At 43.7% G+C, this 60,948-nt stretch overlaps 1 protein-coding gene across 9 annotated transcripts; it reads left to right on the top strand.

The window, feature by feature from the left end:
• Positions 1-2,641: 2,641 nt before the first annotated feature.
• On the top strand, positions 2,642-52,851 carry adgrg6 (adhesion G protein-coupled receptor G6). 9 transcript variants are annotated; one of them, XM_029255763.1, is made up of 30 exons: positions 2,642-2,837; positions 6,987-7,082; positions 16,521-16,865; positions 21,083-21,682; positions 23,396-23,443; positions 26,034-26,096; positions 27,873-27,941; positions 28,546-28,605; positions 28,893-28,943; positions 29,476-29,556; positions 35,404-35,492; positions 35,739-35,788; positions 35,913-35,966; positions 36,048-36,190; positions 37,064-37,178; positions 37,328-37,416; positions 38,123-38,324; positions 38,498-38,663; positions 39,778-39,918; positions 40,379-40,498; positions 40,701-40,746; positions 41,185-41,291; positions 41,385-41,512; positions 42,596-42,864; positions 44,410-44,512; positions 44,625-44,908; positions 45,992-46,093; positions 47,381-47,536; positions 48,906-49,045; positions 51,815-51,986. In XM_029255763.1, the coding sequence occupies exons 2-30, from the start codon at positions 6,995-6,997 to the stop codon at positions 51,908-51,910; spliced, it is 4,005 nt and encodes a 1,334-aa protein (XP_029111596.1). In that variant the 5' UTR covers positions 2,642-2,837; positions 6,987-6,994; the 3' UTR covers positions 51,911-51,986. The 9 variants fall into 9 exon arrangements, with proteins under 9 accessions (XP_029111596.1, XP_029111599.1, XP_029111605.1 ...); XM_029255766.1 differs by having other exon boundaries at positions 28,896-28,943; XM_029255772.1 differs by lacking the exon at positions 48,906-49,045 and adding an exon at positions 48,635-48,673 and having other exon boundaries at positions 51,815-51,886.
• Positions 52,852-60,948: the final 8,097 nt, after the last annotated feature.

Raw genomic sequence — 60,948 nt, forward strand, 5'->3', positions numbered from 1 at the left:
ATTGTGTGTGTGTGTCTGTGTGTTTATGAATTACTGCATGAAAATTGGTGTTATGGAGGTTAACAAAATGCTGTGATAACCAGAAAGTTCTTTAAGTCCCACCTTCTGCTGCATCTTTAGTACCCTTGAACATGGTGCTTGTGCCAAATTACACACACACACACACGCACTCTTGCTGAAGCTCCTTGTCCCGAGCAGGGGTCGCGGTGGGCTGGAGCCTAACCCGGCAACAGAGGGCTTAAGGCTGGAGGGGGAGGGGACACACCCAGGACGGGGTGCCAGTTCATCACAAGGCACCCCAAGTGGGACTCAAACCCCAGGCCCACCAGAGAGAGGACCTGGCCAAGCCCCCTGCACCACTGCACCCCCCTTGTGCTGAATTACTATAGTAAAATTTCCCATTTTACAAATGGATCCCATGTTTCAAGTTGCTCTCGATACAAGTAGAGGGCAAACAGAGTAATAATAAAGCAGTGTGAGCAACATAACAGCATGAATTCTGACTGAAAGAGGTCATGGTTTTACATAAGCCAGACTTTGTCTATATTTTGGGCTCTGACAACTGCCTTTATTATTCCAAACCCAATTAATACACCTGTTGACATGGGAAGATCATTGTCATCCCCCTGGTTTGGAAACTTGTCGCTTTCTATTTATAACTCCAAAGGCATCCGTCACTCACAAAACAGCTGTTCTCAACTCAGACACAGGTTCGAGGCTGAATGGGCATAGCTGCACGTCGTGCCCACGATGCTACTTAATATCATGGGATGAACAGATGAACCATGGAAGGTGAGGTCCTACTGTATGTGTGTTTATTTCCAGGTGTGTGTCGAAAGCTGCTGCTGCAGTGAGGAGTTTAGATTTCAACACTCAGTTTGAAGAGCTTGTGCTGCAATGAACAACGGGGTGGGGCCTCGTGCTCATACCCCTACCTCTGAAGGTTGCTGGTTCGATTCTCATCTGCTCCTGAATTACTGCGCTGAAAGTGAATGGTTACAGGAAGCCTAATGTCGTAAATCAGTTTGGAGGAAAGCGTCAGTTAAACGTGTAAATAAACTGTGGCTTTTTCAGTATTACATTTACATTTATTCATTTAGCAGATGCTTTTGTCCAAAGCGACGTGCATCTCGGCAAAAGTAGAATTTATGCATTACATTGAGAGAAGGAGACATAGCCGCAGACATGAAAGTCTCAAGCAAACCTAGTCTGTTACCTACCGCTTGCTGAACCGAGGTTCATCGTTTGAGTAGGTGCATAAAACATAGGATAGACAAATCCTGATACCCTCCCACCAATATTTTTTTTTTTAAATATTGTAAGATACACAAATAAGCAAGTACAATGCCAGAGTGGTGGCTGAATAAAGGTTGTATCTGGGGATGCTTATGGAATTATGATGTGTGAACAATTACACCGGAAATGAGCTGGAGAGATCTTGGCCGAAGTGGAGCTGGAAAAGGCGAGTTTTCAGACCCTTCTTGAAAGGAGACACAGTTTCTGCAGTTCTGAGTGAGAGGGGAAGGTCGTTCCACCACAACGGAGCCAGAACCGCGAACCTCCACGCAGGACCACCAAGCAAACAGAAGGAGATGAGCGAAGGGGCCTGGCTGGGGTGTAGCGATTGATCAAGACCTGTAAATAGCTGGGAGCAGTTCTGTTGATGCATTTGTACACACAGTAACCAGGGTTTTGAAAGTGATTCGGGCAGCTATAGGAAGCCAGTGCAGAGAGACGAGTAGAGGAGATACTGAATTACTGTATATGAATATATACAATAATATACAATATAATGCAATGGTTTGAAAATAAAGATAAAAGCAGCCATTGCTACACCTGTGTGAGCTGTCAGTGACTGTAATGATGAGTGATGTAAATCACTATGGTATGAAGTTGCAAAACCAACAACAGGCCACTTCAATGGGACGCGGGCTTTAAAAGTGGTAAAAATGCAAATGCGCGTGTCGATTATTCCAGGCGGAATTAATCTCCAGGGAACATCTGTAGCGGTGACGTTAAGAGCAAATGAGGCAGAGTGAGAGTACCTTGGTCTTACCGCCCCCCCCCAACCTGTCTTTCAACTTCTTGGTAAAACGTGATGCTTAACAACGATTAACGTCATAATAAAGGCTTATTTAACTGTTATCATCATCATCATTGTCATTATTATTATTATTGCTATTATTATTATCGCTGGCATCATCGGCATTATTATTATTGTTGCTGCTGTTGTTGTTGTTATAAGGTTTTTTTGGTTTCAACTTTTAAAAACTTAATTCTTGCGCGCACAATTCCAGTTTCGGACCGAGATTTCCTTGTTGTGTCGCGCGACCCCCGCGGGCGATGATAAAAATATACTAGTCAGTCAGTGTGACATTATTGACTGCTGACAGATTTAGGTCATTTTGCATCCATCATCTGCCCCCCTCTTCCCATGTCCGATGGCTGATGCATTTTAGGGTGGGGCCCCAGCATGGAAACACCCCCCCCCCCCCAACCCCCAACCCCCCGCCCCCCCCTCCGGCTCGTGTGGGACACCAGAGCGCCGTCCGAGGGTCCGAGCATCCCGTCCGGCCGGGGCAGGAGCAGGTTGACGCGCGGAGGCGAAGCGACTTTGCGGAGCTACGGAGCTGCGTCCTCCTCCTCCTCCTGTCTTCATCCTCCTCGGAGCGTCCAGCGCCCCCGCCCCGCAAAACTATAACTACTAACTAACTTCTTCCAAGTTCGGGAAACTCCCCGCTGCGCCGAACATAAGACTAAGAGACGCGGCTCAGTGAGTGAAAAATAATGGTCCTGCTTCTCCCGAGCGGTCGAGCTCCTCCGCATTAGAAGAGAAAGTAAGTCCACGGATTGAAGCGCTTTTGCTCCGCTCCTGTGCCTGTCCTCCTCCTCCTCCTTCTGCCCGGCACTTGTTCTTCTCTTTTCTGCTCTTCATCTTCTCGTGTCGCGCGTCCCGACCCGTCGTCGCTCTTTCAGCTCGCAAAGTGTTTTCAGTCCTTTTGGGAAACCTTCCCTCAACCAGCCTGGAGCGCTTCTACAGCCTCCTCTTCCTTACTTTCAAAAACTATTTAAAAAAAAAAAAAAGTATATGATGCTGGTGTGGAACTGTTCTGAGTTTGTGTCTCTGTGTTGCTGACCTTTAATCTCTTTTTTTTCATTTTCTTATTGTCCTTTTAATTCTGTGTTATGATCATGTCTCTCTGTAAGCATATCCGATCGGTCGTGTGAATCTATTTCAAATCACTGCTCCACAACAATTTGCCGACTGAAAAGGTGAATTTTCTCATGTGATCTTGTCACGCTGGATTTAGAGGGAAAAAAGCAAGAAAAGTTGCGTTTCCTGTTCAGTTTATGGCGCTGACTCATTTTTTTTATTCATCTGTACTCTTTACTGGAGCATTTATTTGTGTGCTTTATTTGTAAACTTTATTTGTATGTTTAAGATACTAGTCTGAATGTGCACAAACAGCTTATAATAAGCCTTATTTTATCCAATAGTTCAGAAGTTGTCTGGACCAGAAGGTTATAGGTTCAAATATTGTAAATAACAGCACAATTCTGCTGTTGAACACCCACTGAAAGACTTGAATAATTTTCCATAAATTATCTAAGAAGAACAAACACTCGTGAAACATGATCCTCTTCATATATTTCATTTTGGTGGGAACTAATACATGAAAACTAAGTAAAAGCTGAGTGAATACATGGTAATACATGAAAACAGTGTTATATCATACAGAGGCTTCCCTTGTATCCTAACTGATATAAGTGAAGTTTGTTTCGGTGTAAGTGCATGTTTTAGACACGTCAAAAAAAAAACAATTTAAAACTGGACATGAATTCAGAAAATCTGTGTTTTACCTGCATTGAATAGTTGAACAGCTGGCACAGCAGTATACCTGTTTATTTTAATAATCCCTAAAATGTATTTGATTGCCTAACATGTTACATGGAGAAACACTTTCTGTCGCTTGGGAAGACCCCTGTACACACTTAAATTTTGGTGCCCTAAAGCGGAATCCATATTCGACATTGCGAGTTTATTGTTAAGCAGGCAAAATATGCATGTGCTTTGATCGTATAGCAGCCGAGTCTTTATTATAGTCTTCATAAACAGACGTGAGGTATTATTTGGTTTTTTTTGTGATCTTTAGAAGTTTGGGTATCTCAGTCTCATTTTCCGCATTTCACATTCGTGTTAGGTTGTAAAAATTCTTCCTGCCCCAACTTTAAATACTCATAAAACCGATAACAACCTGATATGAGCAAAAAAAAAAAGCCTAATTGCTTATATGGCCCCAAAGCCATAGAGAAATGTCATGCTTATCAGTGAATATCTCATCATTGTCACCCTGGTGACAGTGGGCTTGTCCCCTATCTTAACTACTGTGTGACTTTTGGACTTTTGTAGTTTTGGACGTGCCAGGTTTCATGGTGACGGCATCATTTCTTCCTCTGACCTACTTACCGGTTTGTAGTCTCACATCCCAGGCAAGAGGGGACTTAATCCGTTTGTCATTGGATGAATTGGCCTCTTTATGCGACTCCGCTCTATCTCCAGCAGCAAAGCGGACCCCCTCTCAGGAGTTGTTATGCATTAGTATTTACATATTGAGGGGAGACAAGATCGTCTCAGTACTGCTCAGTTGTTGTGTAATGCCAGCGACTGCATACATTTGCCGTGGAGCTCGGTCTGAGGCACAATCTGGCTCTGTGAATGCGAAATGCCACTGGAACTGTCCTTTGTGATCCAGATGTACTCTTGCATATACTTATGAACCCCAATTCCTGTAGTTTTTTCTTTATCCCCACCAAACGTAACGGCTGACGTAACGATAAATGAAGTATGGAGTCGTTCCGCAGTTCATAAGCTGAAGTTTAAGGGGCAGCAGGTGGTGTAGTTCGAGTCCCGCCTCATACTGTGACACCCTTGAGCAAGGTACTTACCCCTCAGCTCTGCTGTAAAAATGATCCACTTGTGTAAGTTAAAGCGGCCTAATATTGTAATTTGCTTTAGCTGGCTCAATGTTCGTCTGTTACATTTTGAATTGGCCGTGTCCGTGAAAATGGAGATGTGACGGATGTCAACATGCAGTCGCTGAAGAAGTTCGAAAAATGGTTGAAAGTTTCGCTTGAGGGTGGATGAACGTGGCAGAAGCATGCTGCTGGAGCAGAAAGCATCGGATGAGCATGATTTTTCCGTGAATTAATATCGGACAAGCAGTAACCTGGCCTTCTGTGACTGGTCACTCAGGAGAAGGATCCACACGTTGTTCTTCTTCGTTTCCTTAATTCTCTTGATGAATGGTAAAGACAAAAACAGGGCCAGCGGCTAAATGAAATATGACACCGAGGCCGTAAGCTTTGTGCGGTTGGCCTCGTAACCCCGCGTCACCGGCAGCCGCCTGTAATCCTCCCGCGAGCGAGGAAGTCGATTTTGAATTGAGATACTCATCAACTTGTCTGTTTTAGTTCCTCTACAGGACCAGTGGTTCATAAACAAGAAATGGCCGGAAGTACTTGCAGCACAAAGAGGTCTCGGTACTCATAATGACACTTCAACGGAGATCGAACGGAAGACCGGAAAAAGTTTGCAGCTGTTGTGACTTTTCCTTTGAACGCAGTTTTATGGTCACGTCCCTGTCCAGGGATCAATACGCAGGTTGTGTTTTTTATTGCTGGCAGCAAAGTCAAAACCTGAGCCAAGCGATATGACATTTCAAAACATTCTGGACATTACAACAACCTCTAACATTAACACTAATCGCTTTGCCCCAATGAGTCAGTGATGTATTTACTCCCATGGATGCATCCAAGGGGGCATCTTCTAGTTAAACTGGAAACCTCCATCATTTGGATGTTATGTTATGTTGTTCTACCATCGGTGAGCACCAAGATTGTTCCAGCTAGGCAAAGAAGTGGCTGCTGAAGCCAACACTGGTCAAAGAGGATGAAAGCCAGGCGGAGTCATCCAAGAGTGGAAATGTGGCATGGTGCTCCGGTGGTGAACGGGAATTCTTGGCCAACGACTATTCTGGTCCATTACACCGTGGGCGTCTAACACAAGCGTGGGATTAGTTGGTTGTAACAAACCTCAGTTGGCGTATTGAGTGCCATGATTCTTTGAAAAGGATGGAAAAAGAGGCAAGTGTGTGTGTCTTTCATATTCCAAAGTCTTCTTGTCAAGCATGATAGGCGTTTTAACCACACCTGTGCAGGTACTTGGACCCACCGCGCCTTTTCTTCCAGCTCAAGCACAATCCAGCATCGACTGTACACTTGTTTAGAGGGATCAACAGGAGGGTAACTACAAGGAGTATGACAAATATGTGTATATGTTTCCGAATTGTCGAGGGAATATTTTCCCGCCCATTTTCTATCTATGTGTTCCATGTCTTTTTTGAAACACCTCAATGCCTTTGCAGCGTGTTCCGTAAAAGATATCCAGGTAAACTCAACCATGTGTTCAATCCTGGCCAGAGGCCTCCTCTCTGTGTACCAATTACAGAGTCTTCAGATGTTGGTGATTCTGGCAGATACTCGTTTTTGCCCTGCCCAGTTTTCCATATTATTTGACGTACACATAAAACATCTCACTTCATTATGTAAAAGCACTTTTTCAACATCCAGCCCTTGCAGTTCTATTCTCTGGAAATCATTATAACCGACTTGTGAGAATAATTCCTTATTATATAACTAGGCTATGTCCAGGGCACATTCATTTTTTTTATTACTGTGGTTTCTCTAAGTTCAGAAAAAAAAAAAATTTCCAGGCCACAAATTCAAAAATTTAAACCTCCAATGTGTTCCCAAATTACAGACAGATCAGAATGAATAAAGATTTTGTTATGTGTTTCTGTATTACAAGTAATGCACTGTTAGTGTTCACAAACAAGAGAATAATTCATGCTGTTAAAGTATTTCTTCCTAAGTACAGGTTCAGTATTGACCTTTTTTTTTTTTTTTTTTTTTTGTTGTGTTCACAGTTTGCAGAATGTTTCATATCAGCAGCAGGTGGTGCAGATGGAAGTTCCGGAATATTCTGTCACTGGTCCTGCTGCTGGTATGCATACACAAATCAGGTAAGTTTACCTCTTATTCTTTTTCCTCCTGTAACTTTCAAAGTGAATGCTAGAGAGTTTCGAGCTTTTCCACCCATTTTGTGTCGGCGGACATGAATATTAATGGTTGTTCGGTGCAAGTGCCCTCATCCTCTTGACGCCTCCTCTACATCCTATACATTTCCACCGGCTGTATCTGTTGATTCTTCTGTTTATGCATGTTCTTGCTCTGCTTTCCCATGGCTAAGCAGCATTACACACTAACATCTCTCCAGTGTGCTTCGGGAGTTTGTTTTTGAGGAAGGTGTCGACCCCCATCGGTCTCGGATCTTATTATGACCCAGGAACCTATAGCTAAGGCGGTCCTGATGGAAACTGGCGCTCGGGCCACTCCTTCGTCTCATTAGCGCTCTACCAAACACAATGTTTCCGTAAAGGGTGGGAACATAGAGGTTCCTCTGTTGCCCATGATTGGGCTGCGGAGCGGATGCCCTGTGCAGCACGTTCTTCGACCGGTCTGGAAAAGCCCTTGGACGGAGAAATGATGAATGACATTAGAAATATTTATATTCCTTACCACGGACGTCAAAGTCTAAAATAAACAGTCTTGATTTTACAGGTGATGACAGGCTGTTCTAATTCATAACCAGGTCATTTCAGGGAGTTGATTAAAAAACACCTTTGTTGTGCACTGTTCCGGCTCAGAAATGCTCCTGGCCCATCATTGAGTTCGACAGGAGGATCATTTGGGTATAAATTATGCTCCAGCAAAGATCCTTGACTTGGTCTCTATGGAAACCATAATACATTTTCCAAAATTTGTGAATGACTATTAAATGACGATTATTGAAATGATTTATGCAAATTATACAAAGAAACAAAACAATGCAAATTTTTTTCAGATGCCAGTATTATTTCTCTCTCACCCATGATGCTGCTTTTATGTTCTTCCAACTTTTTTTTTGGTCCCATCTTACCAGGGTTGAGCTGCAGCTTTCAGTCTCCTATTGGTAGAGTTATTCCGGGAGTGTTTTGTATCGCTGACTTTTTCACTTTAAAAGTGTAACAGAACATTTATTATGGCTTCAGAATGCAGCCGCCTTTTCAAAAGGGTGTTTTCGCCTTGTGCGCGCAGTGTGTGTGTGTGGGTGTGTGTGTGTGTGTGTGTGTTAATACTGGCGAGCGGAGCCGCGCCAAACCGTTCGAACACATGCCAGGAGTTCATACGCAGCTCGGACTGCGGCAGAGACGGCGATGGGAAATAATTGCGTTTCTGTCGCTTCAGTTTGAGAGAACCTTCGTTTCTGGGAAATACTTCTCCACCTTGTCGAGGATCAGAACCACAGTTTCGGTCGACCGACCGGATGGGTAAATGATCGCCTGCGCCCTACTGCGAAAACGTCAAAGTGCCACACGTGTAAAGTGGCTGATTAGGTGTTTACCATGTTTGAATAGTTCTGCAGTTAATGAGTAAATATGAGACCGCACACGATACGTTGGAGACCATGGGGGATTCCGAACTGGCCTGCTGCTCTGCTGAGGGCTCACTGCTCACATAACATGCATTTTTTTGGCCTCCGCAGGAAGCGGATCCACTTCCAGTTGTCACTAATTGTCAGTTTTATTGTTGTTTTTCTTCGAAACCACAATGGAATCTGAAGACCAGGGGTTTTTTGCAAGGCCCATTTATCATTTTCAAGATATTGCACTTTAAAATGAGCTTATTACACAACAAACTGTAAATAGTGAGGGATCGGTTGGCCTCTACCTACCGATGGAAGACTGGTGTAAAAAGTCGTATATAGGCGTGCGTTACGGCTCTCCCAAAAGGCCCATCGTGAAGCAACATAAAGTAGCATCAATGGAACAAGCGTTTTGCGTTTTTTTTTTTTAACCGCTCGACAGTTCCAGGGGATTTAAAAATGAGGCAACAGGATCAGGAGTTAAACCTCTTGGCCCTTGAGTGACACAGGCAATTAAACCTCCCGTGAAAGACGAGCGAGGCTGGTGACACTTGGAAACTGAACTTCTGAGGGGCTGCCAAGGTGGTGGCGGTGGTGGTGGTGGTGAGGGGGGGGAGCAGGTGTACCAGCAAGGAGATCAGAGCCCCCATTGATGTCAGCGTCCCGACAGTGATATTTAGAGGGACGGATGGGATTAACAGGGTACTGCTTTGCGTCCCACATTCCTTTCTCCATCCACAGCCCACCGCTGCCTGCTTCTCAAAGAAGCCTTTCTCATCCCACCTTTAACATTCTCAGTCATCGCGCTACTATAACATGTGCTGCAGTGACATCACGGTGCTTTTTTTTTGGTAACAGGTCCTTCCATTATTTTTAAAATCTGCTCATTGATGGCTGGTGATTCTCCAGGGCTCGTGGAAGAGGCCATGAAGACTGATTACACTCTTGTGGATTCGCTTGTGTTCGCCTCTGTAATAAGGACACATGAGCTCACTTAGCAAATAAATTGTTATCGTAATTACGATAAATTGGACGCCCGAGGAGGTGGTGTCCCTGCAGGCCGGACACGGTGGCGCAGTAAACAGGACGCCGGGCGGAGCGAGAGTAGGACGGGAAGGCCTGCGGGAAACATTATACAGCTTGTTTGTTCTCCAATACGCCACTTGGCCGGTCCTCAGCATCGAGACCATCTCCATAGTAGCTAGGCATCATGGGAGAACTGCTCGCTCCCAGGGCCGGGTTTTGGTGTTCGTAGCTCTGGGTACTTTACTTCTGAGATGTCCAAAAAGAGGGGTAAACGGCACCTGACCTCAGCTACTCTACTGCTAAACCATGTGGTTGATGGAGATGGTTTTTGAAAAGTAAGGTCATGCAACTTTAAGTTGTAATTGCATTAAATCCGCTCTTTTTTTTTTCTCATGTTTTCCCTTTTCTTTCCGTATTTTTTTCTGCTTTTTTAAATTTTTTGCCCTCCTTTGAAGGCACCAAAAATGTGGCAGGCCCTAGGCTTTTGCACAGCTCCGTCCAACTGCTGCCTTCAGTCCTTCGTTCTCGCCCTCAAACTTACTCAAAGCAGGCCATCAGCGTCAATCGTATCCTTGTGTGTGTAAATCCCGGTCATCAACAAAATGTGTTTTTTTTTTTTTTTGGGTGCCACCCAGCAGTGTGACCAGTGTGTCTCTGAGCAGTGTGTCTCTCACCTGTGGCATGGTTGCACAGCGAGTAACCCTGCTGTCTCACAGTGCCTGGGTGGTGCGAGAGGACGTGGATTCGATTCCTGCTCAACCTGTATGGAGTTTGCATGTTCTGCCTGGGGTTCCTCTGGGTGCTCTGGTTTCCTCCCACAGTCCAAAGACATGCTTTTCAGGTTCCCCCACAGTGCATGAGTGACAGAGAGAGTGTGTGTGTGTTCCACTGATGTATGGATGAGTGACCCATTGTAAGAAGTCTATCTAGCAGTGTAAGTCACCACGGTGAATAAGGTGTGTGGGCTCATAGCACTACATAGAGTTCATTGGAAGTTGCTTTGGAGAAAAGCATCTGCTAAATAAATAAATGCAAATGACCGCCTTGAATTTTGCTGCACACAATGAGAGCTGTCATCACACGCCCATAAATAACACCTCTAACTATGTTCTTTACTGCTCTTCATGCTCATCTTGAAAAAAGGTGCTGGAAACACTGTGTAAGACAATATCGTTTCTTCTGTTTAGCATTTTTTTTGTGGTCCATGTTGAGGTTACAAATTATCTTCTTATTCTTTATGGACATCCATGTGTGGCGATGATGATCTTTGAGGTTAATCTTTGTTCTCGTTTATTGCTATGGCACTGGTACAGCTGATTTATCTTAAGCTTGTGAAATATGAGGAAGTGGCCATTTGCTGGAGGTGTTCTCAGCTGTGGGCCGCAGGTGGTGTAGTGGTTAGAGCTGTTACCATGCAGTTGAAATAACTGTGTTCAGATCCCACACTCCTACTATAGTACACTGGATCGAGGTTCTCACCCTGAACTGATACAGAGAAATTACCTGTTAAATCTCACATTATAAGAGAACCTGGATGGGATGCCTGGTACTGTACTGGTGACAGTTGCTCTTTCGGGTTCTGAAGGATACAGGTTCAAATCTCACCTCCTGCTGTGATGCCCTTGAGCAAGGTACTTACCCTAAAATTGGTCCGGTACAAATTACCCAGTTGTAGGTACCCTAACATTGTAAGTTGCTTTGGAGAAAAGTGTCAGTTACATGAATAAATGAGAAGTGTTACTCTGCTCCAGAAGGTTGTATAAGCTGACAGCAACTTTCTTCAACAAAAAAAAAGCTTTGGTTTTAGTGCTTCAGGGGCTGACATGTAAGACACTAAATTTCGGATGTTTAATCTTACACTCGCTTTTGTTTTCCGCACCTTCAAGGCTACACCAGCTGTGTGGCAGAAGATTCTGTCACTGACAGATGTTGTTGCTCCTATGGATGTTTCACTTTATTTCCCTTTGATGCAGGGCATAGTGAAATTATACTATCTGCTTGGGAAACGTGTCAACAAAACGTTAGTTGAATAGTTCACTGAATGGGTAAATAGCTGTAGGTAACAACGTGGTACGTTGCTTTGAAGAAAAGTCAGCTAGATGACTATATGTATGTTCATTTTAGAGAAACACGCGTGACATAGACTCGGGTGCTTCGCGTCTCATACCCCAGGTACAGGGTTCATGTATTTTCTGTGAATCTGAGGGTCACCCACGTCATGAAATGTATTGAAGTGAGAAAGAAATATTTACGTCATTAAATGAAACTCTTAAGAAGGTGGTGCCGCTGCCGCACAGTGCCCGAGCTGTGGGTTTGGGCGTGGGTTCGAATCCCGATCAGGCTGAGTGGAGTTTTCCATGTTCTCTCCGCGTTCGTTTGGGTTTCCTCCGGGCGCTCGGTAGACATTTCACATGAATTGGTGACTCTAAATTGTCCTCAGTCTGTGCATGAGCGTGTGTAGTTGCCCCGGGATGCACTGCGCACTGGGCTGTACCCTGTCTCGGGCTTCAGGGATAGCCCCCAACCAGTGGAGAAACAGTTACTGCTAATGGATGAATGGATGGACTTGCTAAAGCCTCCCTTTTCTGCCCCATTAGTGATAGTTGCACCACCCGGCACAACAGTGCAGTGGAACAGACGGAATAACAGAGCATGAAGACATATACAGCTGCAAAAATAAAACGGCTTAAATAACAGATGCCCCGATTCCCGTGGCACCGTCTCTGGTTAAAGCACAGCTGTCCGCTTGAGTGAAACGGGCTGAAATAACAATTAATGCATCGAGGAGATTTTAACTCGGCGCTTCTTACGCATCATTTTCTAAAGTGACCAAAGCTGTCATCTGCAGGGCCCTCGTTGTGTAGTCGAGATGAATCCTGATTGCGTGCGCTTTTACACTTGTCCCATTGGAGTAATGAGGGCCAGGTTGTTGAAAGTGGAGCTGCGTTTCCTCTTGGCTTGAACACTCAAGCACCGAAACTGCTTGTATCCTTGCTATGCCAAGTAATCAGTGTTTTCCGCTCATTGTGAACCCCATTAAGAGGACTGCCAGCAGACAGACGTGTGAAACGGAGCCAGCTTTTTATGTGTCCGCTTGATAGTCGTCATGGTGGCATTTGCACGGGAGTCACTTCCTCCCCGATGTTTGCTCAGCACTTACCCTTCCTCGGGAGAACAGGCTCTCGCCCTATGGCACGTGGAGGAAACTAAACACAAAGTTCGAACCGGACCCAAAGCCACCGCGTTTGAGTCGTTACACAGAGAATGCCATGTTCTCTCAGTTCTGTCTGCCATCCTACCCTTAACTAACCAGAACCACTGCCTTTGGCTAAATAGGTTGCAGGTTCAAATCCCATTTCCTGCTGTAGTACCCGGGAGCAAGGTACTTATCCTAAATTGCTCCAGTAAAAATTATGAGGAAAAGTGGAGAAGCTCAGTTCTCAGCCAAAACGTGTCCGTCCCGAAAAATAAAGTCTTTCGGTAAGCGTGTAGTGTGCTCTCCCATCATTGCTTAAAATATCACATGCAACAGGGAGCTTCGAGCATCCAAGCCCTTCATTCTTTATTTTCTTACGAGTTGAGTGCGTCTTTTTGTATTTTCCAGTAAAAAATTGCCCTGCTGTATAAATGGATAAATCATTGCAGGTAGCTTAAGACTGTAAATTGAAATGAAGAAAACGTTAGCTAAATAAATACATGTAACGTAAATCTCCCGTGTTCATTTTTTATTTCTTTTTTTATTTCTTTGCTGTATTATATTTTACAGTTTTAACTCATTAACGGGGGTGCGGTGGCGGAGCAGGCTCGGCCGGGTCATGCTCTCTGGCAGGTCTGGGGTTCGAGTCCCAGTTGGGGTACCTTGTGACGGACTGGCATCCCGTCCTAGGTGTGTCCCCTCCCCCTCCAGCCTTGCGCCCTATGTTGCCAGGTTAGGCTCCGGCTTGCCGCGACCCCGCTTGGAACGAGTAGCTTCAGCCTGTGTGTGTGTGTGTGTGTGTGTGTGTGTGTGTGTGTGTGTGTGTGTGTGTGTGTAATTCCTTAATAGCAGTTTTCCTAGATACACATGAGCCAAAACCATAGGCAAAGGGTTGACAGGTAATGCAGTGATTTGAGTCAACTGCCTTCAAGCTGAAGGGTCCAGGTCTGAATCCTGCTTCTACTCAGTACCACTGATCCCTGATCAGCCCTCATCACTGGATCCTGAATTGATACAGTAAAAAAAAAAGCCAGTTGTGTAAATGGATAAATCACTGTAAGTAGCTTAGTGTACAAACCTAACGTTGCAATTTGCTTTGGAGAAGCGTGACAGCTAAATTAATAAATAATAATGGAGCAGACCCAGGAATGTTCCACGGCGGCTACATACTGACGGGGTGATTTTGCTCTTGACCGCATTTGAGCTGTGTGTGGAAAACCAGGCCTAAAAGATAAACATGTCTGCAGAAACATGATCCAAATATGACTGAGAAAAGATGAGAGAGAATGCTAAAAAAGACACGTCTGTCTGAAAACGGGATTTTGGGAAGCACTGGAAAGCGTCTTTCATCCGTTTGTGGGGTCTAGGCTCAGATTTGTGAAGTTTTTTTTTTTTTTTTTTTATCAATTCAAATTTTAATTCATCACACAGATTTTTTGTGTCATAATATCACAGGAACAATCAGCAAGTGTATTTATTTATGCATCAACATAATTTACTTGTTGCATTTGTCTCTGGTCCTAAAATTATGATCATCTGGCGATAAATTGCAATAGAGCCCCAGAACTCAGAATCCCCTCCTGCCTGATTCTAATTATTGTCGACAGACCTGCTGAGTTAACACTGAAATGGAGACACTGGGTGAATCCGACACTTCTCGTCTGCTGGTAACTTGTGGTTTGGCTCACGTTTCACAAACACCCAGTTGTGTTACAGCACGTAATCTTAGACGCGGGTCCTCGGGAGTGGGTTCTTATACTGTATTTCTTGTTGTATTTATTTTCTGAGCTCATGACTTTGGCCTCAGAAATTAATTTTGCCTTCAGCCAACGATATGGGTGACGTGGGATGTACAGAGGGAGGCTCCGGGCCGACACACCCCGTGGTATTTATTAGACCGCCGCTTTAGTTTCTGGTTTCGGGTAAAGTTTGCGTGCTCGGTAAGAGTAAACGGCTCAGATGTTTCCAAGCTGATCTGTTATCGTGGGTCACGGAACAAAGACGCCCTGGCAAAAACACGAATGTCCCCTGGTAAAAACATATATATTTATAAATATATGTCTAAATATGTATAATCAGAAATGTTATTAAATGGCAATAAACAGCTTCTGACAAAGGACTAAGAAATGGGTCTGCTACCAGCTGTGCCGTACAAGAATAATCCTGAAATCCGATCGCTGCACCATCCTCCATTGTCGGAGGACAAAACACCTCTAATGGGTAACACTGGCTGGGAATCGGATGATAAACAAAAAGCCATCATCTTTTGTCATCTGCAATTCGAGACCTTTGTCTAATTGTGCTGTCAAGTTGGGTTGACGTGCCTACGCTAAAGGGCAGGATTTACTAGTGGTCCAGTTACTGTCTATTGAGAGCGGGTCACTCTGTTTTAAATGACATTGCTAAAGTTTTGTTGTTCGGGGAAAGCAGTGACAGAGTCAAAGCACAAGTCACAAGTTACAAGCAAAGCTGGTGAACAGCGAGGACCTCTCCTCAATATCATTTTCACCTTGTCCCATTGTCCTTTGGATTTCAGCAGAGAATGTTCCAGAAACTTAATAAGCACACTGTATAGTGTAGAACTTTAAATTCCAGGAGCTCAAGTTTAGAAGTAGTGAGTCAGCATATGAGAACAAAGTATAAAAGATGTGTTTGCTTGAAAACGATTAAAGGAATTTGCCTTGATTTTATTTAAATTCGTATGGAAGCTGTACCGCGTCTTTTGTTGGGAGTTCCTTTTAAATTTGTTTTTATTTCGTTCCAAACCGTGTCCGTGTGCTTTACTTTGAGGTCCATAGAGAAAGCTACACATAAGCAAAATGCAATACACTTTTTTATTTTTTTATACCTTATTTTACATATGGCGTTTGCCGTAGTCCCCCAGGTAGCTGCAGTCCCAGATGAACAGGAGTCAGTTTTCCAAACTGAGACCCCTTTCCATCCCATTAAAGCTGTACTCAACGAGGGCTCTTTAGGTCATCTTTAAATCTTAGGGTCAGATTCTTAAAGTATCTGCTTAAATTATCTCCGCCATGAAAATCTGGTTCACATTTTCACTCTCGCTCTTTGTTTACTTAAAACACGTAGGGCGCAAAGTATGCGAACCCCTTGCGTCCTATAGTTGTACCACGAAATGGTGATTTAATGAGAGTCAGTGTTTCTCATGTGACACGACAGGTATGTACTGGCCAATTCCATATGTCGCTTTAGAGGCAATCGTGTGTGTAGCAGGAACGCGAAAGTAGCGCAGGTGCAAAAGAAGCGGAGCCCAATTTGCACTGGTTACACCAAGTAGGTAAGTAGAATCAGGCGTGTGAATCAAATCATTTATTCTCTTTGTAAGTTTAAGGTCTCAGATTTAAATTTTAGAAGTTTATTTTAATATTTGACTCAAGAACAATGAGCATCCCTGCAGGGTTCACATGCTTTCAAGCAACACTTCGGGTCTAGATTTGCTTTGATAGTGTGAGAATGTTCAAAAAGTGAAGGTGTAAGAGGGAAACGGAGGCTCTTGAACAATCTGTCCCTTGTTCTGCTGAACCTTTGTCTTTCCTAACTGTAACTGGAGCCGTTCCTTGCTCTTCACTAAAACTGGCGTTCGCACTCGTTCTGCACTCCGTCCGTCTCGCCCTCCTTTCCCACCAGGCCTCATGCTGCAATACTTACCTCTTCTGCTTTGCCCCCTCTCTACTCGCCGGTTGCTGTCCTGCATCCCTGTCCCCATCCCAGTCCTTGGGCTCCTCAAGGTGATGTGTTCCTACTCTGGTCTCGCAGCACCGGACTGTCAGACCGACTGCATCCAGGTGCTCACAGCTCCCGAGGGCTCCTTTTGGTCTCCCTGCTACCCAAGAGATTACCCAAAAAACCAGGCCTGCCGCTGGACGCTACAGGCGCCCGCCGGCTTTATCGTGCAGATAGCCTTCCTCGACTTCGAGCTCGAAGAGGCGCTGGGGTGCATCTACGACCGGGTCGTGGTCAGCACAGGAACCAGCGATGTCACGTTCTGCGGTATAACTGCCAACGGACTGACGCTAAACTCCAGCGGAAACATCATGGAGGTGTCGTTTAGCTCGGACTTTAGCGTTCAAAAGAGGGGATTCAATATCAGTTACAGGCAAGGTATGTTGGAAACAGGCAAGCTTCATTTTGTTGTTCATGTTATTCTTTTCTTTTTGTACTTTTGCTTTTCCTTGGTGTTGCGATTTATTCTTTACTTCAGTACGTTAACAACGAAACATGTTCGCTTCAGTTTTCATATAAGTTCTTCACAGCATCATTTTTTATCTGTTTACATTTTAGTTTTGTCTAGTTTAGTTTCCCTGTTTGATGCATTTTCCATTTCTTTTTTTTTTTTTTCTTCATTCATGTCTGTATAATTTTTGCCTGGACCATCAAAAAAAATCTGGGAAAAACAGAAATGCATCTATCGCATCGTAGCATTGGAAGTCATTATTATAGCACTACTGAAGCCATTATTAAACAAATTAGTATTCAAATAGATTGCTGATGATCGCGCCTCTAATGAAAAGAGATAAAACGTAAGAAAGGAATAAATTACCTACTTTACCTTGACAACAGCGGAGGTCAGGGAGCTACAACGGTTGTTGAAAAGAGTCATTAATTTGTGGGGTTTTTTCCTTTTTGTTCTTCTTACGTTTATTTTTCCAAGGACCACCACCATGGACTTTTTAGAGCCCATTTGGAGTAATGAGGACATCATCTCCATCATTGCTTTCATTAACTAATATGACATAAAAATTGCTCCACATTTCAGCTGGGGACTCCCAGCTGATTCCTCTTGGCCATCCATTCTTTCCATCTGCTTTCACTGTCTGTGGAAAAATGACATCATTAATAATGGCACTGGAAAAGACAACAAATAATTTCATGTTACATGTAACTGAATATGTTTCAAAAAGCAGATTTACTCCAAGTACATTTCACATGGAAAGAGGCAAAACATTGATTCCATTACAGTTAATTATAAAGTTAGGTTGTTATGAAGAAAGGAAAGGTACCTCTGTTTTAATTAGTGGGTTTGAATAAGACCTAAACATTTCTTTCCAAAAATAGCACGGCATCCGTAAGCGCGCACAAGTCTGGCTGGTTTCCCTGGGAAAAGTGCACTTTATTTTCAGAATGGCTTTTCAAGATCTCACACCAGTCAAAATCACGTCGTGTACTGGACACTGATTCTGTCCTTTGAGTACTATAACTAGGTACTTCAGTCTCCTGAGATGAACTTTACAGAAAAAAAACCTAAATGTGCAGAATGTTAGTTGACTTTAGAGTTGGACTTGAGCCAAGAAATCTGATTTCTGGAGGTTTTATTCCCACCAAAGACTGTGACTGCCATTACAGATAGATATGATAGTTCTCTCAGCAGAGGAAAAGACTTCCAGGGGAAGAACACAGTGAATTACAGTGGACGGTTCACACACACATCTTCAGAACCGCTTGTCCCATACGGGGTCACGGGGAACCGGAGCCTACCCGGTAACACAGGGCGTAAGGCCGGAGGGGGAGGGGACACACCCAGGACGGGACGCCAGTCCGTCGCAAGGCACCCCAAGCGGGACTCGAACCCCAGACCCACCGAACAGGAGGACTGCGGTCCAACCCACTGCGCCACTGCGCCACCGCACCCCCGTGGACGGTTCATCAAAGGGTAAATAAGAAAGTAACTGAAAAATCATTTATGCAAACATTTATTCTGACTAAACAACTTTACTTTCTCGCAACACCTCGTTCTCGCACATCAAAAAAATGAGCGCTGGAGTCAACGCTCTAGTGGTCTGCTCTCCTGCCAGCCCTTTCAGGTGTTCTCTTACCAACATGGTGAGCTACTCTAGGTCTTCTCTTGCTGGCGACCATAAAGGCCCAAGCTCATACTGATGTCATATTTCATATTTAATTTTCCACACACTTCACAAAAGTGACCTAAGACCAACATCACTGGCGTACGATAGCTAGCAGCACTGACCAAGAGGTTCCTTAGTGGTGTCAAACCAATGCCGCGGCAGTTTGGTACTTGTTTCCACTGCGAATCGGCTCTCACTGACGATGCGTTCAGGCCAATAGCAATAAACTCACCAACTAAACCTAAGTATTGAAACTGACTGTATCTTCAAATATAAATCTTTTTTTTTTTAAGATCACTTTATTTTTTTGTGTGTTAGAAAGCTTTAAGTCAATCCATTGGAGCACTGGATGCCAGCGTTGGTGCCAATTTTCATAGATTCATAGAGGTGGTTGCGTTCCTGAAATATGTCCCATACTCAACACACTGACTACTATATATGTGAAGTTTCAAGAGTATTTCATGGGGATTTTCTACAAAAACAGAGCAAATGATGACAGTCCTCTTAATTAGTTTAGTTCTATCTCCTTGTGAACCGATTAGGCCCTGCGTGTTCTTAATGGCTGTTCATGTAGGTTTTATGAGAGACTATAAATGTTACAGAAAAACTGAGACATTTTGGTCTCTCCGTCTTGTGATGGTGCAGCCCGAATGAGAAGTAATCCATAAAATTACTATACAGTTTACTTTATTTCATTATATTCTACAGCTTTGTGTGATTTGATTTACTGTTCTTTTTCTTTGTTTTTGCAAGTGATACTTTACAAATAGCTCAACAGAGAGGGGTTATAATGTGCCATTAATAATCTTTACTTCCTAAGCACATTTACAAGCAGCATGGGTTAAAACTGTTATTTGCACTAAAATAAATTAGTCACAGTGGTCCAGAGCCTGTCCCTATAGCATAGGGCACATACACACTCATTTCATTTCTTACACACACAAAGGGCAAATCATAGTTATCACATCATCTGAAACACATTTACATCTCAGCAAAAGTACAATTTATGCATTACATGTCTTTGAACAGTTAGAGGACACCAGAGCACCTACAGGAAACCCGCACCGAGGCAGCAAGAACATGCAGACTCCACACAGACTAATCTGGATTCAAACCCCCCTTCAGAATCACACCACTGGAACTGAGGACACTGTGCTGCATGTGAACAACAGAATGAAACAAGAAAATAGACAGAATGGTAGTATAGATAATACGACAGGCAAAAAGGACATGAAAAGGAGCATGCAAATGTGTTATGTGCAACTGAGTATGAATATGTGGGACTTAAACCCGGATTTAAAGGTATTTGGGACAGTTCTGATATTCTGGACTTTGTTTTCAGTTACCTTTTCTATCCATGTTTAGATCTTAAGGCAGGGATTTTGCGTGTTAGTATGTTTTTACAAATCTTTGTGGCTCAGGAATGCATTACTTTTCCCCCATTTAAATGAATGGTGATGGAGAGTTCTTTTTGCGAGAATTCACAAGGAAGCTTCTGTTAATACATAATATTGAGTAGTTCTGTGCTAGAACTGTGATGATAGAGATTTTTTAGAGATGTAATTCAGATTTATTTGTCATGGATAGAGCTAGCATATTTTTCAAATCACTCCCCAAAGCTTCATCTGAATCACTTACAGATTGCGATTGCAAATACTGAGCCCTGCCTTAAATTTGTTAACATCCTGCTCTAGGTCTGGCTGGGGTTCTGCATTGTGTTTTCTTATTTACAACAAGTCATACATATCTAGCTGAGGCACTCAGAACACAAAGGTACGTGCTTGAGTCATCCACCTCACCAGAGGTAAGGCTGTCTATTGGCCTGGTCTCCGCAAGGTGCTCAGTGGGAGAGCAAGAGAGACAGAGACCACTACTTTATTCCAGTCCAAATTGTTAACATTTACATTATATTTATTCATTTCGCAGGTGATTTTCTCCAAAGTGACGTCAAACTTGAAGTAAAAAAAAAGTGCATTTCACCAACACACAGATATAAACACGTGATTCTCAAAGTACAGTCACTTAGTCCAATACCACCGGTTCTGCCAGCACATATTTCACAAGTAGCTTCATTTACAACCAAATTAGAATAAAATAGAAAAATATAAAATATAAAAATGAAAGAAATGACTATGAACTCCCTGTCCGAATTAAGTTCGTAAGTAGGGGACCCATTACATTAAGATTGATGTGTTAAGTATTAGATAAGTTCCACGAGAAAAATTCGGAATGACAAATCAGGCAAAATATATCAAATAAATAAATAAATAAAAACTGCAACAAAACAATATTAAAGTGTGAAGGCAAGTGAGTGGAAGGACATCCATGTATGTAATGTTGAATTGTATAGCTAAGACGAAAAGGTAATATGTTGGTATACCATGGGCAATCCATAGCAAACCATAGTAATCCATCAGTACTGAAAGAGTGTTGCAATTACATAAGACTAACATGTTTCTTCCCTCACCCCTGTAGTTGCAGTCGCTCTGAGGAATCAGAAGGTAGCTTTGCCACAGAATGCTGCGAAAGTCATTCAAGTTTCCAACCAGGTTAGCATACCGACTCTTCAGCAGTTCACAGTCTGCTTTGAGGTAGCGAGGACCACCCAGAAGAAGGGCGAAACCATCTTCCTGTACACGGACCCAAGCGGTAACACGGTCAGCTTCGGACTGTCCAGCAGCGGTAACGTGATGGCGCTGACCATGGACGGTCAAGAGTGTGCCCTTAGTGCCATACTGAGCCCGGCTAGCTTCACCGCAACCATGAAGCTCTTCTGCCTCTCCTGGTCGAGTCTGTCCGGGAGACTCAACCTGTACGTTGACAACAATATCCGAGTGGCGTCGTGCGCTGCCACCACAGGGAAAACCATCACTGGCGGCGGAACGTTCCGGCTGGGAGACAACTCTCTGAGTTTCGACGGAACCGTTTACAACTTCCGCATGTGGAATTACGCCATGTCCAAAACAGAGTTCAGCACCCTCACCTGTGACGCCATCGGCAACGTCATCGACTGGGACAATGCATTCTGGAATATTCCTTCAGGCCTTGCTCAGACAGACAGCACGCTGAGTTGCAGTAAGTACACCAGTGCGCATAATGTTTTTACTGCTCTTTTCTGGGGTCTTAGTGGTTGACTAATGATTCCATTCTGTTACCGCAATACACTCTACGCATGCATGTTGTAGGGAACATTTTACAAGCGACATCCTGTTCATGTGCAAGGAACATGCATGAAAAGAGGTGGTTTGGCAGAACATTAAAAATTAATGGGACAATAAGAGTCAGTGCTGTAAACGGTAGGAGTCCCTGTTACATGGAAACTGAGGTAAAACCCTCCTGCTGTGAAGTGGACAGCTGTTAGCATAGTGGTTAGAGCTGCTGCCTTTGGACCCACAGGGCGCACGCTTTATTCCCATCTCTGGCTGTACTACCCTTGAGCAAGGTACTTACACTACATTGCTTCATTAAAAAAAATGCATAGTTGTACCTTAACATTGTCCTGGACAAGTTGCTTTGCAGAGAAGCTAAATGGTCTGCTGGTTTTGGTAAGGAAGCTATGGTGGCCTGGCATCAAATGCCTGAGAGGTGACATGCAGGAATGACCACAGATCCGCTCCTTTGTTGCATTTGCTGCGTACTAGAGAGGACGGGCACCCGGGACGGGTCTTGCTGTGCTTTAAAAGGAGGTCTGGAGCGGATTTGTGAGTGCATGGCCGAGGAGGCACCGCCACGCGGGCTGGTCCCGAAACAGGATCCGCAAAGGGCCTCTCTGTGCCCATGCATCTTAGGGACAAAGGCGGCTTTGCTACACGAGGTCAGAGGCCAGCAGGGAAGAACCGAGTCGGGCTTATTTGTAGACGTGGAGGGATCTCGTGGAGCTTCTGAACTTCAGTTTTGTGTTACCTTCTCAGCTGTAGGGGGCGTGGTGGCACAGCGGGTTTGGCCTCTGCCTGCTCTCTGGTGGGTCTGGGGTTCGAGTCCGCTTGGGGTGCCCTACAACGGACTGCCCTCCAGTCCTGGGTGCGTCCCCTCCCCTTCCAGCTTTACACCCTCTGTTGCTGGGCCAGGCTCTGGCTCGCCGCGACCCCGCATGGGACGAGCGGCTTTAGACAATGTGTGTGTTCTCAGCTGTAGCTTCGGGTGGCCAATCCAGACAATCAGCGATAAACCACTCACTGTTTGCCATGACAACAAAACATGCACTTGATTCAACAGTGGACTGGTGTCTGTAGTACCAGAGTAAATCCAGATTTATTAGCAATGCCAACCTGAAACTGTACATGCATAAACAAAAATTTAATGTGCTTTTGGCTCCTACAGGAGATATAAAAAAGCGTTTTCAAATTTCTATGACTGTTTACTCTGCTTTCCGTGATGTATCGCCGTCCGTGTGTGGTGCAGCTGCTGTATTCAGGACACTTGCCACATACATAACTGTAGTCCTCCTGAGGCTTGAGATTAAAACATTTTGATAAAGGAAAAAATCCAGTTTTAATCACTGCAGCATTTTGGAGGAAAATGTGAAAGTATTTCCTTCTGGAGTATTTTTTTAATGGAAAAATGTGTTGAAGGGCCAGTGGTGTTCCCTTTTAATGCTGCTTGCCTTCAGTCTTTGTGTTGCTCCCTTGTTCGTGTTAATCCCTGCTGAATGTTACAGTATGAGCTGTGTTTAAGACTGCTTTTGGTATAAGAATTCATTTCCCTCAAACCCCCGAGTTTTCAAATACTTTAATTTGGCTGATGCAACACTGACATTAAACCTACTAATGTTTAATCTTCTTTTTACAGTATGTTACCCAAATTGCACCCATTTAACAGCAGCTACGCCTTCTAGTGGTGAGTGTGCCTCTAACCAACCCCCCAACCCTCCGCCCCGCTTGCTTTCTGAAGCCGCATGTTGTTTGACGGCAGCGGAGAGTCTGCTTGCCGGCTGAAATAGATCTGTCACTCTCCTGCTCCATAAAGTGATGTCTCAGTGCAGTATTAGATAACATCCCCAAGAATTTGTGTCACTGTTCATCTAGTAATTCCTCATTCTTTAGATTATATATTAAATTAGGTTGGTTAATAGCTGAACGTCCGGTCCAATTCCTGTCCTCTACCTTTAGACCACAGCGCATCCATACCTGTTCTTCAACAACAGCTCTCAAGATTGAACATCTGGTGCTGGTTGTGGGTCCGCCGGTTAAAGCAGTACGTGCCGGGACCCTCGCCGATGCGGTCATCCTCAGCCATATCACGTCCCATTAGCTCTAATGAAATTTCCAAGAAGGACCTTTGAGGAAGGAAGGCAACAACATCCAGATGGTCTCTGTTTCAGTGTCTAGTTCCGTCATTTACACATAGAGCCGTAGCGTCCAAATGATGGGGCCCCATGTTCCCTAATTATGAGAGTAAGAGAAGTATGGCCTTTGTGCTGCAATACTGTTCAGGTAACCTGCAAACAGTAAAGGCGATGTTACTCTCACTTATTGACAGTGTATAGAGAAATGTAAAAGTATATAAACTTCACTTTGACTGATCTGTGCTTGGACACTTTTAATTGCTTATAACACCACTTATTGATTTCCAGCTCCTGAAACACAACCCCGGAGTACTCTAAGCAACTAGATCATGCTATTTTTGTTTAAACCTCAGTTTTCTGCACAAACCGCCATATGCCACGATGACTGGGTGCACTTGACCCCTGTGTGGGCTTATAGAGAGACACACAGTTGCCAGGGATACTGTTATTATTTGAGTTTCTTAGCATGCAGTTTAATCAGTTAAAGTGATATTCATAGTTTATCACTTTAAAGCATTTACACATCTTGATATTTTTACTTAAGTGAGTGTCTTCTTCTGGGTTTAAACAGCTGTACCCATCCACATCTGGGCAATGAGTCTTGTGAATCACACCTTCAGGCCCTTAAGTCCTATACTACCTGCTGCTGGGGACAGGTGTATTACATTTCTCATTATTACTGCCATTCATCTTGGCCCAGAACTTAGCCTCACTTGGGATACTACTAAAAATACCTGGAATCCAAGAAACAATACCTGAAATCCCAGGGAAAACATCTGAAATTCAGATCAAAACCTTAATTCCAAGAAAGTGACTGCAGCCTCAAAAAAAAAAAAAATTAAGAATTTTATGACAAATCATCTGAAATTCCAGACAAAATTTCCAGCACCTCAGACAAAACACTAGAAATCGTAGACTAAACATCTGAAACTCCAGACAAAACATCTGCAGTCCTAGGCAAAACACAAGAGACATCAGGAAAAAAAGCTGACATCCTTGATGTGAAATCCAAAGTTATTTCACTATAACACAGGGTTTTGGCCAGAGAAGACGAAAAAGATCGTGGTTCTTCGCCATCAAACGTTGGTTATATGTTAAGATGTTCGGTACAGTTCTAGAAACACTAGAACACATCCACTGTTTGTTTTATCAAATTGGAAAACTGTATTAGTCCTCTCTTTTAGAGCCTAGAATTTAGTTTTCATCTGAGCCAAATACTTTGTGGATCACAAAATACTGTACGAATAGATGTGATATCAACTCAATGGAAGAAGTTACTAATAGAGTCTGTCATGTTGGCTTCGCGTTTTACAGGAGCTCAGAGAGAGCCCTCTGTAGGTTTTCATTACTCCTGTAATTAAGATGTGGGGCGAAAACAAAGGCGAATTCATGTGTTTGTTGGAACTGCGGCGCAGGCACGAGGAGGCATTTCTGGGCACCGTCTCAAAACGGTGGGAACGAGATCAAAACCTTCCCTCCTCTCAGCAGAGCGACTGCTATTTTCAATTATAAAATTCCAAATGCGTTTGGAAGATTCTCCTGATCGTCTGGTGAAAGCTGCTGCGTCGCCTCCCAGCCAGGAACTCTGCCATCTGCATCTGATCCCTATCGCAGCAAGTGTGCCTTACACTCACACAAGGTTTCTTTATTCTTTTTAACAAGCAGCTGGGCCAAAACCCAAAGGGATTGTGGGAAAGACCAAGGCGCCGAGAGAGACGTCCTTGGCACGTCTGGGAAAGAGTTATAATACATTTACATTTATATTTCTCAGTATGATTGACATGCCACAGTCATCAAGGCTAAAGAATACAACAGTGTGTAGCTAAAAATGCTCCCGTTTTCTTACACTGCTTTGAAAAGCAGCGATAGTGATGTGACGAGATGTTACACTGCGCCCGTGTGTGTGTTGAATGGACATAGCTGTGTAGGCGTATTAGGAGTGTGTGCTGTTTTATGTGGTAGTTTTGCTGAAGGTCCGTAATGTGTGCTTGGTTTGTGCAGCCTGGCTTTCTTTAAGAGAGTTATTATTTTTATTGCCGACACATGTCTCGGTTGGTATTAGCTTCAATACATTGCTGTGTGATTATAATTTAAAATGTAATTCTGACAGTAATTTAACACCCACTTTTTTCCACCTTCAAGGTACCTCCATACCTTATACTCCTTCCACTGCCATCTGTACCTCACCTGGACCGGGCTGCCCAGGTAGGACTGAGATCCTCTAACACAGCAACCTGTGCATATCCCCACATCTGTTAGACGTCTGTCAACATGTGTGAAACATCTGTCTTGTTGTGCGTTGAGTTAAAAATAGAGGCCGTTGTCCTGTTTTCACTTATGACCATGTGCAAAGTGTGTGTACAGTCAAATTCAGTGCTTAAATGTTAGTTACAGGGTTGAAGTCTCCAACATTTGCAATATAGGTCTTTATCTTCCAGGCCCATGTTTCGCATTGCTGAGCTGTAGATGTGAGTGTGTCTGAGACACTGAGGTTTGCTGGAGTGCTCCGTGTGGAGGAAACTGTCAGTGGGCACCGAACCAAAAGTCTCCTTCTGCTCAGCACCGTCACATGGTTCCATCAGTTCTGCACAGTTTGCTTTCAGTAGATGTGTGTATGTGTGCATGTGTGCCCATATACTTTAGTGTAACTGCACATGCTGCAATCATTCATTTATTCACTTTATTTATCATACTTCTTGTCTAAAATTGATATATCAATTGGAAATGTCCAACAGCACTTGTAGATGTCAGTTCCCGGCAAGGAGGCAGGGCTTCCTGTATCCCTCCCCACAACGTTCCCCGGAATCATAGTCTGCGGTTTTCCCAGCCCTTTGGGGCAAAATTCTCCAGAATAGCTCTTCTTGCGAGCTGGAATCAGCATACTTAGCACTGTCATCCATGTTAGGTCTGGTAGGGCTTTCACTGATAACCTTTTGCACTAAGATCAACGTAAGCCTTGAGCCTAGTGGAGACTTTGATATTATACTCAGGTAGCCACATTCTTGTGACTTGGAAAGGAAGGGGTTAAAGACTGTTGTTCTTCAGAAACATGTCTTCCCTAGTGTTTTACTGTACAATCTTGACCTTTGTAGGCCATTAAATACCAGAAAATGAGAATGTTGGCTCGGGTGACGTTTATGTTTCAAGGAATGTTTCAAATGCTCAATGAACCTGTCTTCCAAGAATGACCTTCAGCTCTGGGTTTGGTCCTGCTGCTGTCAGCAAAGGAAATGGTCACCTCAGGCTCAATTTAGAGAGAAAGCATCGTGGGGTCATCGACAGGAAGACTTTAGAACAGATCAGTGCCAAGTTTGGCAAGCAATGAAAGCTTGCTGAAGTCTCACCAACATCGTTTTCTGGATAAGATCTGCTAGTCATCATGGGATATTGATTCAGGGTTTCAGTGCTTAACCAACGGAGACACCAGGCATAGCTTGTTAACACTAACTTGTGAGTTAGCTCACAGTGTAGCCTGGGAATTCTTACCTCAAACATCTCCTAGAGTGCTGTATGAAATGAAGAAATGAGTCATTGGCTTAGGTCATGCAGTTATATTAGCAAATCAAAAGCCAAACAGATGATGTACACTATATAGACAGGCCCACTTTTCACACTTCCACAGCTGGAGTTCAGACTATTAAAACTGCATTTTTTAGTGATGGAGGATTTTTAAACATGAAGCTGGAAGATACAGATGATGGGATTTTTACCTCAGAATGAAATTGCTGGTTATTTAGTTTTTTATTTTATTTTTTCAAGATTAAATTTTTTTCTATAGATTCAATGTTCTTTTTTTTAGACAGAAAGCACAAATGTGCTGTTTGATCTTACTAGATGTTAAATCTCATTCAGTTTTAAAGAAATTGACATTAATATTTATTTTTTAAGTGGTCTGCTATTATTTCCAGGGACAGTGATGTTGATATGTTTTCACTAACAGCCGTGTAATTCATAATTTACTTTTTTCATCCCTTCTACCAGCTCCATTAATTTCCTCTACCAACACCACCATCATTAATAACATGATTGTTACTAATCCAAAAACAAACGGTAAGCATGTCTAGTTTTGTCTCATTTGTTTATCCTGAAGTTTATACTGCCATACAAAAATTCCACATTGTGTTAACAAATTCACTGCAGACAAGTTAAACATTGACCCTTCATGTATTCATTGTTGAATGTTGCCAGTTATGTTATGATCAGAGAAATCATGCTGAAATGTTATAATATTATTATCTATAATATTACTGAACATAAATTGATGATCTTCAGAAAAGGACCCAAAAATCGATAATTGAAAAAAATCACAGTTTGTCAGCCTTGGGTCATGATGTTGCAAGAACGATGATTACTATGCAGCAAAATACGTCCCAATGTCAAGCGTACAGGCTGGTGTCCCGCTTGTCATCGGTCCAGCATTCTGGCTGGTCAGCTGGAGCTCTAAACAATATTTTAAGAGCGCTCTACTAAGACCTGGATAGCTATCATTTGGACAGCTACTTCCCAGATAGCTCACTGGGACAGAAAGTTCACACTGAATTGGCAGTGGAAACATGGCATAGATCATCCTCTTCCACAGCATGTCATGATCTGTCAGCTCCCATTTCTCTCTGCTGCAAAGTGTTCATCCTGCATCTGCTCTCCTTTTTGCCAGTTCAGTACAATTCCACTTCTACAACTGCTACTAGCATGTCTCTAACCAGCAGCACAACTGGTAAGACTTTCATCCCAGTAGTATCAATCACACCTGACACCATCTGTGACTGCAGTCCTCAACCTTGTGCCCATGGTATGTTAAATTTGTAAACTGGCATAGAGGGGACATATTAAAATGTATATGTGAGACTTCACGCTGAGACCATGGGCCGCGGTGCGCAAGGTTCAGGTCCGCTGGTCTCAGATGTGTCATTATGCTCATTTCATTACCCATGATCTTCTGAGGAGCACCGAACTCATGTCTATCACCCATCAACCATCTGACTCATCTCTACTGTCCGTCAGTAGTTCAGCCACCCGCATCCACAGCTAACACTGCCATCAGCTCATCTACTGGTAAGATGTCACCTCTGAGTTCTCCTGCTTTTTATGAAAGCACCCAAGGCAAATGTTGGACAACTGCACAAAACTGCAAACATGAAATCATCAGTTGGGCAAAATACATTTTCCAGTAAAATTGATTCATTTACAGAAAAGCAACGATGAGTTTTGCCCTTTTAAGTCAGTAAATTTATTGAGAAGTATTTAAAACAAGTCATTATCTCATCATTATCATTCTCAGTGCATTTTTACTGCAACACCTAGAGAGGAAAATAATCCAAGTACAGACATATCCTTGATCACTGGTTTAAACACATGTATTTGCTACTCACACTTTTGACATCCATCTTCATCCGTATTACCGGTTACCAAGCTCATAGTCAGAGTTGAAAACAACGCTCTCCATGACCAAAGGGGGAAGTGTTTGGGACGATACGTCCAGTCTTGGTTGCCATTTCGTAGTGCACCTTCCTATTCCACTTGTCTCAGATTCCTTCTTTTACTGCAGTCTTGTTAACCACCTTCTTCTATCCCCACCCTTCACAAGCACTGGCAGTTTCTGGAAGCACCATAGCTCCAACATCCTCTGCAACTAACACAACAGCCGCAATTAACAGCATGCCCAAGGGTAAGAGTCTTTTGCCAAGAGTTTGCTTTGGCCCAAACACCATGTTGCATACCTTCTGAGGCGCTTGCCAGCAATGAAAGTGTCATAAATTCAACAAAAAATAAGTATAATTTTGCTGTGGCTGAAGTTTGAGAAAACTTATAAATGTGGCTCGTGGTACTAATGCAGCAACAGTTAAAAATACATCCCTGCTCTTGACGTTTGCTTGTATGAAATTGCTACGAAATCAGTGCGGAAGTGTTGTACTTAGCAGTTGTTTTTATTGATGCTCATGAAATCACCCCAACAAAATGTTTTCATTAAAACCGTCTGAGTCAGGCCATTTATGAAATTCCCCGGGCTCTCCGATTTTGTACATCGCACACTTTTAAAAGTACAGGCAGTCCCCGAGTTATGAACGTCCGACTTACGAACCGCCCCCTTACAGACCGGAAGTTGTTTTTTTTTTTGTCACTCTTCAGTAACAATCAAATGAAAACTTTATAAATAACTCTGTTATATTAAAAATTCTTATTGCTGTATATACAATGGTTTGTAATAATAAATGGGCGCTACTTTGCGAAGCGCATCAAAACATTGCACGCCTACAGCCGCTCGTCGGGTCGTGGGCAGGGCGCATGAGCCCAAGGTAGGACAGGCGTCCTTCTTTTCCAGTTAACAGTGTCTCGTGTGACTGTATTTGGCTTTAATTTTTTGTTCTTATCCTCCTAGCCATGGCACCAAAGCGTAAATGTGACACAAGAGATAGTGATGCATCCAAGAAAAAGGAAACAATCACAATTAAACCTAAAGAGTAAATAATAAAGGGAAAGGTGAAACGCCAACGAACAATGGAAAAGCAAACATTGAAGTTCCTTAAATGTTTTCCACACACACACAAACACACACACACACACACACACACACACACACACACACACACAGTGTCTCTCTGAGTGAGCACTTGGATACAGAAGACACTTCTTCTCAGTTGTGGAATCTCACTCCAGACACGCATAGAAAGGTACACTATATATTATACACTAAGACAAACAGTTGACGAACTGATGTTAGATACCCACCGTACCTAACTGTTCCGACTTACGTCAAAATCCGACTTAAAGACAGACTGAGGACACGGAAGTTGTTCGTAATTCGGGGACTGCCTGTACCCGTGATCGTTCTCTAAATGTATGTTTCCACACTCATCCTCATGTACATTTACGTTTACATTTATTCATTTAGCAGATGCTTTTGTCCAAAGCGACGTACGTCTCAGCAAAAGTACAATTTATGCATTACATTAAGAGAAAGATACACAGCTGCAGACATGTGACTCAACTAAACCTAGTTTGTTACCTACCGCTTGCTGCACCGAGGTTCATCGTTCTCCCTGGAAATAATGCAGTTCACCTGTTCCTGCCGACTTCTAAAATTGGCCTCACTTTTTTGCACTGTAAACACTAACTCAGCAACCACCACTGACCATTCAAAGGAGGTGAAAGATATGGTTCACAATTATTTTTTTTCCTAATTTTATCAAGCACTGCCTCCTTCCATGCTGTTATTTCTTGATGGCACTCTTTACAGTTTCCAAGTCAGGTTTTAATGTTAGATGTGTCTCTCGTGATTCTATCTGTTGTTTCGTGATTGTATCTCTTGAGCCGAATTTCTTGGGTGTCCTAAAGTATTCTCATTATCTATCATTAAGTAATAATGCCATATGTGTGAATATAGCTAAAGGCTGTGAAGAGATGACTGTCACGTCACTAGATGCACTATTATTGAAGACCTGCTGTTGAAGAGCTTGTGATAAGGCCTAAATGTAGATTAACCTGTTTTGTTGCTTCACTTCTAAAACCGTTTTATGTAAAAAAAAAAAAAAAAAATGTTATTGTCAAAAATTTATTGCGAAGAGACAAAAACTGGCTTTGACACCTCAACTCTTTCTTCATGATTACAAACATTGAAGTGACAGAGAAGGAGAAGATGGCCACTTTGTGGTCTGCTCTCCATCGTACTGAGCTGGTGGTTTCATCCTCTACCCCTGCCTCTCGAGCTCATGTCGTCCCAGGCCAGAGGAGTTCCAGAAAGTCCCTGGGCATTATCTCCACACCTCTAAAATGGCCTGTGAAAAAGAAGCCAGACGCCGTCACAAAGCCGCCAGAGAAGCCTGCAGTCTATCTGACCAAACCTCCAGTCCCACATACAACAAAGGTGACAGATGCCTCCCCTAACCTTACTAATTCCCAGGTGACTACAACATCATCCGTTGCTAGGAAAACAAATGCAACGTCCAGAGGCACAACGGATATGGCAATGGCACAGCCATGGCAGCAGAACCGTGCCCGGAACAGGAGTGAGGACATGGAGTCTTTCCAGGCGGCCTCTCTCGGTAACCGCAAAAACAAGCCACTTGCCCCTCACCATCCCCCCAGTGGCACCAGTAGGAACAGTACACACGTCGCCAACCATACCGAGTCGCCAGAGTACACATCTGGTGAGGATACGCTTGTCTTTGAGCTAGACATGCAGGAAGGTCTTCTCAGCATCTATGACTTTGAATCCCCGTATTCTTTTGCTGATGGTTCACCTTCAACTCAGCATACTGTCTCAAGAAGCATGGCGAGCATCACCGAAAGCCCAAGCTTTGCTCCTGATTTAGGCAGGATGGGGGCGCAACCCTTCACCCAAGCAGTCGTCCAGGCTCCACTTAGCACTTTCACTAGTAACCTCACAGAAGGTGTGTCCAGCAGCCAGGTACAGACTCTGCCTTTGGGAAGGAGACTAGGAGGGAGAGGTGAGGACACGGAGCCTGCACACACAAGTGAGATGCACAGGGAAACATCTGAGATTGGTTTTCGGGGGCATCAAGTAACTGTGGCACACACACCAACAGGGCGGCCAACACTCAGCGCTGGAGCTTCGAACATATTGGGCTGGACAAGTGTTAAGGAACTCGCCACACGGCACGTGACAGCAGGGGCTTCAAAAGATATACATCTGCTTGACCATGACAGCACAGGAGGATTGGGGAGTTCCTTCCTTCCAAAGGAACAGCATTGGTCTGCGGCCACTGCAGGAGGCACGTCTTTTGCCCTGCTTGCCCCTACTTCTGCTGAAGCAGCAGGAGCTGTCAGGGAGTCTCTGCAGGATCACCTCCTTCCCAGTAAAATGTGGAGCTTGGACAGCCCATCAGCACACTTCAGTGGTGAATTATTCACAACGGGACTTTTGAGGACAGAGCCGGTGTTGCTGGCACAACTCGATGAAACGGCCTCCACTTCCATTCAGGCTTCGTTGGAAGCACAGCACCCTTCCGACAGAGCTGACATCGCTCAAGTTTCACAGGTGCCAGAGTTTCAGATCACACGGTTAGAAATCACTCCCTCTCCACCCAGCACATTTCCCTTTGAGCTAGGAGGCAGTGCTGAGATATTTATGTCAGCAGAAGTCGGACACCCGGAATTAGATCTTCCTGTGGCACTGGAGCCATCGCTCGTAAACAGCTTACCACAGGCTCCATTCAGCCAATCTGAGGGGAACTACAGCACTAGTGTTGGAAACCCAAATCTGGCTCAGGGGATGCAGGGAACTGGTTCATCTTTCAGTGGAATCCCAGAGTTGCTGCACCACGCCCGTGATGCTACAGCCTTCCAGTCTTCTTCTGCCACTCAAGCCTTTCAAACAACACATGGGTCCATGAGCTTTCTGTCCACGCCTAGCATGCATTCTCGCTTCTCCCAGACCAAGCACATGCCAGGAGGATCAGAAGAATCCAGGGCAGATTTGATGCCAAAACATTTAGAAAATGTCAGAGAGACCAAGAGGAATTTGACTCAAGAGCAAGTCGTCACAACGCTTTCAACAGAGCCTGCTTCCTCTCTATCAGCACTCCCCAAGCTCTTCATGTCCATGTTTCCAGCACCTTTGTCACAGCACAGATACCAGGAGGCTTCACACACAGAAGGAAAATATGGAGGATCCTTGTCAACAAGAAGATATCCATCGATGCTGACAAGCTCCTTTGCAAGTCAGCCGCAGCTACCCGTCACGGACCACTGGGGGTATAACAGTATCTTGTCTTCTAAACCTCCTGGTGGTGCTTCTCCAGGACTTTTGAGCTCAGCAGCAACCCAGAGCCTCCTTAGCAGCATCAGCTACACAAGAGCTCACCGTCCACTACCTGAGCTACAGTCCAGCCTGACAGTATTTGAGCACCAAGATCCAGGTGAATTTGATTATGACAACACTGCCTTTCCTTATGTAGAGGGACTCTATGGTGGAGGAGATGAAAGACAGAAAATGTTCTCTGTCTACAGCCCTCCTCTGACAACATTTGTGTTCACTGCCACTGTGACCCTGGCAGAGACGGAACGTGGCGCCATTCTGCCCACTCAACCAGTAACTGAATTATTTCAAAGTTCTCCAAGTCAGGACCAGTTGCAACCTACTCAACCCACCAACCCTGACAAAGGAAATTCCTTGACAGTCTCACTAACTATGCATATAGTCTCTGAGGCTGAGCCGGTGACACATGGTGTGACACCTGAACCAAACAGGGCCCCCAGGGATTGTGAACAAAATGACGAGATGGGGTGCAACGAACAGGAACTGGCGAGCGGCCAGCCACCACCCACTGCAAGTTCATCCAGCCAAGAGGACAACGTCAAGGATGTCGATGGTGCACCTGAGGAGCTCCTATCTCCTCCACAGTCCCAATCTGGGGGTTCAACCGGGGACTCGCAATCTCTTAGTGCCCCACTCAAAGAAAGTGGCCCAGGAGAGGGCAGTGCGCACACAGGAGCCTCCAGCGAAATCTCAGAGAGCAGCGCTGAAGTCACATTGTGCCCATGTAAAGCTCGCTTACGTATTCCGTGTCTGTGTGGATTCTCACCCGGGAAGAGTATGTTTTGCGATAACGATGTAGATGTAGAACAAAGGTGGATTTCTTCCATGATAAATCTCTGCTCTCCGTGGTGGCACATGGTGGTATCTAGGTGTAGTGTTCTAGGCCCAAATCATTACTCGGGCTTGGTGCAGTGGATGATTTGACACCTTGATTTGGGGGGAGTAGGAGACTAACGCAGCGCGGTAACTGAATCACAGGCTTCGGTAGTGCAGCACGCTGCTGGTGTGAATCCTCTTGTGGTACAAAGAGTGTACTATACCATCATATGATTCAAAGGTTCATTTTTCAGGTTTCTTAGGAGACTTCTAATTATGTTACTGCGGCCAGAATCCAAAGTGCTGAAGTTATTGAGTCAACGTTTTTCATAACTCGGTGCTGGAGCAGAAGTGCCTTTTCCTGAGAAATGTGTTGAACTAACAGAACACATTCACTGTGGGTTCAGCAGATGATGTGCAAAAAGTCCAAGTAATTTGTGATCGAAAGACTGAATGTCATCTTTAAGACAGGGCTTTGACACAGGAGTCTCCTAAGAACCTTCTCGGCATGAATTTAGAGAGGTTCTGTAGACAAAACTAACAATCCGTGCTACTTGGGAGCCATCTATGGATGGATGTGTAGCATAGCAGCAGACAGTTGAAAGGATTTCTCCTTCCTTAATCCACCCCAAAACTTTCAGATGAAGTTCAATTTTAATAACTTTTATTTTTTTCTCAAAAAGACCTCACAATTTAAAATTTACTGTGCAGTCACAACCATGTCCAAGCCCGTGGGAGGCTTCTCCCTTTTAGCCAACCCTTAGTCTACAAAAGACCTCTGAGGGCATTAGGCCTCCATGTCCATGGCCCTTTCCCCTATCTGTGCACTTCTGCTATGCAACACAGAGAGTAAAATCCAGTGATTGTGCTGCCATGCCAAAGGAGGGATAACAATGTGAATTTCCACACTCTTCTTTGCAGAGGAGGTTTTCTACAGAATAACCTTTGTTGTAAGAGACAGCAAGGGAGTGATGATTGAACAGAATGTGAAAAGCAGTGTCACTCTTTGGGTAAGAGACTAGCCTTGATTTCGATTTCTGTAGCGATTTAGAGCATTTGTTAAATAACATTTACGTTTACATTTTTTTCTTTAAATTATGTAAATCCCATGTAAATTACATGTAAATGTGATGTGAGGTTTTACATTAAATTTGTAATTTTACATTACATGTAAATTACACGTAAACATGTAAATAATGGAGCGGCATCCTAGCTGGGTGCCATATATAGTAATAATTGCTGTCCCTTTCTTGCAGTTAAATCAAACATTTAAAAACTGGACGTACAACATCTCTTCTGCTCTCAGGTGAGAACATTTTCCAAAATATGTTTTGTAATCCCTCAGAGGTTCCAGATGTGGTATTTTTTCCCACCACGTATTGGTGTGGTATTCACCACGGTACTATTGCTGCTCTGTTTGTGTTTCACAGTGCCCTCACCAGCACAGACTCCAGCACTCAGATAGGGCAGCCTGCCGGTACAAGGTAATCTCAAATGGTCATTGCCGCTGGCCCCCCTTCTGTTCATCTTCCTCTCTCATTTCACTGACCTCCCCTCCTTTCAAGGTATACCTTCCAGGCACTGCTTAAAAGCAGATACACAAGCAGCACGACGCTCCAGTATTCGGTGATCAAAGAAAGGCTGGTGAGCAGGAACCAGACCCTGGGAGGTGGCCTGGTGCTAGAGACTGCCTCAGTCCAACCTCTCGGTATGTGATGACCTCGTTTGTCATAATCTTTAACAAACAGACTGTGTGTAATTTCACTTTGTTTTTCTATACCATCATCCCCAATAGTTCGCTTGAGTGCTTTAAAAACCATAGTGTGAAAAGAGCAGCATTTGTAATGATAGTGACACGCAGCGAAAAATGGGCTAAATTCAAGAAGGCAACAAACTGACAGGCTACTTACAGTGATTTACCCATTGACAGCAGGTGCAGAGATTCCAGCCCAGGACTTTCTGATTGGAAAATGATTCTAGTCACTCCGTAATCACTGTTCTAATTTCTGCTCCACCTGCCATCCTTAAGTCTTTTACAGGAGGAAAAAACCTTGGGGAGTCTAAAGTCAACTGGCTGCCTACCTGTCTTGGACATACTAACAGTACACAGTGTATTAGGACTCCAGAGGGGTTAGAGAGGGGTGGACCTTACGCAGGCAAGCGATGTGGAGTTAGGCCTCTGGACTTAGGTGTCGGTTTGCTTGTAATGAGTCACGTGCTTCTCATCCAGCTGGTCAATGGTATCCTGCATGTCACCATGTGACTTAGGCTGTGCACACCCTTGGACACAAAAGCACAAGGTATAAAGCAGAGTATATTACCGAGATGATAAAATTAGGGTGGAAAACTGGGGAGGAAATGTCAACAGTGAATATCTGATGATAACCCAGAAATAGTATTTCCCTCTAGGAGTCTCCTTCTCTTAATGTAATGCATAAATTGTACTTTTTGCTGAGACGTACCTCGCTTTGGACAAAAGTGTCTGCTAAATGAATAAATGTAAATGTAAGTTTCTCACTACTTTACTGCAGAACATTATTTTCAAGGCTGTAAAAGGTGTCTCATGTTATTGTTTCCCTAGAAAACTGTCCAGCTGAGGAAAGCCCGTTCCACTACATCTGGCCCGAAACCCAGCCGGCCGTAACCCAGTTCCTTCCCTGCTTCCCCAACAAAGCCCAAAGTGCTTCTAGAACCTGGTGAGTTTCGTGGCTTTCTTTTTACTGAGACAGTGGCCTGGAAATGAGAAGCTGGAGCTTCTACAACATGGTCCACTGTCGACTGTCTATCAATTGTGTGTGAAGTTGTTATAAGGTCTTTGGTGTCTTGATTTTTTTCTCCTTCTCAGCAACATATACTGGCAGAACTTCACGTCGTTCTGGAGCCTGGCTGATGTCAGCAATTGTACAGACATAAAAAGCATTGAGGTGTCTGCAGGTATGTCTGCAGTTGACCTGTGTGCAGCCTACGGTCATAGCATGGGGTGACTTTCAGCATGAGTGAATGGCCACTGTAGGGTGGCAGGGCAGCACGGCGAAACAATGGGTAATGGTGGTGCCTCGTAACTTCTGGGATGTGCATTCAGATATGGATTCAAATCCAAGTCGGTCTGTGGGTAGTTTCAGTGTTTCTTCCTGGGTCTGGGTATTTATTTACCCCTATAGTTCAAAGGCATGTTTCATTTAATGTGTGTATATGTGAGTGAATGAGTGTGTGTAATCGCCCTGTGATGGTCTTGACCCTGGCTCACTGTCTGTGTTTCCTGGATAGGCTCTGGACCACCATTGCCCTGCAGTGGACAAGTGTAAATTTATTGATAGTGGATGGATGGGTGTAGGTGGCACTGTAGTACAACCTGCCTGACAGTTCTAAGACTTTTAGTTCAAGTCCCAGTTTGCATGCACAAGTGGGTTTTTGCGGGTGTGCTGGATTGTTGGTACAATCCATAGACATTGCTCAATTCCTAACTCCTTACTATTAAAGGAAGTGAGCTGCTATAGACTGCTATGTGTTCCTTTTAGGAGGGTTCCACACCTGAGTCCCGTGCTACTTGGGATAGACTCAGGGTCACATCATTGAGTGAATATGCAGTTACCGTAAAGGAATGAGTTCATTGTTTTATTATTTATCTTCCACGGAACAGAAAATGCTGCAGAAGTGGCCGCCACATTGGCTGATATAACACACAACGAGTTGTCGACTGACGAAGTGTCGACGGTCGTGACGAAGCTAAAGGAAATTGTCATTGTTTCCAAGATGAACTCATCACTGGCTTCCACGGTGGTGAATGTCTTCTCCAACGTGATGACCAGCTCCGACACGGCTCTCGCTGCCTCCTCAGAAATGTAAGTCCTCCACCAGCTCCCCGGTGATGTCTTAATTTAAAGATGGCAACCTAATAAACATGTTTGCTGGAATTTTATCTAGATTACCTGGCACTGTAAAATGCAGTAAACTGAAGCTCTTGGAGAAAGTGTGGCTAATCCTGAGGTTTCAACCCTGTCTCTGCTGGTGCTAGAGTGCTGAAAACAGTGGAAGAACTGGTGCAGAAGATCGAGTTTGACGGACCTTCACTGAGCATCACATCCAGGAACCTGGCACTGGGCATCTCCGCCTTCAACTCCAGCAGCTTCAATGGCACATCATTTAGCGCCTACATCCCCCCTAACAGCACTGATCTCCAGGTGGAGACCACCTGTCAAGCTTCACTGCAACCCTCAATAAACAGTTTGTAGAAGTACAGCTTTAGTGGGTCGTTCCATTAATCTCCTGACCTCCGTCTGTTAGAGCAGCAGGACAGTGAACTAACTGGGTACTGTGAAGTGATATGGGAAAATGCCAGCTTTACAGCAAAGAAAATATACAGACTTGTCACATTCATACTTAGTTATTGGAAGCCATCTGGGGAAAAAAATCCCAGAATCTGCCTGGGTTCCTGGAAGGAACTTGGCAGAGGGCCACAGATGGAAAGTGTAGTTCATAAAACAGCGCCTGCCTTTACCGTTTCATACCGAGTGGCAGGATGTGTGTTTGTGTAAGTTATTCGGTTCATTTCTCCTGTTTTTGTAAGCACCGCTGCCTTGTACGTCTCTGTAGGGAATTTCAAATAGCACATAATTACGAGAGGAAAGCATTAAGAAAGGGCCAAGTGTTTGCCAAGTTCGTTCCTTTTTCTTATTTGCTCAGTCTTGTTGAATGTGCTCAGATCTGATAAGTGAAAATCTGAAAATCAAACTGAAAAGTGAGGCTGCAAGGTGACTGAAGTAATTTACTGGGCTTTTATCGTATTTTGATAATTAAGTTTGGTCTTGAGGGAGGTGCGGTGGCGCAGTGGGTTTGACCGGGTCCTGCTCTCCGGCGGGTCTGGGGTTTGAGTCCCGCTTGGGGTGCCCTGCGACGGACTGGCATCCCGTCCTGGGTGTGTCCCCTCCAGCCTTATGCCCTGAGTTGCCGGGTTGGGCTCCGGTTTGCTGCAACCCTGCTTGGGACAAGCGATTTCACACGGTGTGTGTGTGTGTGTGTGTGTGTGGTCTCATACGCAGTGGCTTCATCACACAGCAAATATTGTACCATCAGGGTGTAAAGAAGCAATAACAGCTCATTGTGCAAAATGGATGCTGAAATATGACATGGCTCCCCCTGTGCCTCAGAAACACTGAGTCCCTTTCAACATTCAAGTACTCAAAAAGGGTCTCAAAACCCCTATCTTGATTAGCTACAGAAGTTAGTCCATCATATGATGTGTAAATGACATTATGGCACAGTAGGTGTGATGCCTCTGTTTACTGCCTTTCGCAGATCAATTTTGAGTCTCAGCAGGACAACCCCCTGGCAGCCGTGACCCTCCCGGCCACCCTGCTGAGCAACGTGAGCCAGGCAGAAGCGGAGCTCATTTCTCGAATAAACTTCATGTTCTTCAGGAAGACCAACCTGTTTCAGGTGCAAAAATACATATATGGTTTTAGAGAATGTGACTGTGGTGACCCCCGCAAGATGATTGGTTTCCCTTTTTTGTATCATTTTCTGATAAATTATCTGCTGCCTCTTTCAGTTGTTGAGCTTTGTCAGCTATGGCATGTTTATCGGATGAATCGCTCAACAGTCGCACTCCCATACGACTTGATGGAGATGTTTTATTATTTTCAGTCGTTTTGAATTAGTTTTATTATAGCTACATCCGAGATTTTTACAGGACCTAACTCACAAACAAATCGAGGGACAGCTGCATTATTAACCTTTTGTTGATTATAGCTTAGGGGGTAAAAGAGGCTTCGGAGTTACGAACAAAATGAGGTACGATGATACTGATCCAAGTTGTATTTGTAAGGTGAGGAGCCGCTATATACTCTAACTTCAAAAAAATGTTTTAAAAGCCCATACTTCTTCTTTGTGTCTCCAGGACCAGAAGGAAAACGGTCTTTCCTTGAACAGCTACGTGGTGGCCAGCAGCGTGGGCAACCAGTCCATACGGAACCTGCAGGATCCGGTGCGCATCGAGATCGCCCACCAGGAGTACCAGGTACCGCACTTGCACTATCCCACTTGAACGCCACGGAGTCATTTGCTTAACGGACGCAAACATGCAAATATATCTTGACAAGTGTGTTGACTTGAGTCATCAGTTTCATCAGCTCCATTTAAATCAGGATGCTTACCTTCTTGCCTTCTTGCCGTCTTTCTAAGAGTTATTAATAAAAACACAATTTTCCTTGTTTTTTCAGCCTGTGCCAAATCCAGTCTGTGTGTTTTGGAACTTCACCATCAACAGTAAGTGCTGGAGCACGAACTTGGGTGTTGCAGTCATGATACCGCGTCCTGCCCGCCTTCAGGATCATGCACAGGGTTCCTGCTGAGCTGAGCTCGATTACGTGTTGAATTTGATTAATGCAAATGTTACTGCTGAAAGGCGGGCATGATGCTGAGAATTAAAACGTTAGATTAAGATATTATTTGAATGTTAATACGTATTAAGGTTTCTGCATGAGTGGAAGCCGTCCCGATTTTCAGAAGCCCGGAAAAGTAGGACCAGCCAATTGACATCCGTTTGTTTATTGCGGTTCTTATTATCCTCAACAGTGGTTCTGATGAGAGAAATGAGGGCTGATACTTGCAAGCCGCCTACGTGTTTCTGTGCATACAGCAGGTCGTTGTTTTAGTGCCCTTTTTTTTGGAGAGTCACCTCTGACCTTCCTTTGTTTCCCCAAGATGGAAGTGGGGGCTGGAGCTCAGAGGGCTGCAACGTTGGCCAGGGCTCTGACAGCAACCGGACGGTGTGCCTCTGCAACCACCTCACCAACTTCGGGATCCTCATGGTGAGACCTACACCTCGCCGGCCCGACTTAACAGCTGATCTCCCACCTACGTGGCCACACCCACCGTGACACCTACTCCGATCTCTCCTGCAGGACATTTCTGGAGCGGCGGCTCAGATCGATGCGCAGAACAATAAAATCCTCACCTTCATCACGTACATCGGCTGTGGGGTGTCGGCCATCTGCTCTGCTGTGACCCTCCTCACGTACATCGCCTTCGAGTGAGTCTCTCCTTGTGTTGGCAACAAAGCAACGTAAAGTCATCTTTCAGCAACATCCTCAAACTAGACCTTCACCTATGATAGGCTCCAAAGATGAGCTGAGAACATTTGAGTCGGATGTCTGTCGTGAAAAGTGTAACAGGTCTGGCCTATTCCAAACTGCCGCAGTTCCATTAAAGTCGGCCTCATCCATCCATTCACCTGAGCATCTATCTGTCCGTCAGTCATCAGCTCAGTTTTGGTAATTGCTGAATCAGCACAAGGTCTGAAGGCAGTCCAAGAAGCACAGGGCATGAGGCCAGTACACCAGTCCAAACAGGGCAATCACACACCACACACACTCCTAACCCGGCAACACAGGGCACAAGGCCGGAGGGGGAGGGGACACACCCAGGATGGAGCGTCAGTCCATTGCAAGGCAGCCCAAGCAGGACTCGAACCCCAGACCCACCAGAGAGCGGGGAACAGACCAAACGTGCCGTGCCACCACACCCACCCGTACTCACAGCAATTCATCAAAAAGCACATGGGCTGTGGGAGTGCATTTATATTTTTCATTTAGCTGACATTTTTCTCCAAAGCAACTTACAATGTTAAGGTTACAATTATTAACCCATTTATACAGCTGGGTAATTTTACTGGAGCAATTTAGGGTAAGTACCTTGCTCAAGGGTACTGCATCCAGAGGTGGGGGTCAAATCTGCAGCCTTTGCGTCCAAAGGCAGTCGCCCTAACCACTACGCTACCAAAGCACCCGGAGGAAACCAACATGAACACGAGGACAATATGCGAACGCCACATAAATTGAGCCAGTTCTGAATGCAGAGCCCAGGGAGGATCAACTACAACCCACTGGGGCATCATGACATCAGTATCATAACGAAGTAAAATTAGGAATAATCTCTAAAGACCAAGTTATTGGTCAAGAAGTAATGTACTGTTTATGTTTTTGGCCATAGTATGGCCAAAGCCTGTGTATCCTGCCACATTAACCGTAATGCTCAGTATGTTGCTCGTTAGCCAAGTGTTCCACGTTCCATGTTTTGGAGTAAATGGTCACCAGAAGGATGTGTCCTCTTGCAGGAAGCTGCGCCGGGACTACCCTTCCAAGATCTTGATGAACCTCAGCACCTCTCTGCTCTTCCTCAACATGGTCTTCCTCATAGACAGCTGGCTGGCTTCCTTCAACAACACGGACCTGTGCATCTCCGTGGCATTCTTTCTCCACTACTTCCTCCTCACCTCCTTCACCTGGATGGGCCTGGAGTCCGTCCACATGTACATTGCTCTTGTCAAAGTTTTCAACACCTACATTCGGAGGTACATCCTGAAGTTCTGCATCGTCGGATGGGGTAAGTGCGGGCAGGAACGGAAGCACTCCTGTTAAGTGTTATTACAAATTCTGTGTTGTTCACTATACTTCAGTTAATTTTTATACAGTATCGTTCTCAGCCTGATGGCCCTCGAGTGATTGGGGTTAGGGTTAGACAACTGGCAATATTACTACAGTGACAACGTTTCGCTTAACGACTGATGACGTCGTAGCCGTCATAATGTCGTAGTGCAACATGTTATACACGTGTTCGTGGTGGTGCTGCTGTAAACAAACCTACTGCGCTGCCAATCATATAAAAGTATAGCACATACAATTATGTACAGGACATGATGCTTGATAATTAACACCTATGTAATTGATTTATGTATTTACTATGCTGTACTTTTTAATGATTATTTTACAGTTTTCTACTTATAAAAAAGTTTACTGTAAAAGAGTATGCTGTGTTACGCCAGGGGGGTGCGATGGCGCAGTGGGTTGGACCACAGTCCTGCTGTCAGGTGGGTCTGGGGTTCAAGTCCCGCTTGGGGTGCCTTGTGATGGACTGGCGTCCCGTCCTGGGTGTGTCCCCTCCCCCTCCGGCCTTACGCCCCTGTGTTCCCGGGTAGGCTCCGGTTCCCCGTGACCCCGTATGGGACAAGCGGTTCTGAAAATGTGTGTGTGTGTGTGTGTGTTACGCCAGCAGAAGCGTCATAAATCTTGTGTTTACCGCTTCTCTTGACTGCATCGAGGCTATACCATCTAAGTTTGTAGAAGTACATTCAATGATCGAGGCAATACCGTCTAGGTTTGTATAAGTGCGCTCAATGATCGAGGCTATACCATTTAGGTGTGTATATGTACACTCAATGATCGAGGCTATACCATCAAGGTGTGCATAAGTACACTTTAAGATGTTCACACAACGAAGAAATGGCCTAACGGCGCATTTCTCAGAACATATCCCCATCGTTAAGCGACGCGTGCACGTGCATTACATAAGGAAAGAGACATTTAATGTATAGAAATATTATGGCACCAAACAACTGACTGAATCCAATAACTGAATGGTGTACGTAACTCACAAAATACCACGGTAGTACGTGGAATGTATCACATTTACATATCCATTATGAGATACATCACATCTGAAATAAGAGCAAAGATTTGTAGCCGTGTTCAAAACATTTGCTACTAAACCACTCAGCCCCCCATGCAGTTAGTAAACATATATTACATTTTCCACTTAAAATACCATGACCGCAATGCCCATCCGGGCTTAAATAATCTGTAATCAAATGTGTATGTTTTTTCTTTTCATAACCACCCAAATTAAAATTGTAAAAAATGTGACATAACACTGAATTATAATAATAATGCGTAAATGTTGCTAACAGTCTCAGTCCACTCTGTGTCAATATTGTTCTCCTGTTCTGCTATTAATGGAACAATTTTACATTCGCTGATGTATTAAGTGGTGGATGTACAACTTATTTGCTGAACATACATGTGAGTTTATGAGTAGTCATGCAAAAAGTTAATGTGTAGCGAGGAGAGCTGACCACTAGTGTGTCCTTTAAAGGGCTGCCTGCAGCAATAGTGGTCACTGTGGTCGCTGTGGACAGAAACTCCTATGGGAAGGAGGACTACGGCAAGGACGAGCACGGCCAGGGCTCATCGCAGTTGTAAGTGCCTCGTCGATACGAAACCGGTGAAACCGCACAGGGATCGGGTTTAAAGGTCAAGCATACGACCACGATCCTCGCTGAACACGGACGCGCTCTGTCTCCCCCGCAGCTGTTGGGTGAAGAACCTAGTGGTGTTCTACGTGACGTGCGTGGGCTACTTCTCCGTCATCTTCCTCATGAACGTGGCCATGTTCATCGTGGTGATGATCCAGATCTGCGGGCGCAACGGCAAGCGCAGCAACCGCACGTTGCGCGAGGAGATGTTGCGCAGCCTGCGCAGCGTGGTCAGCCTCACCTTCCTGCTGGGAATGACTTGGGGCTTCGCCTTCTTTGCCTGGGGCCCCGTCAACCTGGCCTTCATGTACCTCTTTTCCATCTTCAACTCGCTGCAAGGTGAGCCTACTGCTGCGGCCACTGTCACTGGTGCGGTACAGGAGCAGGCGGGTGAGGAAGATCAAGAGTAGCTCTACCCAAGTGTAGTGCTTTGGCTAAGGGAGCAGTGGAAGGGCATGTAAACATTGTAGGGGTTTGGTCACTCGTCGAGTACTCTTGGCCCTCTGGGAAGGGTAGGAGACATGTGGACTGAAGAAGGAGTGCGGTGTCTAACATAATCCGTTTGGGGATCCCATCTGCAATGTAGTGATGATCCTGCAAGCCGCAGAGGTATATGAATATTTTGCTGATTAAAGTGCTGATGTAATGCTGTCTTTGCTACACTAGGGGGACACATTAAATCTAAAACCTGGGACAGGGATAGGTAATCCTGGGGGTTGTAGCTTCCGCAAGTTTTCATTGTACCTTTCAAATACCTTGCTCAAGAGGGCTACAGTAGGTGAGATTTGAACTGGCAACCTTCTGCCCCAAAGGCAGCAGCTCTAACCTTTACACTGTTAGCTGCCTTTCACCTCCCCTCCATCCCTGTTTCAAAAAATGTTTAGATCAGTGAATGAAATTAATGCCGCATTCATAGCAGTTAAATATAGAGAACCTTCTACATTTATTTTGTTCCGTTTTAATTTTACAGGCTAAGGGAATACGCTTAATTACAGACGTATACAGTTGTGCCTGTGCTGTTTTTCAAAGATTTGGTGTGGCTTAATGATTTCTGTCATGTAACATGTTCAATGAAAGTAACCAGAGTAACCAGAGGAGTTGGGAGCGGTGCAGTGGGCAGCGTGGTGGTCAAAGCCTGGGTTTCAATACCTTGTCCTTCTATAGTACCCTTGAACAAGGTACTTACCCAGAACTGATACAGTAAAATTACCCAGTTGCATAAATGGGTAAATCATTGTAAGGAGGAAGGTGTACAAACTGTAACGCTGTAAGTCACCTTGAGCAAAGGAGTATAAAATAATAACAATAATCAGAGCTGACATCAGCATCCCCTGTGATCGTCCATGACCTGATTAAAATTCAGATATCATGAGCATGGATGTTCGATTAACCTTTCACTGCCTCCTCTCTCATCCCCGGCAGGTTTATTTATATTCATATTTCACTGTGCGCTGAAGGAGAACGTTCAGAAACAGTGGCAGAGGTACCTTTGCTGTGGACGATTCCGTCTGGCAGACAACTCAGGTAAAACCCCGGTCGGGTCCAGCTCCATCGTAGTGACGCTATAATTCACTGAAATTAATTTCCTTTCCTTTCAAAAAAAATCTCATTATGTGATCGTTTTCGGTATAACATGCTTTATCTTAAAATATGAACATCCATAATTAGCAGTCTTTAATAGTTTATAACATATTAATATTCATGCCTCATTTTAATACTATATTGACCTGCATCTCTTTTATTGACTCTAGATGTAAAAATGGGAAACTCAAATGTTTAATTTCAGTGTCACTTAAGAATATCAATCATGACATATATATGGGGATATGTACTTTTTAAGGAATAAAGTCATATCTTTGGTGATACGTTCTGCATAATTTATTTGAGAATGTTTAATAGCGACGAAAAGAAAAGGTTGTGTGAAGTAAAATCTTGGATCGCTCTGTCTCCGGGGGGTGGCGCAGTGGCGCAGTGGGCTTGGCCCAGTCCTGCTCTCTGATGGGTCTGGGGTTTCAGTCCTGCTCGGGGTGCTTTGCGGTGGACTGGCGTCCCATCCTGGGTGTGTCTCCTCCCCCTCCAGCCTTTGTGCCCTGTGTTGGCGGGTTAGGCTCCGGTTCGTCGCGACCCCTGCTTGGGACAAGCGGTTTCAGACTCTGTGTGTGTGTGTGTGTGTGTGTGTGTGTGTGTGTGTGTGTGTGTGTGTGTGTGCGCTCTGTCTCTGAGGGGAGATGGAGCTCTCAGTGTACTGTATTTGCTCTGCCAATTTCCACACCAACCTCTACTACAGCCTTCAAATTCATTGGTTTCAGTGGCTGCAAATCTTGTTTTGTGCTACAATACTTACCTCAAATGCCCCATCATCCTGGCTCTGAAATCCAGCAAAGCCCAGCCTTATTGCCTTCTTACAGACTCCCTGGGGATTAAGAGTTATTGAGCTGCAGTCCACAAGGGCTGGAGCTGGACTTTGGGCTTCACAGCCAACACATTATAAGTAAAGAATACAAACCTGGACAAATCTGTTTCCCTGGGGCTTATTAATGCTCATTAATAAATTAATTAATTGATATATTAAAAATGGGAGGGCATGGTGGTGCAGCGGGCTTGGCCAGGGCCCGCTGTGTGGTGGGTCGGGGGTTTGAGTCCTGCTTGGGGTGCCTTACGACGGACTGGCGTCCCGTCCTGGGTGCGTCCCCTCCCCCTCCAGCCTTGCGCCCTGTGTTGCCGGGTTAGGCTCCGGCTCGCCGCGACCCCGCTCGGGACAAGCGGTTGTAGACGTATTAAACACATTAAACAACTTTCGTACACTTGCAGACTGGAGCAAGACGGCCACCAATAACACCAAAAAAGTGAGCTCAGATAACCTGGCCAAGTCCTTGTCCTCCTGCTCCTTCGGCTCCAGCGCGGCCAACTGGACATCCAAAGCGAAAGCAACTCTGAACCCTTTCGCAAAGCGCAGCAGCAATGCAGGTAAAGTGCCACACTGGAGGTCAGGGCTCAGGTATTCTATCCCTTTGTGCTGTCTGCTCACGTGTGAGTTGACCCATGTTGTCGAGGAGTCTTCCTGAGGTTTCTTTGTGATTCTGAACGGTCCTTTTAAACTTGCGTTTTCATCTTTCAACAGAAAGTATGTTTTAAGCAGATTTGTCTCTAAGAAACTGATAGCCTGCAGAAAAGCCTACATGTACACTGGCTCCTCAGCTTCAGTTGGACCAAAGGACTCTGTAGATTTATTTGTTCATAACTCCATAACTCAATTCTACGACAGTCACGTAACACTCAGTAAAAGCTTCATAATACCAACGTCCCTTGATTTATGTGCACGTTCTGTGAAAATCTCAGCTATAGCTGTGATAAATGAAAACTTTATGAAGACTTGAAGCATTTTTATTTACTGAAAATTACTTCTAATTACTTTGAAATTAAAATTAAAACTACTTTATAATGATTATAAATAATAATTGCTAGCGTTGACTGTTGAACAGGTTATTATAAACATTCTTGCGATTAATCATCAACATTCATGCGACCCGAGCTGTAAATAATGTGGATGTGAGTTGAACGAAGGAATTCCTCAATTCCGTTTCCGTTCGCGTGCTCTTTACTGCCATCTATTGGCCGGCTGCAAAAATACAGGTTGCGTTCGCCGCGCCACAGACAAAATAAGTGAATAAAACAAAATCAGTAATAAATAAATAAGCAAACAAATAAATAAATAGGAAAAACATTAGTATCTTTGAAAATTTCTAACGACTGCTACCGGGAGGAGCCAGTGTGCACATTGTTATACAGTATAAAATTATTGTTCGGTTGCATTTTGCCAAGTATGTACAATAAACTACACATTTATGGTTTTGTACTCATTAGCACATTAATAGTTTGTGCTCAGGGGGTTTGCTCAGTTTTGACAAAAGCATTTTTACATTGTACTGTTTACTGATACCCATATACCAGTCCAATGTTTGAGACTGTAAGGAGCTCTACCTCTGAAGGGCCCCAGCAGGGCCTGAGGGTGTTCGCAGCACAACAGAGCTGTGCCTGACCCTTGTATTTATGTTTGTGGTGTAGATAATGCCCACCACTAGCGCCCAGGCGAACCTTCTTGAGGTAAACTACATCCCAGCCAGCCTGACTCCTTGCTTCCTCGCATCGTGTGATTGACCTTTTCCCATAGGACAATGAGAGCAATATTCTCGCTTTCAAGACTCAAGGCTGTTTTATATATATATATACTGCCCCCGACAATCAAAGCACTTAGTCCAACAATGCTCATTATGGTAGCTGTTATATTTATGTTTTTCTAACAATGCTCTTATTTGGCTGAATTTTCTCACCGAAGTATTGCAGGTGTTTTACTCAAGGCTACACCGGCAATCTTGGGACTTGAACCATCAACATTCGGGCTCTAAATCGGGGTCATTAACCTATCTAACCCTAATTCCACTGTCTACAAGGGGAGTATTTGCAACTGATAACCAGGTTGGTTTCTGCAATTTACTGGAATAAGACCAAACCAAACTGCAGTGTGTGGCTTCACGTCACGTAATCTGTCACAGCTGCAGCAAAGTCTCCATCCAGGCTGCGCGTTCACTTCTTCATCCTCCTCAGGCCTTGCCTCTTGAAGGGCTTCAATATTGCTTTTTGCTCATGCTCCACTAATCTCATTGTCATGGGAAAGTTTTTTTTTTGTCTTGTTTGTTTGATTGTTTGCTGCTTGCATCACATTCAGCACAGCACAGGAGGCACACGTACTGGGATGGTGACACATCACACTAAAACCATATACAGAATATGCACCCTCCAATGACGATGGCCCCATCTCTGCATGACAATAATACAGAAGTGTGTTCATTCACGGATGTGCTGGCAAAAAGTGGGCTTTCCAGTTACCAAAATAACTAAAAAGTAGATGTTGTTGCATCATGTATATGGTTTGCATTGCAAGTTTTCTGAAGCTTCATATCTAATTCATACTTCATAGCAAAATTTTTTTCACCACATTGTCCAATGCAACATACTTCTAATATATGTCTGTTAAACGTGTCACTGGCATATCATGCTTTTTTACACAGGAAAATTATGTTCTGTAAACAGTTTTGTCATGTTTTGTTATGGGGCCAATCATGGAATTAAAATTTAAAAATCAATTGCAAAGAAAGTGCTGCATCTTCAAGGATTCACGTAAGTAAATAATTTCAAAATTAACTCACCTCATGGTTTTAGCATCATAATAGATTATAGTGGAGAGTTTGATTTATCTGATCATTGTTTTTTTATGGTAGTGAAAATATCAACAGGTAGAAAAAATATCCAACTTGCCTGAATATCCACAGTTGAATACATGAAGCCAGGTTTACACTGTCACACTGACCTTTCGTTTTTTTGGTGTCAAGTTCAAAACACCTCATAGTTTTGCTGACTGCTATAGTTTTCATGTGCAGGGGAGCTGAATAAAATTTTAAAATGACAAAATTCTAGTGACCAGTTCCGCACTTTGCCATTCTGTGTTTTTTCCTAGTCTGTGTTAAATTCTCCAGTTCTTTTTTGTGGCCCACAGATTCTATTCCAGTCTTCGCTTATGTAAAAAATAGAAAGAGAAAGGCCCATATTCTCACGTACAGGGGACAAGGATGTGAGCAGTCATCACTTGGAAGCCAAAATCAGAAAGACTTTGTTGTGAAGCCCGCTTCCCGTGCTGATTATCTTTCACCTTTTTCCAAGTCTGTCCCTCACAAGTCTGCTTTGGAAGCAGTCACTGCAATTGGGGATAAGAGCCCATGAATTACACATGGCAAACTAATCAGAGGCTCAAAAGGAGGAAAACAGCATAATACTTTTTGGCATCAACTGCAGGATTATGGCCAGTTATTCATTTTGTGAAATATTTAGCGTATGAGGATACGTGCTTGTGTCTGAATATATTCCAGCGTATAGACACCTACACAACAGAAAAGATCCTCCTGTTCGACCATATAGACACTTACGCAATAGAGAAGATCCTGATGTTCAGACATATTTTTTATTTTTTAACTTAAGTGCATAACATGCCAACCCAACCAACTTTGAAGAACCATAGGCTGTTGAGTTAGCATGTTGATGTCTCTGGTTGGATCTACACTTAGATACAAATATCCAGATATTTTTGGAGATATTTAGAAGTTTCTGAGATATTTAGAATTTTTCGAGATATTTACGAAAAACTGATATCCTGGGATATTTAGAAAAAGTCTACTTTGAGGGTTTCTCATGCAGCAGCTTTACCACTTCATAATGTATCCCACAATACCTGGTGCAATCCAAAGTGGAGGATACGGACTGTGACAACAGGCAAACCCCCAAAGCTCAAACTTCCAGTACTACGTAGTACAACAGTGAGGGAAAACAAAGTGGTGTCCCTTTTAGATCATCTCAAAGCTCCAGGGTTTTTGAGAGGGTTTTCTCGTTACTGGCCACCTTGTTTGGCGATCAACAACAGCATGAGGCTCTAGAAGATTACACTGAAGCGGCATTGATGCTACGAGTTAACGGTCATTAGAATAGGACTCAATCTAGTTGTCCGCTAAGCATTTACATTGACTGCTGTTGTAATGATTATTAGACTATCAGTAATGATTGGTCGAATGCTGATCCTTAATGTTTAAGTCCAACAATAGCCAGGCTCTGTAAACATGTTCGTTGTTGTTTTGGATTCGACACACTTTAATAACTTTTCTGCCAACCCACTGGAATACTGGAATCTGAATCAGGCATGGAAGTTCTGAGATTCAAGTGATTTACGTAATAAAACCGTGAAGTACATAATAAAACCGTTTTTACGCGTTTATTTGTTAGTCTCATCCTTTCATAGACAACACATAATCTTTAAAATAATATAGATATGTGTATAGATACTTGGGCATTTTTGAGGATATTTAGAAAATTTTACGGGCTATTTAGAGAATTTTTTCAAAATATTTAGAATTATTTTTCAGGAATTTCTGGAAGCATATTTAGGCCAATTTCTGAGATATTTGTATCTAAGCCTAGTTGGATCCTATGACTGGCTTTGCTGAAGTGGTAGAGCCCACAATTAATAGCATGTCCTCTGACTCCCTTCAAAGTCTTAGAGTTGCATCCTACCAAAGCATGAAAGATCCAACATGTGGTACCTCTTCATGAGGAGTTCTGTTTTGAAAGAATGGGGCATTTGTTGCATTTTCTGACCATACAGCTTCCTAACCCTGCCTCTCTCCATTCTGCCATGGACAGGTAAAGCTTCCTCCAGCCAACGCAATTCCAAATCCTCCCAACCGGAGGGCGAGGCCTCTTCCATCATTCCCGTGCACCAGGTCATCGACAAAGTGAAGGGCTACTGCTCCGTCCATTCAGACAACTTCTACAAGAACATTATCATGTCAGACAGTTTCAGCCACAGCACCAAGTTCTAGAGTTTTCTTGTCATCTGTTTATTGTCATGGTCTCGGGAGATGGTGGACTCATCACGAGCAAGCATCAGATGTGGAAATATGGAAAGCGCAGGCATATGCCGGTGCTAAAATACACGGAAAACTGCAAATGCACCGGCACTGCAGGGGATGCAACCTTCCTAAAGCATCTGGGGTTCTAATACTGTGACGTTAAGGCCTTTTACCGATTCAGTCGAACAAACATGGCCTTTGTCCTTCATTGTGAACAAAGTCGAGCAACCTCCTTCTGCAACGCCTCACTCTGTAGACACTGAAATACCACAACGCCCAGATTTCTCGCTCAACATTGCTGACAAAACCCTGATGATCGAACTGAAACAGGGCCTCAGACTGGTGATGTTTCCTGTAAATCCTTCCATATTTGATGCTTCTCACGTTTTTTTCAAAACGTTTTCTAGTCCTGCATTTTCTTCATGTCCCACAGTTTGAAACATCTGGAAACAATGCAGGGGACCAGAGCTTGCCATGTCCAGCTGTAGCCAAAAGGATTCTAATAGAATCCTAATAAAATGATAAAAAATTTGGACCCACAGATTTGGCAAAGATGGCAAAGCCACAAAGCTTCTGAAAAAATGTTGGATTTTTTGCCTGTTTGGCTCCTGAAGGGGAACAGTTCTGTTGTTTAGTCATCTCCTGTTTCACCATTTTGTTGTGAATCATGTGAAGTAGCTGTAAATCACTGTCTTTCTGTTGCATTGCAATACACTTTCTTTGGTCACCTTACAATTATATTACTGTTACTTTTCATATATATATATATATTTTTTTAAAGCTTTGGAATGCAAATTCTCCACTACTGAATAACATAATTTTGGACAAAGTTACATGGCATTAATTCATTTTGTACTATTTGCTCATCTTCAATGTTATTTCATTGTTTTAAAGATATTGGGGTTATAAAACCATCTCTACTTTCTATGTTAAGGGCAGTAAGATCTTTTATTTAGACTGACAAGACACCGATATATGGAGTGGTCTTCCACCAGATACTGTAATCGGTATCACTTCCAATCGTGTGTAATAATAATTAACAATAATAATTATTATTATTATTGTTAATTCTTGATGAATTGACTTCATTTGACACATGAGCACACACATTAAACATGTTTATAAAATCATGGCCCCATTGTGCTGTATATGTGAGGCAATGCAATGATATCTGTATTTATTCCCAAATTAATTGCCCCAAATCTATCTTTGACAATTTTTGAATCAAAGCACCTTGTAGATCTTATTGCCCAAGAATACGATTAAGCATTATTCAGCTTTGAGAAAGGCCAAAGACCAAAGGGAAGCGGACACCAATGAACCCAAACATTTATCAGACATTTATTATATTTTTAACTTCCCAATATACATGTCTAGTACCTGGAATCCAGATGTGGGGCATTTTCATTATTTTTTCTAGCATCTGTGTTGCAATGTTTAAGTTTTAGTGCAGAATGTGATGGGCCAAATATTCTCTGAAAGAATGTAATTTTAATTTAAAGGAATATTGTTGCTGTCGTTATCTTTAAAATGTGTTGATTATTATTTTGCGCCGTATGCAGATTGATGCAAATGTCACACATCCAAAGTATAAGATTTATGTCCAAAGGTGTTAAAACAAGCGAAATGAACAAGAACCTTATAGACTTTTTTTTTTTTTTTGCAGAAACAGACTTGCAAGCGAGTGGTGTTGAATTAAAAAAAATGCTCAAATATGCTAATGTTCACAAGGGAAAAGCTGCATAGTCTTAAAAATATGCATTTACAGGCTTATTTGTAAATTGTTGAGTGAAAATTTTATGCGACAGAGTTCTGTAGTTGTAGTGTCTAACAAACATATTGACATGCAGATGGGACATATCAGTGTTCCATATGTTATCAGTTTTATTTAAAATGATGCTTACTGCCATAGTTAAAAGGGATTTATGTAGGTTGCATAAAAGTATCTGACCTACACATGGTAAAGATGCACACATTCATTTATGTATGTACTGTATATATGATTCCATTGCCTTTATTACATGAAGAATGTAATCAAATCATGTGAAACTGTAGATAGTGTGTGTCTGGGAAAACAATCTTATTTATAAATGTAGTTTGCAGACAATACAATACTGCAATTTTGTTTGTTAAAATTCATTTTATGGTGTAAATTCTGCTTGGGCCAAAGAATTATCTTTATGCTTGGAGCTGTTACTGACACGTTATCCTGCAGTCGTCAAGCCACGGCTTCGATGGACACGGTCAGGCTGTGGTTTGCTGAACATGTGTTTCTTCACTTAGAGGGTAGTGGTCCAGATAGTCCCACCCTGCCGGGGACCAGAAAGTCAAAGAAAAAACTCCCGTTAAACTGTAAAATTGAGTGTTCCTCATCCCACGTTCTGATTTCCGCTCTGATCTGATGCTAGGACCCCATTAGATGCCCACAGCTTAGAGATGCTGTTCGTCAGACTTAGAACCTGTCCAGCTATACTCATTGTACCGTCAGGTCTTGACCTTTTGCCCAGATCGCATGACCGCCGGTCCGCCTTTTTTGGCCGATCTAATCTGCTCAAATGTCTGCACATCAAACCAGCTTCATATTCTTATCAAAGAACACAACTGTTCAGGGCTGCGAATAAGCTGAACTTGAACACCAAATGTCCCCAACAAACTTTTAAGAGAGGAAGGCTGGTATAATTTATCCATCTGAAATGCGTGCAAATGTTTGTTCGCTGTTCCCAAAATCCCAGGATTAAAATTTCCCACCATGCCCTCACACAGCGTACAAATATACTAAATCCAGGGTGTCAGACTCAGTTCCTTGTTGACCATGTGCGCACTGGTGTTCATTCCTCTGGCTTTAATTCGCCAGTTAATTCACACACACACACACACACATTGTCAGAACCGCTTGTCCCATACGGGGTCACGGGGAACCGGAGCCTACCCGGTAACACAGGGGGGAAGGCCGGAGGGGGAAGGGGACACACCCAGGACGGGACGCCAGTCCGGCGCAAGGCACCCCAAGTGGGACTCGAACCCCAGACCCACCGGAGAGCAGGGCTGTGGTCCAACCCACTGCGCCACCGCACCCCCCCAGTCCAGTTAATTCATTATTATATAATTGATTATATTTACTATCTCTGCTATTGACAGAAAAGCACTTCTCATGAAATAAATATAACACTAGAAAACTATTTCCTTAATGTGCAGCATAACTCATGTCAATCAAATTTTTTTAATTGTCACACTGACTAAGCAAATTAAGGAAACACCTGCGCACACACAGTGTGCCCGGTACACCCGTACAAGAAAAGAATCCGTATGCAGAAATCGATCCAAGAATGTTTTAATTTTTTCCTTCTCCTTCTGGCCCAAACCAGGTCACATTCAATATATTTCTATCATAGCTGGACTACTTACATCTCACAGGATGTCAAAGTCAAAGCGAAAGATCCCATACGATTTATGGAATGTAGGCAGAGACTGAAATGATTTCGATCGTATCTCTTAAGATATCAAGACACGTAAAATACGATTATACTTTGTTTTGTCGTACATCGGGCTAATTTTCACCACACGATGTGTAAATATATGTATTTTAACTCATCTTTCTTCTCTCTTTTAACATGCGTACAAAGGCTTGGTTGTAGACATCTATTTCACTATGAAGACACTGAACCGTGTGTCCTGTATGTGGTTGACTGGAAGTTCTTTCTGGAGATTTATTTAATAAAAGACATAAAGTCTAAACGTGGCTCTGGAGCGGTGTGGCCTTTTTCGGGGAAGGGATGGGTCGCGTGCTGAGTTCTCTGTCGAGGTAGCAGCCTGCTGCTCCTATGGGTCCACGTGTTCAGTGGGAGGTCTTGATGCGAAAGCCCCTGGGCTCAAGTGCAGTGTGGCTCGTAGCCTGGCGTCTCTTGTCTGTTCACAGGTGCCGCTCAAAGAAAAAAATGAAAAAAGACATAACCGAGTTTGTTCACTGTCTGCAGCCTTCGAGGAAACTTCACTTGGCATCTACTAGTGTGTCTCCTGCCAGAGTGTAACACCTTCAAGGGTTCGTATGAGAAAGCAAGAAGTAGAATCTTAGTAATATGAATTATTAATGCTTGGCTGAAGACAATGTGTGCTGTTTTGAAAGTAACCAGAGCCTTAAATTAAACCAGTGCAGTCCTTCACATGATGAGCATAATTTGGCCCTGAAAAATTGTTTTACCAGTAGGACTTCTGATTAATATTAATTTCAGTGGGAAGAAAAATATGTTCCTGAGCCGCAAAGGGTTCACCTATAAGGCTGCTGTCTGAGCCCCCTGGTTGGGAAAACTGAACTGATGCCCTATCAGAGCACATTTAGTAAACATGCAGCTGTTTAAATTAATCAAACTGTTTGACTTCTGTCTTTGTAAATGAAACCGTCTGCTGAATATGTGAGATAATGTGACTAAATCCTTGGGCTATTCAACTAATGTACAGTTAACGTTCTGTGAAAAAAATAGGAGGATCCGTATTTTATATTCACTTTGTGTGAGAGTTAAGACCCTGGTTATTGCCTACAAATGCATCAGTAGAACTGCTCCCAGCTATTTACAAGACTTGATCAACTGCTACACCCCAACCAGACCCCTTCACTCATTTACTTCTGCTCGCTTGGTGGTCCCGCACACGGAAAGTAAAGCACGGAGGTTCTTGGTTCTGCCTCCATTGTGGTGGAACAACCTCCCCCTGTCACTCAGAACTGCTGAATCTCTGTCCACATTCAAGAAGGGTCTGAAAACTCATCTCTTCCAGACTCACTTCGCCCATGATCTCCTAAGTTCATGTAAGGTGTAAATGTTTATGCTCCTTAACTTTATGATCATGCCCAGATAAGCCTTTACACAGCCGCTACTCCTGTTTTGTATGTAAATGTTTGTGTACCTTTTAAAAGAAAATTATAGGGAAGGTGATCAGGATTAGTTTATCCTGAGTTTTATGCACCCACTCATGCGACGAACATTGGTGCATAAAGTGAAAAGAAACAAACTAGGTTTAAGAATCACATGTCTGCAACTATGTCTCTTTCTCCTAATGTAATGTACAAATTCTATTTTCTATGAGATGTATGTTCCTTTGGAGAAAGTGTCTGCTAAATGAATAACTGTAACTGTAGATGTGTGATTTTCCCTCCTTTGTGGTGCACCAACTCTGTACAAGACTGGAAGGTGTAAGTGTTGACATTTGTTCACATTGTGTTGGAATGATCAGTTCTATTCAGTGCAGCTGAACCCATCTATTGTTTTATATTGCACAAAAAGTATATTGGAATTGCACAGCTAAGCACTGTACAAACTTGTGCAAACAAACTCAAAAGTATAAATACATTGTTTTTCCTCCCAGTTCTGACATGAATCTGAACAATCTGATATTGTACCAAATGAAGTGTTCAGTGTGAAATTTCCCACCTTGCCAACGATGATTTCATATTCGGCGTAGTGGTTCTCACTGCACTACACGTCACACTTAAGACTTAGCGTGAAAGTATGTGATCCTCTTGCGTGCCTCATATTTACCACAAAATGGTTATTTAATGAGAAGCAGTGTTTCTCACGTGATGTAATAGGTGTGTAATGACCAACTCCGTATGTTGCTTTACTGGAAATCGTGTGTAGTGGAATAACGAAAGTAGTGCAGGTGTAAAAATAAGTGAACCGCAAGTTGCATTGGTTACACCAAGTAGAATCAGGTTTGGTTGATAAATCGTAATCTTTTACTCATTATATAAGTTTATTTTCAGACTTAAGAATTCGACTTTGGGGGGGTGTGGTGGTGCGGCAGCCCAGCAGGTTCATCCAGTGTCCACTGTGTGGCGATTCTGGGGTTCGAGACCTGCTTGGGGTGCCATGCGACTGGCATCCCATCCTGGTTGCGTCCTCTTCCCATCCGGCCCCGTGACCCGTGTTGTCGGATTTGGCTCCGGCTTGTTGGGACCCCGCTTGGGACAAGCAGTTGCTGGCGATGGCTGGATTTAGACTTCAGAAGTATTTCAATAGTTCACATACTTTCAAGCAGCACTGTGTATTCTATTTTCCCAAAATTTTCCAGTTATTACTGATCATCTTGGGCATTGGATTGTGGCACATGGGTGTATATCTTGGCTTGGTATCCTGGGGTGGATGACTGTGCTTTATTTTATGCAGGAAAAAAATAATAACTGTCTGAGTGACAGAGCAGTTAAGCTTTTAAAAAAAAATACTGAAGATGTCTATATCTGCAGTCTCTGAGAGGTGAGAGCTCCTGCCAATAAATTAGTATAGGGCAGTATAAATGGGTACTTAGAAGTAAAATAGTGTACAAATTTAACACCATAAGAGATCTCGGGAAAACATGTTAGATGAGTAAGTTTGATGTGACTGGTGCTCTCGATGTTCTCTTGCAGCTGTTGTGCCGTTTTTTTCCTGAGCGTAAACTAATGAACATGAGAACTGATGGTTTACGTGGTTTTGGGTCACACGTCGCCAGGAGATGAGAAACTCCATTTAATTTACCTTTGACCCTCGATCCACAGCAGCTGTTACGTGTGCCACGTCCTCATTGTTCTGGCTGAGACGCACTTTCCCGAGTTGGGAAGAATGACACCTCGTTGCATTTATTCGTTTAGCTGGCACTTTTCTCCGAAGAAACTTACAGTTATTTACTCATTTATACAGCTGGGTAATTTTACTGGAGTAATTTTTAGGGCCTGTACCTCACCCAGCTGGAGATGGGATTCAAACCTGCGACCTTTGGGTTGTGTGACCATAGGCCCTTTTTCTCTGGAAGGCCCGCAAGTCTCCCAGCGGTTGCCGTGGTTGCGCCGCAGAGGATCGTAGCCCCTGCGCGCCGCCTCATTTCACCGCGTTCCCTCCGGCTGCGCCAACATCCAGCGGAACACTTTATCAGTTCCATATTTGTCTTGGACCACACATTCAGGCATGCATGTTCTCGGGGGAAATCAGCAGCTTTCCATCGCATTAACATCTGCGTCTCTCGCATATCTGCAATGATTGAGCTAATTCAGTGACCGCCTTCGTATGTCACGGAGTTTGCCGAGGTTCATCGGTCTTCTGCTAAGTCCACTTGTACGACTGCTTTCTTATCCACAGAGGCCCAGTGTAATTGTCTATGTAATATTTCGCATTTTCTTGGGCTGTCTGTAAATGCAAAGATCAGAACTTCGTTCCAGAGAACCTGGTCTGTGCTCGTAATGCCCAAAAAAACTCTTTCTGGAGAAGTGTGTTGACCTGCCAGTTTCGCCACATTCATTTGAGGGTTAAGACCAAGAATGTGCAAATTCTAGGCTGTGCAGTAATTAGGGACGTTCTCTATATATAGAAGAGATTCTTCTCTATCTGGGCTAATATAGGTAACTTCTGTATGTTTTTTTCAAAACGGTCTTTGCCTTTAGACCTATGCAACTTTAACAAAATGATTGTATTCGATTAGATTTTTAGTAGATGGAATTTTGGCGCTATGTCGGGCAAACTGTGTGAATGCTGTATTAATTTTATAAGACTAACCGTGAATCTGATGAATAACAAATTCAAGGTAATTCTAGAAATTCTAGGAATTAGCAAGAGGTTGCAAACTGCCATCTTGGAAATGGAAAAAAACTTTAAAGTTACGAGTTTACTCAGTTACTGATGATGATTTTGGACAGGTCTTGCTCTCCAGTGGGTTTGGGGTTCGAGTCCCGCTTGGGGTGCCTTGCGACGGACTGGCGTCCCGTCCAGGGTGTGTCCCCTCCCCCTCCGGCCTTACGCCTTATGTTACCGGGTAGGCTCCGGTTCCCCGCGACCCCGTGTGGAACAAGTAGTTCAGACAGTGTGTGTGTGTGTTTAAATGCAATGGTTTGGTTAAAAAAAGTACAGTAAATCTGAAAGTATTCACTGTGGTTAGGGGTCTGAGAAAACCGTCAGAGGCATTTGTCTTGTAAGTAGTCATGAACCAATTTTCAGGAATTTATGGATTTTTCAGATAAACAACACAGTTTACTATTAATCCATGGCAATAGTTAGGGTATTCCAAAATTTGTCTGCACTTCCATAATATATTGACTTAAGAAGAAGAAAGAAAGAGTAGATTTCTAAATGTTGAACTTTGTCACTTCATTAAAAAGGGTTCCCCGTCTTATGGCACCAGGTTGTTGAGTCCAGGCAGCTCAAAAGGGGAAATTGACTTTCTTTTCAAACACAGATTCATGGTGGAGAGAATGTTTGTTTCTTCAGTTGTTGGTACATGAAAGTGCCACAGGATTCCTTGCAGAGTTTTTATACGGTACCCTCATGTGAGGGGTACCGCAGAGGTTCCCCGGACTGCGGAACTCCCTAGGAGACACAGACAGTCATGAATTTTGGGTTACTTTATGGTGGTTAGAAGATCCCGATGCCAAACCAGTGCATCCGTCTCATCTTATCGATTCGCGATGGTTCTTTCGCGTCATACGTGATATATTATTTTCGGAGACAAATATACGACCGATGCTCAGTGTTGAAAACAGTGTGTATTATTGCTAACTTATATACAATGGGCTACCCAACATTGTGGAAAGCCAGTCATCGTAACCACAGTCACGCGTCTGTTTGATGCTGTGCCCAGACTCGTTTCACCGGCCCGTCTTTGTGCCTCCCACGGGACCCTTAATGTGCAGAAACGCCGCGCGCCGATCTGGAATTCATTCCCACGGATCCTTGTGGACTGATGGAGAACTGCGGCGGGGCCTTCGCTCCGCAACACGTTTTGCACACATGTAGGAAGCGTCGAACCGAGAACCAACAAAGTTTCGGTAGCCGAAAAACATCCTGTGGCCAAAACCATTAGAGAAACGCAGGGGTAGCTACTTAATGAGCCTTTCCTCTGCCTTTCGGTTTGGCGGCTGCACCGGCACGGTTAAAGCGCCCGGGCCTGGAACGCAGCTCCCATGTGCCG

The sequence above is a fragment of the Scleropages formosus genome, chromosome 1 (assembly GCF_900964775.1).
Source record: "Scleropages formosus chromosome 1, fSclFor1.1, whole genome shotgun sequence".
Lineage (NCBI taxonomy): Eukaryota > Metazoa > Chordata > Actinopteri > Osteoglossiformes > Osteoglossidae > Scleropages > Scleropages formosus.

Bases quoted from the DNA above. Each gene is read 5' to 3' on its own strand.
- adgrg6 (XM_029255763.1), top strand. From the start codon at position 6,995: ATGTTTCATATCAGCAGCAGGTGGTGCAGATGGAAGTTCCGGAATATT. The intron at 7,083-16,520 runs GTAAGTTTACCT...CTGGTCTCGCAG, and splicing joins GGTATGCATACACAAATCAG to CACCGGACTGTCAGACCGAC. The intron at 49,046-51,814 runs GTTGGTTTCTGC...TGCCATGGACAG, and splicing joins TATTTGCAACTGATAACCAG to GTAAAGCTTCCTCCAGCCAA.